At 44.7% G+C, this 72089-nt stretch overlaps 5 protein-coding genes across 5 annotated transcripts; all 5 read left to right on the top strand.

The window, feature by feature from the left end:
* The first annotated feature begins 3784 nt into the window (after positions 1–3784).
* On the top strand, positions 3785–4822 carry LOC117559786 (olfactory receptor 11A1-like). The gene has a single exon (XM_034236449.1). The coding sequence runs from the start codon at positions 3889–3891 to the stop codon at positions 4813–4815; it is 927 nt and encodes a 308-aa protein (XP_034092340.1). The 5' UTR covers positions 3785–3888; the 3' UTR covers positions 4816–4822.
* Positions 4823–10607: 5785 nt separating this feature from the next.
* On the top strand, positions 10608–11714 carry LOC117559785 (olfactory receptor 6N2-like). The gene has a single exon (XM_034236448.1). The coding sequence runs from the start codon at positions 10608–10610 to the stop codon at positions 11520–11522; it is 915 nt and encodes a 304-aa protein (XP_034092339.1). The 3' UTR covers positions 11523–11714.
* Positions 11715–30674: 18960 nt separating this feature from the next.
* Positions 30675–33127, top strand: LOC117559784 (interferon-induced protein with tetratricopeptide repeats 2-like). The gene is made up of 2 exons (XM_034236447.1): positions 30675–30938; positions 31867–33127. Exons 1-2 carry the CDS (start codon positions 30931–30933, stop codon positions 32855–32857), a joined length of 999 nt encoding a protein of 332 aa, XP_034092338.1. The 5' UTR covers positions 30675–30930; the 3' UTR covers positions 32858–33127.
* A 5370-nt stretch (positions 33128–38497) lies between these two features.
* Positions 38498–51524, top strand: LOC117559781 (interferon-induced protein with tetratricopeptide repeats 2-like). Its single transcript, XM_034236445.1, is given in 4 exon segments — positions 38498–38585; positions 48094–48206; positions 50107–50851; positions 50853–51524. Coding segments are annotated over 3 exon segments (1299 nt in total). The 5' UTR covers positions 38498–38585; positions 48094–48198; the 3' UTR covers positions 51399–51524.
* A 4313-nt stretch (positions 51525–55837) lies between these two features.
* On the top strand, positions 55838–68843 carry LOC117559782 (interferon-induced protein with tetratricopeptide repeats 2-like). The gene is made up of 3 exons (XM_034236446.1): positions 55838–55924; positions 65444–65556; positions 67458–68843. The coding sequence occupies exons 2-3, from the start codon at positions 65549–65551 to the stop codon at positions 68746–68748; spliced, it is 1299 nt and encodes a 432-aa protein (XP_034092337.1). The 5' UTR covers positions 55838–55924; positions 65444–65548; the 3' UTR covers positions 68749–68843.
* Positions 68844–72089: the final 3246 nt, after the last annotated feature.

The raw sequence follows: 72089 nt of genomic DNA, 5'->3' as shown, positions 1-72089 counted from the left end.
GGCTGGTCTAGATTGTGCATAGGAGGAAGTGTAGGCAGGTCGTCAAGGACGGTGGGGTCTGCATCAGAGTCCTGATTTAGCAGGGTACCCAAATGTTCAGCCCATCTCAGCAGAATGCTATGCTAGTCCTTCAGGACTGTCAGGCCATCTGCTGTTTTCAGGGAAGTGATACAGCGGCTTATTGGGCCGTAGATCTTCTTGACAGCATTGTAAAAGTTGTGCATGTCATTTTTTTCGGCAAAAGACTGGATTTCGTGTGCCTTTTTAGTCCACCACTCATTCTGCATGACCCGAGTAGCCCTTTGTACTTCCCGACGAATTCTATGCCATTGCTGCCTGGTGCTACTGGACGAGGGGCTCTTTAACATTGCCCGATGTGCTCTGTGCATGTCCTTCAGCAAGTCATGGATGGTTTCCGAGTTTTCATCAAACCAGTCTTGGTGGTTCTTGCTCTTATAGCCGATTGTTTGGGCTGCTAACTCATAGAGAGCCGAGCTGATAGAGTTCCACTTCTGGTCCATGGTGTTCTCAGATGAGCTCAAGGACAACTCCATCCCCCCTAGTTTCTCAGCCAGGGAGCAACGGAATTCATTCCTTGCATCAGGGTTTTCCAGGCGGGTGCAATCTAGTCGCCTCCTTCTGGGTGCACTTGCATGTGGACCTTGGCCATGATCAGACGGTGATCTGTCCAGCATTCTGCACCTCTCATGGCACGGGTGATGTGAACGTCTCTGATGTCACTTCGTCTCACAATGACAGTCTATCAGGTGCCAGTGTTTGGAACGAGGCTGCATCCACGAAGTCTTGTATTTAGCCTTCTGCTGGAAGATAGTGTTGGTTATGGTCAGATTATGCTCAGAGCAGAGAGTGATTAATCTCATCCATTTGCATTAACCTGGCCAACTCCATGCCTGCCAAGCACTCCACTCCATATGCTGCTGTTTTGTCCCACTCTGGCGTTAAAATCACCAAGCAAGAAAATCTTGTCATTCTTGGGGATCCGGCGAAGAGCCTCGTCCAGTGACTGGTAGAAAGAGTCCTTGGCCTCACTCTCGGATGGCAGGGTCGGTGCATATGCACTGAGAAGTGTGGCGAAGCGGTTCTTAACCAGGGGGATACGGAGGGACATTAGTCTCTCACTAATGCCAACAGGTGTTTCAGCGAGTCTTGGTAGTAGAGTGTTTTTGATGGCTAGTCCTACACCATGCAGATGTTGTCCTCCTGACGGGTAACCTTTCCAGAAGAACGTGTAGCCCATCCCTTCCTCTGTTAGAGAGCCTCCATCCAAGATTCTGGTCTCACTCAGAGCAGCAATGTCGATGTTGTAGCGACTCAGCTCAGCAGCAACCAATGCTGTTCTCCTATGAGGTCTGTCAGAGCTGCCATACGAGTCCAGGAGAGTCCTTACATTCCATGTTGCCAGTCTTAAGTTGCATGATTTCCGTGATTTCCGTCCGTAATTTTTATTTGTATTTCGACCGCGGTAATGGAATGGCCCGATAGGTGGGGTATCCTATCCAGGCGGGGTTGAGTGGGCAATTTTTAGGCCACCTTTTCTAGGCCCTTCCCCAATTGGGGTGAGCAGTGTGGCCCCTAAATAGGGCTGCTCAACGCACAGGGGTCTGCCGAAAACAGCTTCCACTCAGTCCGAGCTGTTAGCGACCTATACCCTGTGCTGCTGCCGTGCAGGCTTCTTAGCTAAGAGCTTCCAGTTCATTCGTACCTGCTCCCGTTGCCAGAACCCCATCGCCACCAGACTTCAACACGCTGTAAGGTCCAGGTACTTCACCATGGTCAGAGTTGGATACCTGCGCAAGGAAGTTTTTAAGTGCCATAGGGGGTGCGCACTTCCCAGTAGCACTATCTTCACCACGATGAGATAAACCCGGTGGCGTGGGTGACCCAAGACGACCAGTCCCCCATCCTGGCTGCAGGAGGCTGCCGGGTCCTTGTTTTTTTAAGGCCCGCCTATAGCGCACCGCCAGCGCATTGTTTTTCTGTCAGGGTGTGCTCCCTTAGCCTTTGCCTAAATAGGCTTACCCACAAGGCAGCGGGGCTATTTACCCATAGTTGGGGCAGGGGTTGACGGGCGTCAGGGCATATCCACACGACGGTGGGCCTATACGCCGCGTCTCTGGGGCCCGCTGCTGCTCCGAGATCCCCTCCAGTTTAGCCTAGGTCCGCAAGGACCCAGTTACCACGTGTGGCCACGGGGAGGCACTGCAGGAGTCTTGGTGGTGGAGAGGCTGTGTACCAGCAGGAGGAGACTTACACACTCGGCTCCTCTTTTCACCTAGCTAGCTAGCTGGCGGCGGCAGCTGTAAGCAGAGAGTAGCAAGCAGAAAGCGGCATGCAACATGCACTATCTACAAACATCTCTATTCTACTACGCTACTGCACTAGACGCGTCACACACACACACACACACACACACACACACACACACACACACACACACACACACACACACACACACACACACACACACACACACACACACACACACACACACACACACACACACACACACACACACACACACACACACACCACTTTAGGTAAACAAACTCCTCAAAAGTTAGCATTACATAACTCTTCATGAACATGTTTACACATGACATGTCAGAAAACTTGTAATGTCAAAGATAACTGTGTTAATGTCCATTATGAAGTGGGGGGGGGGGGGGTTCATGGTGATATCTGCTAGTTTATTTGTTACTCTATTCTCCTGTAGGGTGTACACAATGTATGAGTTTTACAATCCACCTCTCTCCTCCTCAGAAGTCTCCACTTCAGTGTCCCTTACCGTGCATCCTTCCTCTGCATATTGTGAGGCTTCTTACACACACAGACTGCCTATCATTTAAAAGCTTAAAATATAATGTACCTGGCACATCCTCATGATGCTGATGGCAAACACTCTACCGATGCAATAGGGAACGTTCTGAATGCCTCATAACAGCCTTCATAAAGATCTAATTTGCATCAGAATCAGAAGTCCTTTATTTGTCCCGCATCGTGGAAATGTTCATGAACAGCAGATCGTGCAGGTAAGGTCAAGAAAATAATAAAAGAATGGCTAAGTATGCACACGTTATTAATAACACAATAAGTCAAAAACAATATAACAGACATGTACGCCATGTTAATAAAAGTGGCAGTAGGGGGGTATATTGCACAAAGTATTGTATATTTTTAATTGGAGGATAAAATACACACAAATACATTTAAAAAGCACACACAGTGAAATGTGGTCTCATCCTAGTATAGCTATTGAGTGGGCCCTCTCCCAGCAGTAGCAGTCCACACTCCATTTTTAGGTCTGTTCGGGACTTGAACCGACAACCCTACGGCAGTTATTGCACATCAGAAGTAGCTCTGTGTACAAATGTGCAAAATAATCTGAGGGTTGTCTGAAGATAAAAAAAGTGAAAATCTCGTCTAATATCCAAGATGTACAGAAATATTTAGCTGCATAAGTTTTGACCTGTATGAAGACAGAACATGTGTCGACATTTGGGTCTCCAGAACATTTGCTCAGAAAAACTAACGTGAAAAGTAACAAATAAAATAATAAAAATCTTGATCTCTAACTGCTTTTAGCATTTTATTCTTCCATACCTGCATTTGTTTTGCAGCCAGCAAAACCCCCCACCCCCCCCCTCCCCCCTCCCTGTTGGTGTCCACATGCCTCTAGAGTTTCATTCAGTTGTTTACAAGTCGGTCAGTCGTGAGATCTGTCGACGGGGAAGAATCTGATAAAGAAGAATCCACAAAGCGGAGCTGCTCACTTTCTGAGGTGCAGGTTACTTTACATGTAACATTTCAAACAGGTTGTATCTTAATTCACGTTGTTAACATAATCTGCCTTGTTTTATACAACTATTAATGGCTGGTGAATATAATGTGACATATATAACTCTTGATGGGCATGTGGAAGTGCAGAGATATAGATATCTGTACTTTGTGATCATGTTTACAGTTTACTTTTTTATCGTCTGCAGTAATTCCACTATTGTGTGCATCATTGTTATTCACAAAAGCCTCCATGAGCCTATGTACATATTCATTGCAGCATTGTTGATTAACTCTGTTCTTTACAGCACTAACATCTACCCAAAGCTTCTGACTGACTTTTTATCAGAGAAACAGATCATATCTTATCAAGCTTGTCTCTTTCAAACTGTGATTTATATCACTCTGTCCTATTCAGAGTTTTTACTGCTGGCAGCCATGGCCTATGACAGATATGTGTCTATATGTAGACCTCTGCAACATGCAACCATCATGAGAAAAAGAACTGTCATTGTCTGTCTGGTTTTGTCTTGGCTTCTGCCGACTTGTGTGAGTGCAGTGGGAATTGTTCTTTTTTCTAATAGCAAACTCTGCAGTTTTACTGTTAGGGAGATTTTTTGTAACAATTCAATTTACAATCTTCAGTGTGTGAGCTCGAGCGCTCTCTCTGTATATGGAGCGTTCGTGTTGATAAATATGTCCCTTCTGCCTCTTATCTTCATACTTTTTACATACACCAGGATACTTATAATATCATATACAAATGGTAGAGAATACAGGAGAAAAGCTGCACAGACCTGTTTACCCCACCTGTTGGTTTTAATCAGCTTTTCCTGTTTTTTTGCTTTTGATGGCATCATAGTTCGTCTTGGATTTCATATTCCTGTAACTACACGTTTGATATTAACTTTGCAAGTCATTTCTTATAACCCCCTTTTCAACCCACTCATATACGGACTAAAAATGAAAAAGATATTTCACTATCTCAAGATGTTGAAGTGTCGTATTCAATTCAAATAATGCTACTTGTTTTCATTCCTGGTTTACTGTGAAGAGTAATGAGTTCAGATTTCATCTTCGAGGTTAATATAACATTAAGATTGTTTTCATCATGAACTCGACATCACTGACTATCAATCATACTCTTAATTGATATATTCTTTTGCTTACTGTATATACTATGTTTTAGTTAAATCACTTTTTTTAAGGCTGATTTGGTCTTTAGCTATAAATAGTAATGGGATTTCATTAGTTGCTCTTCTACAGTTATGGCTAAAAGGATAAAGATTCATAAATATATATATATATGTATAGCCTATATTATTATATCATGTATATGCCTTTGGAGTGTTTGTTTTGTGGTTTCAAAGCTGTGATTGCACGTGTTGATCAACATGAGCACCTGGAGCTGCTTTACTCTAAATCAAATATTATTTTTTGAAGAACATGATTAAGTGTAGATGGCATTTATGCGTTGTGTAAAAAACATATAGTTCACGTGGTGTGGGTAGTTATGATATTATGCGTGGGAACATATCTGTCATTTTGCAGCTTTAAGGGTGCCTTTCCTGCAGGGCTTTACTCATTTATCTTCTCTGTCGTAGTTTCTTTGATGATGTTCATAATGGAAAAATAAAGTGATAATAAACATTTTAAATCTTGAAAACTTGAATTCTTTGATTTGATCACACAAAAGAATGCAAAAAAATAGATGATGAAATATGAGAGATCAAGAATCTGCAACGTATACAGTTGGTTTCCCCTGCATCAAGGAACAAAACAAACACACTTAAGAAACTATAATTTAGCCAAATAAAAAACACATTTTTGAGAGGGCAGACATAATGAGCAGTTTCACCAGGAGATCAGGGATTAACAAAGAGCAGGGGCCTCATGTATAAAGCCTTGCGTAGGATTCACGTGGGAAGGTTGCTTACGTAGGACAAAGCAATTAAATACGCACCGATTTATAAAACACTGCGTATCAGCGTAGGACGTGCAGAACAGCTAAAAAAGACATCTCACACCGTGTCAGCTTTGGGTTCTTTTGGGGAGGTCGAGATAAATCATATTGTTTGGTGGATGCAGTTTGAACCAGAGAAGCAGCATGGAGGTCGGATCGTCACCAAAATAAATAAATAAGTGGTCCGAAAAAATCTAATGACAAAATAAATACACAGCCTTCCTCAGGCAGTGTGTTTGTACCGGGGACAGGAGACCCCCCCTCCCCCCCTTGATGAGAGACTCTAAGAAATGATCGGGGAATCCCCCCGGAGTGGAGTCATGACGACTGGATCTGAATTATTCTTTTGTTTTCCAGCTGTTCCTGTCCGCAGCAACTCTATATCCATAATCCACCATTTAAAGGAAATAAAACTAATGTGTTGTGTTATATTAGCTGTACAATTTAGTACCACATGGTGTTCTTAGTTTCCATACCTCCTGTGTTTTAAGAGCGACTTTTCAAGTATTGGCAAACGGCATAAAACATGATTAAACATGATAGTATATAAAACCATGATCTACAACCTATAGAAATGCAAAACGGCTCAGTTTAGACGTAATTCTGTCCTCCTGCTTACCGCATGATTTATGAGAAAACATTTCATAACATTAACACAACATATTCCAGGTGGTTTTAAATAACATATCTGTATTTATTTATTTCTCCAAGTTATGTTTTTGTGTGCACTGAGGATTCGCAAACAGGCGTTTGTTTAATCCTTTTAAGATTGGCTTTAATCAATGTTTGAAAATGAATTCTTCATATGATAAATGAGAGGTAACATTTTATTTATGGTATTATTTCCACATATTTCTCTCCATTCTTCCTTCTGCCAACGGTGTCGCAGTTTCTCGTCTCTCCCGTTTTTGTGCTTAGTGCGTAAGCATGGGTCAGAGTTTGCGTGGAGGACCGCACGTTTTCCCGTCAAGTTAGTTTTTTACAGTGGTGTAGTGGGGATTTTTTTACTGGGGGGACGCTATTTTAATTAGGTCATCCCAAACAATGCCACACAAGTGCGCATGCGCGCAGTGCACTCACAAAACGGGCAGACAGGTCCACAGAAACTACCGGTATGCTTAGTCCTACTTTAGTTACTGTACTGCAAAAAGCAGACGGCGCTGCGCTCAACACACACGCAGACTCAAAACCATGGACACACTGGTACGTTACATAAACAATTTATAGGCCTAAATTGCATAAGCTACAGTATTGCAACTAAGCAGACAGTGCTGCTTCTCTCTCTATCTCTCTCTCCACTTTCAAAATCTATTTAAAACTCATAACAAACAAACAAAATGTCCAAAGTTGTCCTGAAATTAACTTATTAAATAAACAAAACGAAAAATATAGCCATACTTATACAAACAATATTGAATCTGGACTTGACATTATTCTGATTAGGCCTAGCCTACATTGCAAATAAGCAGACAGCGCTGTTTTTCACACACACACACACACACACACACACACACACACACACACACACACACACACACACACACACACACACACACACACACACACACACACACACACACACACACACACACACACACACACACACACACACACACACACACACACACACACACACACACACACCTTGGGTTTTGAAGACTTTCCCAGCTTTGCAGTCTATCCACGGGTATTCCTCTTGTTTCCTCCACCACATCTCCTCCGTCCATACCTCTGGGAAAGGTGAGCTTGAGCTAGCCAGTGGAACGTTGCTAGCGCAGCTAACGTGCACGTTAGCTAGCATTATCCACGTCTTTAGGCGGCTCTTCTGATGATGTATTACTAGCAGCTTCACTTGTAGCTTCGGTGCTGCTAGCCTCTTTCTTCTTGTGAATTATATTCTTTTTAGAAAATAAGTCAAGTAACACATGTTGGCCTGCCATTATAGAGCTTTTTCGTTAGTGTTCTTGAGGGAAAGAGCTGCCGCAAAATCGACGGGCGCGGCGAGCTGGCTCGTCGTGGGTGTGTCAGTGACCGCGGGGTCACGAGCGTGATGATGAATCATACTTTTTTAAGGAAATCGTTTTTATTTTTTATTATAATTACTGTGAAATGTATTATGTTTTCGTCATTATTACAACAAATACACACTTGCAACTGATAACACTGGCAATGATTTTATATTTATTAGACTTAAAAAAAAGATCATGCTCCAAATAAGTGGGGGTACGGCGTACCCCCGCGTCCAACGCCCACTACACCACTGTTTTTTTATGAATCGCAAACATTGTGTATAAACTGGCGTACGCAATCTTTTGAGCGTACGCACCGTTTATAAATGAGGCGCCAGGACACAAAGTAACTTTGAAGTAAAGTTCCTTTACTTTAGTTTAACCAGGAATGAATAAACAGGGCAAGGCAAAAACTAATGAAACAGAACTCTCCCATGAACAATATACAACACCAACAGAAAACCAGAACTAAAATACATGCAGAACTAATAAAAAGGACACACGCAGCTGGGCAGTGCAGGAAAAACACAAGGACAACAGGTGAACAGAATCAGGTAATCAGACAGGCAGAGGAGGGATTTCGGCAGGAGATCTGGGGCAAAGACCAGGGGAAAGGGCAGGTGGGCAAAGTCAATGTACAGTAAGGCCAGGACGACGAAAAACAATGGAGGACCCCTCTGGAAGAAGGGCAGGAGGACGACGAAGGCCAACTGACAAGGGGCTTTTTGTGGACCCCCACGGCACTTGTTTTTGGGGCGGGGTCTCTACCGTTACCCTTCCTTATTCGTCATGTGAATGTCAACATCAGATACATATTTCCCTTTTCAACTATCAACTAAGGCCACTGTATCTTTTCTCAAGAGATTGTTGTTCAAAAATCCCATCAGGCAACCTCTGGGACCTCACTGATGTCCATATGAGGCAATGCAGCAAAATCCACATCATTTTAAACCATTTTTTGCTGAAATGTGATTCTGTGCATTTCAAATACTTTACAGTTGCCATGGCTTCCAAGAAGTGGACATGGCGGGGCTTCATTCCCTTACCCCTCCCCTTTGACCTGAGAAAAGGTCAGAGGATCTCCAGATTCAAGTGGTTTATTTGTAGACATGTACATTCTGAGACCACGGGGTTCCCTGCTTTGATTTGACTTGTTTTTCTATGTCTTTCGGGCAAAACTCGTATCCTTACGGCAGAGTTCCTGGAGCACGTTGAGACCCGAAACCAGCGTTGGATCCCTTGTCTTTGAGTGCCAACAAACATATTTAAACGTCAGACCCGCAGGCCCTCCAGAAAATCTGGCGTGCTCCATCTCTCGCTGCAGTGATTTTCATGCCAGGCAACAATTAAACATTTATTTGAAAGAACATTTTCTTAAAAAGGGCGGGTAAAATTAGACATTCTACACTTCAAATACATTACTGCAGGATCTGGGGTATTTGAAATTGACACGGCCATATCTCCACAATGCATCGACAGACACAGGAAGCTGATACTTGAACATGTTGGTCCCTGGAACACCAGAAATGTGCCATATCAGTTTCAGACACCTGTGATGAAGCACCAAGGAGAAATCACCCTGTATATTGCAAATACCCGAGTTCCTGCAGTTATGTATTTGACGTGTACTGTACCCTTAAAATACTTTACAGCACGACCTCTGGGATGCAAAGTGGACATGTAGGCGAAAAAGGCTTTTTTGAGTCTCAGAGACCAAGTTCCTGTACAAGTCACATACTTGACTGCGTGACCTCAGGTATGCGATGTGGACAGTACCTCAACCACTCCCATTGCTCCCCGGGCGCTGTGCCATAGTGCAATAACTGCATGTGTGACCATTAAAGAGGGTTTCATCCCTCCGATAAAAAACAAACATCACTACACGACCTGTGGTATTTGAAACATACAAGGTCATATTTCAAAGATGCCACAGGCTACATGCACGTGACTTTGAATTAGTCATCTCTGAGGCCACTTTTCTCAGTACACCAACTATCATGCAAATCAGAGCAACTTTATTTTCCACCTGATTTTCAGGAAAAGTCAAGTCTTCAGAGATGAGTTTGAAAAGGCCAAAAAAATCAAAGGTTCTCCAATTATCTCCAAAATGGACACACTCAATCCCTGGGCTGGAGGGATGACACAGTTCAAGTATCAGCTTCCTGGATTGGACGTCCACTTCAAATATGGTTCTGCACAAAATGAGGTCCATGAAGTGGATAAGTCATACCCGGCATCAGCTTCATTGTGGGGGTTTGACTTTCGAATAAAATCAGGTTTTTATTAAAAGTAGTCACCTCCTTCCAGTGTCCTTCTAACTCCTATTTCCATCCCTGCACGTCAGTCAAAGGCTTTGGGGGAAAGGAACCAACAGGAACCTACTCTTTGTATGTCTGAGGATAAATTAAGTATTATATTATTCTAATGAAATTGTAAAGTGTAACCCGAAGAAAAACTTGACAGTGTGTTATTTAGTAAGTGCACATGAGGTCAATGATTAGGGCCTCGCACCAACCCTGCAATAGTTCTCAATGCAAATAAGTGAAGTGAACTCCCATGTAAACAAAGTTTGGCACCTTTGGGTTCAGGCCTCCAGAGTTTGATGCGCTTTGAAGAGTTAATGAGATCCATGGAGGGTGAGGAAATGTGATAAAATACTTAGTCTGAGGGAAACAGTTCTGATCTCTGCATGAACACACATGAGGTGCAGTTTAAGGTCTGGTATCTGCTAATGAATCAAACAAGATGTTGTGCAATGTAAATGCAATGTGCATGGTAAGAGTTTTTTTCTTAGTTTACTAATTTGTTATAAAACCTGCCTGTTTAAATTGGTGTTCTTCATGGATGATGATTTAAATGTAACATCCATTGCTCTTAGTGGGTATGTTGTAATGGGCAAATTCAGGTATTTGTATTTTTTCATTATGTTTACTGTATATATTCTAACAATCTGCTTGAATTTTACTATTATGTGCCTTATATGGAAGCATAAGAACCTCCATGAGCCTATGTACTTTTTTATCGCAGCGCTGCTGCTGAACTCCATTGTTTACAACACTGCTATGTACCCAAAGTTGTTAGGTAACTTTGTGTCTGAGAAACCGATCATATCATATTCAGCCTGTCTCCTTCAATTCTTCATATATTACACGTTAAGTGCTTCAGATTTCTTGCTGTTGTCAGCCATGGCCTATGACAGATATGTGTCTATATGTAAGCCTCTGCAATATCATACTATAATGAGAACAACTACAGTGAGTGTTATTCTCAGCTTGGCTTGGCTTGTGCCTGCGTGTCAGGTTGCAGTCTCAGTCATTCTGGTTATTAATACAAAATTCTGTCATTTTACTTTAAAATCTATTTTTTGTAACAATTCAATTTACAATCTATTTTGCATTAGATCAAAAGCACTAGCCTTATATGATGTGTATGCTCTGTTCAGCATGGCCCTTTTACCTTTGTTCTTCATACTTTTCACATACACCAGAATACTGGTCATCTCCTATCGGAGCGGGAGAAATGTCCGGAGAAAAGCTGCACAGACCTGTTTACCCCACCTCGTAGTTTTATTCTGCTTCTCCTGTTTGTGTGCATATGATGTTATAATAATTCAACTTGGATCTGATTTACATTCCATAATGACTTTACAGGCATTCTTGTATTACCCCCTCTTTAATCCAGTTATATATGGACTGAAAGTGAAAGAAATCTTTAAGCACCTGAAGAAGTTGTTCTGTAGAGCAAAGTTGAACTGACGTATTAACAGGGATGTTGCCGTAATTGTGATGTAAGTGATGCTCATGTGCAGTCATTCCTTCTGTAATAATATGCACATATGTGATGTTCTGATCTGTGGAAGGTATTTCATGTAAAGATGTGTTAACCCTGTAAAAACCTCTTTACTATATATCATGTACACTTTATCTTCACTTGGAACAATGTTATGACCAGGGGTGCACATAACTTTTTTGCCCTGGTTCTCAAAGGAGCACCTGGAGATGTTGCTTGGTGCTCATCCTTAAAATGAAATAAACCGTAACTTTTGAGGGGTCTTGACTTTATTTGCCAGACACTAGGCACAGAACACACGTGCAGAGGTGAACACAGAACACACATGCAGAAGTGAACACAAGACAACATTAGCACGACCAGTAATCCTACAAGCTGTCATCACTGTTCTCCTGACTGTTCTCCTCACTGTCTTCCTCTCTGTCAGACATGGTAGCTGATGATGTAGGCCTACTACTTTCTCTCTGGTTGAGTCTGCGATTAGCTGCTGGTTTTGGGTCGAAAGTCTGTTGTCATCTTAGAAAAGTGGATGTAATCAAATAAGTATGTGAACATAACCAATAACCTACCATAGCCAATAACACATTAATGTAACTTATTTTATGTGTGTTGTTCATTCATATCTTATTTTACCTTAACATTTATTTATTTATGCATTTTTTTTTATCTCTCCAGTTTTAAAGGATATTTTTGGTTACTGTCCTATAGTATACATTGGAATGATTTCAAACTTGTTTATCCCAATAATTACAAAGGAGTGCCTTGGAAATATGTGTTTACATAAATTGTGACCAAACCGTTTGAATTTAGACTAAGAGTCCTTTACCTCACTGAGCTGTAGTTAACTTATCAGCCTCTCAGTCTGACTGGAGAGGACTCTCCCTCCACATTATTGTAGAAACATCTTCTTCTTATCTCCGTTAGAGCAGCTAGCACGGCACCAGATTATAATAACAACAGCGCTGGTACCACCCTCGCTCTCTCCCTCGCTCACTCGCATTTTGTCTGTGAGCTGCGGGCGCCAGATAAGCCAACACCCCCCATTTTCATCACTTACAGCGCCCATCGTACAGGGCAAATGAAAGGTGGAACCGGGGTGAAAAGGGTGTTACATTTACTTAATTGTGAATATTGTTACATCAAGGCCGAAAATTAGGATGAGCCCCAACGGTCAAAATGTTTTTTTCCCTCCCAGAGCTGCCAGCGCAGCACCTCCCCAGATCTGGCGCCCTAGGCGAACATCTAGCCAGCGCTACGGGCCGGCCCTGAGTTCATATCATGGTTCATATGCAACTCGCAAATATCTTTCTCTCTCTCTCTCTCTCTCTCTCTTCTCTCTCTCTCATCTCTCCTCTCTCCTCTATTTTCTCTTTTCTCTTCTCTCTCTCCCTCTCAATGTTGGTACGCAAATGCGCTTTGTTTCAAATGACCCGGTGCTCTTTTTTTGGCGGAGATGCGCATGCGCACCTGCGCACCAGTTATGTGCAGCCCTGGTTATGACTACTTAATATTAGGGCCGGGACTCGATTAAAAAAATTAATCTAATTAATTAGAGGCTTTGTAATTAATTAATCGAAATTAATCGCATTTTTAATCGCATATACATATTTGACCTGAGAACAGTGAGAAGCAATTTTTTTTCACATGGATTTTAGTATACCATTAGGCGCATTCACACCGCAGTACTTTTCCCACAAAGGTTCATGAGAATTTAGTTCATGAGAACTCTTTGAACCTGGGGGTGGATTAGGCAAATGAAGCCGCTGACGTCACTTCTTCTTCTTCTGCTTTGGGTTTACTGGCAGGCCGCAAACCACTTCACGGCGTATACTGCCACCCAAAGTCCCCGGCCGGAAGTCCCCGGAGTTGGGGACTGGCTTCAGTAGAAGCTGCTGGGACTCCCAGCAGCTTCTACTGAAGCCTTCTGAGTAAATCGCCAGAACGCCGACACCTCCTCATCTCCACCGCTCCCATGTTTTATTTTGTGTTGCCATAAGTTAGTCTCTCTGCATTTCTGCGCTGGGCTAATGCTAATAATGCTAATGCGAGGATAATAAAATGGCGGCTTCACAACATTTTTTGGGAGTTTTACGGGGCGTGGTTTCCGCCCAGCCAATCAGAAATATAGCTCTTTTCTCACAAGAGAGCCGCACGAAAGTCCCTGCTCTCTAGCAGTGACTTTCGTGGGGGTAAAAAGGTTCTCATGAACTAATTTTAGTACCGGCTCTTTTTGGTGTGAACGCGATAAAAGAGGCTAACGTCCACGCTTCCACGCTAGCTGCTATATGTTTTGCATTGAGGTGATACTTGAGGCTTGATGTGTTGCGGTGATATGCGAATTCCTTTTTGCATAATTTGCACACAACCGTGCTCTTATCGACGCTTCCATCCGTCCGTTTTTTAAAACAACATTTCCCACTGTTGTTCACTGTGGTTTGTTGTTGTCTGAAGTCATGAACGTTAGTTGGTGCTCCAGTATAATCGGTACGTCTGAAACTCATCCAGTGAGAAACGTTCCGCGGTGCAAAAATAAGTGCGATTAAAATGCGTTAATTTTTTTAACGCGTTAATTTTTGTGTAATTAATTCATCTTAATTAACGCGTTAAAGTCCCGGCCCTACTTAATATGCTTCACTTATTAAAAAATATGTTTTTTTAATCATGTGATCGTAAGTTTTCTTTGGTGAGTTTATTATAACTGATAGGGATAAACACCATTTACTACAGAGGCCAATTTGGGAAATCGGCTCTACAAGCAAAAATAAAAAACAACAAATGAATTACAATAAGACCATTCCAGTTTAGGCCCAGGACAAAAAGCGCAATGACATAATAGACAGGGGTGCACATAACTTTTTTGCCCTGGTTCTCAAAGGAGCACCTGGAGATGTTGCTTGGTGCTCATCCTTAAAATGAAATAAACAGTAACTTTTGAGGGGTCTTGACTTTATTTGCCAGACACACGGCACTGAACACACATGCAGAGGTGAACACAGAACACACATGCAGAAGTGAACACAAGACAACATTAGCACGACCAGTAATCCTACAAGCTGTCATCACTACCCTCCTGACTGTTCTCCTCACTGTCTTCCTCTCTGTCAGACATGGTAGCTGATGATGTAGGCCTACTACTTTCTCTCTGGTTGAGTCTGCGATTAGCTGCTGGTTTTGGGTCGAAAGTCTGTTGTCATCTTAGAAAAGTGGATGTAATCAAATAAGTATGTGAACATAACCAATAACCTACCATAGCCAATAACACATTAATGTAACTTATTTTATTTGTGTTGTTCATTCATATCTTATTTTACCTTAACATTTATTTATTTATGCATTTTTTTTTATCTCTCCAGTTTTAAAGGATATTTTTGGTTACTGTCCTATAGTATACATTGGAATGATTGAAACCTGTTTATCCCAATAATTACAAAGGAGTGCTTTGGAAATATGTGTTTACATAAATTGTGACCAAACCGTTTGAATTTAGACTAAGAGTCCTTTACCTCACTGAGCTGTAGTTAACTTATCAGCCTCTCAGTCTGACTGGAGAGGACTCTCCCTCCACATTATTGTAGAAACATCTTCTTCTTATCTCCGTTAGAGCAGCTAGCACGGCACCAGATTATAATAACAACAGCGCTGGTACCACCCTCGCTCTCTCCCTCGCTCACTCGCATTTTGTCTGTGAGCTGCGGGCGCCAGATAAGCCAACACCCCCCATTTTCATCACTTACAGCGCCCATCGTACAGGGCAAATGAAAGGTGGAACCGGGGTGAAAAGGGTGTTACATTTACTTAATTGTGAATATTGTTACATCAAGGCCGAAAATTAGGATGAGCCCCAACGGTCAAAATGTTTTTTTCCCTGCCAGAACTGCCAGCGCAGCACCTCCCCAGATCTGGCGCCCTAGGCGAACATCTAGCCAGCGCTACGGGCCGGCCCTGAGTTCATATCATGGTTCATATGCAACTCGCAAATATCTTTCTCTCTCTCTCTCTCTCTCTCTCTCTTCTCTCTCTCTCATCTCTCCTCTCTCCTCTATTTTCTCTTTTCTCTTCTCTCTCTCCCTCTCAATGTTGGTACGCAAATGCGCTTTGTTTCAAATGACCCGGTGCTCTTTTTTTGGCGGAGATGCGCATGCGCACCTGCGCACCAGTTATGTGCAGCCCTGGTTATGACTACTTAATATTAGGGCCGGGACTCGATTAAGAAAAGTAATCTAATTAATTAGAGGCTTTGTAATTAATTAATCGAAATTAATCGCATTTTTAATCGCATATACATATTTGACCTAAGAACAGTGAGAAGCAATTTTATTTCACATGGATTTTAGTATACCATTAGGCGCATTCACACCGCAGTACTTTTCCCACAAAGGTTCATGAGAATTTAGTTCATGAGAACTCTTTGAACCTGGGGGTGGATTAGGCAAATGAAGCCGCTGACGTCACTTCTTCTTCTTCTGCTTTGGGTTTACTGGCAGGCCGCAAACCACTTCACGGCGTATACTGCCACCCAAAGTCCCCGGCCGGAAGTCCCCGGAGTTGGGGACTGGCTTCAGTAGAAGCTGCTGGGAGTCCCAGCAGCTTCTACTGAAGCCTTCTGAGTAAATCGCCAGAACGCCGACACCTCCTCATCTCCACCGCTCCCATGTTTTATTTTGTGTTGCCATAAGTTAGTCTCTCTGCGTTTCTGCGCTGGGCTAATGCTAATAATGCTAATGCGAGGATAATAAAATGGCGGCTTCACAAAACTTTTTGGGAGTTTTACGGGGCGTGGTTTCCGCCCAGCCAATCAGAAATATAGCTCTTTTCTCACAAGAGAGCCGCACGAAAGTCCCTGCTCTCTAGCAGTGACTTTCGTGGGGGTAAAAAGGTTCTCATGAACTAATTTTAGTACCGGCTCTTTTTGGTGTGAACGCGATAAAAGAGGCTAACGTCCACGCTTCCACGCTAGCTGCTATATGTTTTGCATTGAGGTGATACTTGAGGCTTGATGTGTTGCGGTGATATGCGAATTCCTTTTTGCATAATTTGCACACAACCGTGCTCTTATCGACGCTTCCATCCGTCCGTTTTTTAAAACAACATTTCCCACTGTTGTTCACTGTGGTTTGTTGTTGTCTGAAGTCATGAACGTTAGTTGGTGCTCCAGTATAATCGGTACGCCTGAAACTCATCCAGTGAGAAACGTTCCGCGGTGCAAAAATAAGTGCGATTAAAATGCGTTAATTTTTTTAACGCGTTAATTTTTGTGTAATTAATTAATCTTAATTAACGCGTTAAAGTCCCGGCCCTACTTAATATGCTTCACTTATTAAAAAATATGTTTTTTTAATCATGTGATCGTAAGTTTTCTTTGGTGAGTTTATTATAACTGATAGGGATAAACACCATTTACTACAGAGGCCAATTTGGGAAATCGGCTCTACAAGCAAAAATAAAAAACAACAAATGAATTACAATAAGACCATTCCAGTTTAGGCCCAGGACAAAAAGCGCAATGACATAATAGACAGGGGTGCACATAACTTTTTTGCCCTGGTTCTCAAAGGAGCACCTGGAGATGTTGCTTGGTGCTCATCCTTAAAATGAAATAAACAGTAACTTTTGAGGGGTCTTGACTTTATTTGCCAGACACATGGCACTGAACACACATGCAGAGGTGAACACAGAACACACATGCAGAAGTGAACACAGAACACACATGCAGAGGTGAACACAAGACAACATTAGCACGACCAGTAATCCTACAAGCTGTCATCACTACCCTCCTGACTGTTCTCCTCACTGTCTTCCTCTCTGTCAGACATGGTAGCTGATGATGTAGGCCTACTACTTTCTCTCTGGTTGAGTCTGCGATTAGCTGCTTGTTTTGGGTTGAAAGTCTGTTGTCATTTTAGAAAAGTGGATGTAATCCAATAAGTATGTGAACATAACCAATAACCTACCATAGCCAATAACACATTAATGTAACTTATTTTATGTGTGTTGTTCATTCATATCTTATTTTACCTTAACATTTATTTATTTATGCTTTTTTTTTTTATCTCTCCAGTTTTAAAGGATATTTATGGTTACTGTCCTATAGTATACATTGGAATGATTTCAAACTTGTTTATCCCAATAATTACAAAGGAGTGCCTTGGAAATATGTGTTTACATAAATTGTGACCAAACCGTTTGAATTTAGACTAAGAGTCCTTTACCTCACTGAGCTGTAGTTAACTTATCAGCCTCTCAGTCTGACTGGAGAGGACTCTCCCTCCACATTATTGTAGAAACATCTTCTTCTTATCTCCGTTAGAGCAGCTAGCACGGCACCAGATTATAATAACAACAGCGCTGGTACCACCCTCGCTCTCTCCCTCGCTCACTCGCATTTTGTCTGTGAGCTGCGGGCGCCAGATAAGCCAACACCCCCCATTTTCATCACTTACAGCGCCCATATTACAGGGCAAATGAAAGGTGGAACCGGGGTGAAAAGGGTGTTACATTTACTTAATTGTGAATATTGTTACATCAAGGCCGAAAATTAGGATGAGCCCCAACGGTCAAAATGTTTTTTTCCCTCCCAGAGCTGCCAGCGCAGCACCTCCCCAGATCTGGCGCCCTAGGCGAACATCTAGCCAGCGCTACGGGCCGGCCCTGAGTTCATATCATGGTTCATATGCAACTCGCAAATATCTTTCTCTCTCTCTCTCTCTCTCTCTCTCTTCTCTCTCTCTCATCTCTCCTCTCTCCTCTATTTTCTCTTTTCTCTTCTCTCTCTCCCTCTCAATGTTGGTACGCAAATGCGCTTTGTTTCAAATGACCCGGTGCTCTTTTTTTGGCGGAGATGCGCATGCGCACCTGCGCACCAGTTATGTGCAGCCCTGGTTATGACTACTTAATTAGGGCCGGGACTCGATTAAAAAAATTAATCTAATTAATTAGAGGCTTTGTAATTAATTAATCGAAATTAATCGCATTTTTAATCGCATATACATATTTGACCTGAGAACAGTGAGAAGCAATTTTTTTTCACATGGATTTTAGTATACCATTAGGCGCATTCACACCGCAGTACTTTTCCCACAAAGGTTCATGAGAATTTAGTTCATGAGAACTCTTTGAACCTGGGGGAGGATTAGGCAAATGAAGCCGCTGACGTCACTTCTTCTTCTTCTGCTTTGGGTTTACTGGCAGGCCGCAAACCACTTCACGGCGTATACTGCCACCCAAAGTCCCCGGCCGGAAGTCCCCGGAGTTAGGGACTGGCTTCAGTAGAAGCTGCTGGGACTCCCAGCAGCTTCTACTGAAGCCTTCTGAGTAAATCGCCAGAACGCCGACACCTCCTCATCTCCACCGCTCCCATGTTTTATTTTGTGTTGCCATAAGTTAGTCTCTCTGCGTTTCTGCGCTGGGCTAATGCTAATAATGCTAATGCGAGGATAATAAAATGGCGGCTTCACAAAACTTTTTGGGAGTTTTACGGGGCGTGGTTTCCGCCCAGCCAATCAGAAATATAGCTCTTTTCTCACAAGAGAGCCGCACGAAAGTCCCTGCTCTCTAGCAGTGACTTTCGTGGGGGTAAAAAGGTTCTCATGAACTAATTTTAGTACCGGCTCTTTTTGGTGTGAACGCGATAAAAGAGGCTAACGTCCACGCTTCCACGCTAGCTGCTATATGTTTTGCATTGAGGTGATACTTGAGGCTTGATGTGTTGCGGTGATATGCGAATTCCTTTTTGCATAATTTGCACACAACCGTGCTCTTATCGACGCTTCCATCCGTCCGTTTTTTAAAACAACATTTCCCACTGTTGTTCACTGTGGTTTGTTGTTGTCTGAAGTCATGAACGTTAGTTGGTGCTCCAGTATAATCGGTACGTCTGAAACTCATCCAGTGAGAAACGTTCCGCGGTGCAAAAATAAGTGCGATTAAAATGCGTTAATTTTTTTAACGCGTTAATTTTTGTGTAATTAATTAATCTTAATTAACGCGTTAAAGTCCCGGCCCTACTTAATATGCTTCACTTATTAAAAAATATGTTTTTTTAATCATGTGATCGTAAGTTTTCTTTGGTGAGTTTATTATAACTGATAGGGATAAACACCATTTACTACAGAGGCCAATTTGGGAAATCGGCTCTACAAGCAAAAATAAAAAACAACAAATGAATTACAATAAGACCATTCCAGTTTAGGCCCAGGACAAAAAGCGCAATGACATAATAGACAGGGGTGCACATAACTTTTTTGCCCTGGTTCTCAAAGGAGCACCTGGAGATGTTGCTTGGTGCTCATCCTTAAAATGAAATAAACAGTAACTTTTGAGGGGTCTTGACTTTATTTGCCAGACACACGGCACTGAACACACATGCAGAGGTGAACACAGAACACACATGCAGAAGTGAACACAGAACACACATGCAGAGGTGAACACAGAACACACATGCAGAGGTGAACACAAGACAACATTAGCACGACCAGTAATCCTACAAGCTGTCATCACTACCCTCCTGACTGTTCTCCTCACTGTCTTCCTCTCTGTCAGACATGGTAGCTGATGATGTAGGCCTACTACTTTCTCTCTGGTTGAGTCTGCGATTAGCTGCTTGTTTTGGGTTGAAAGTCTGTTGTCATCTTAGAAAAGTGGATGTAATCCAATAAGTATGTGAACATAACCAATAGCCTACCATAGCCAATAACAAATTAATGTAACTTATTTTATGTGTGTTGTTCATTCATATCTTATTTTACCTTAACATTTATTTATTTATGCTTTTTTTTTTTATCTCTCCAGTTTTAAAGGATATTTTTGGTTACTGTCCTATAGTATACATTGGAATGATTTAAAACCTGTTTATCCCAATAATTACAAAGGAGTGCCTTGGAAATATGTGTTTACATAAATTGTGACCAAACCGTTTGAATTTAGACTAAGAGTCCTTTACCTCACTGAGCTGTAGTTAACTTATCAGCCTCTCAGTCTGACTGGAGAGGACTCTCCCTCCACATTATTGTAGAAACATCTTCTTCTTATCTCCGTTAGAGCAGCTAGCACGGCACCAGATTATAATAACAACAGCGCTGGTACCACCCTCGCTCTCTCCCTCGCTCACTCGCATTTTGTCTGTGAGCTGCGGGCGCCAGATAAGCCAACACCCCCCATTTTCATCACTTACAGCGCCCATCGTACAGGGCAAATGAAACGTGTAACCGGGGTGAAAAGGGTGTTACATTTACTTAATTGTGAATATTGTTACATCAAGGCCGAAAATTAGGATGAGCGCCAACGGTCAAAATGTTTTTTTCCCTCCCAGAGCTGCCAGCGCAGCACCTCCCCAGATCTGGCGCCCTAGGCGAACATCTAGCCAGCGCTACGGGCCGGCCCTGAGTTCATATCATGGTTCATATGCAACTCGCAAATATCTTTCTCTCTCTCTCTCTCTCTCTCTCTCTCTCTCTCTCATCTCTCCTCTCTCCTCTATTTTCTCTTTTCTCTTCTCTCTCTCCCTCTCAATGTTGGTACGCAAATGCGCTTTGTTTCAAATGACCCCGTGCTCTTTTTTTGGCGGAGGTGCGCATGCGCACCTGCGCACCAGTTATGTGCAGCCCTGATAATAGAGACTACATACTGATGGAAATAAAGTAATTGGCAGCATTTTTAATCACTATAAGAGATTTAAGTGTTGCCGATGGCCGACATTCAAGCTTCTGTTTTTCCCAAAGATTATGCACGTTGTTCATTAATGGACTGAATAAACAAATAAGTGCAATATAGTAGTCAAACTGATGTTGGCATGTTATATTTCCTGCAGGACAATATCATATCACGTGTGAGTCCAATGTTTCAAATTGAAAGAAGGTGCAGGGACTGGTCTTTATGAGCAAAAGTATATTGAGTGAGCTATTAGTACAAAAGTATAATAATAATAATAAGGGTTGCAAAAGGAAACCAGACCAATTCTCATTCAAGTCAGGCCCATTGATGATGTCAAAGGTTTAACAGCAAAGTTTGAAACCATTTTCACGTTAGTCCATTCAATGGTTACCCGTCACAACACTGTGTGGTTTCAATGGCCGTTATTAGATATTGATCCCCCCCACTTTCCATCAGTATCATGGTGTGATCCCATCAAAACCTGGTCTGTTCTTTCAGTGGATAATCAACCTGATGGTGGTGCATGAGCAACAGTTAGGGAATCATTTAAGTCAATAAAGTTTATTCTCTAGCCTATAAGTTAAATTTACATCTTGTCTCTTGTCTCTAGTTTTGTATAAAATGAACCTTGTGTAGTTGATCCAGGAGTTTGTCATTAACTATTCGATAGTCCACACAGAACCGGATTGAAAAGTCAGACTACACTAGTCAGGCTCACACTGGGAGTTTGCGAGAGGAAATGAGAGGCCTCCTGAAACGCGATGGGCCGTCTTATAACACACTCGCCCCCATAAAGAAAGGAGTTCCATTAAGAACACCATAAACTACCCAACAGGACCCACCAACAGTAAACATCCAAATTTTCCCCACATATTTTCCTTTTCTTTTTTCTTTTATTTGACATTACTTTTATCTGTACCGACCGTTTATAGTTCCTGTACTTTCCTCCTTCCCATCTCATCAACTCCGGCTCCCAACAAGGCACTTTAAGAGCTCGGAGCTCTAGACAAAGCATCGGCCACCACGTTATCCGAACCTTTTATGTGGCGGATGTCCAGACAATAGGCCTGTAGATAAAGCATCCACTGCATCAAGCTGCGATTTGGGCAACAAACTGAGTGCAAGAAAGTGATGGGGTTATGGTCTGTGTTAGGGCTGTGCAATTAATCGTATTTTAATCGCGATTACGATTATGGTTTGCGACGATTAGGAAAACAGCATAATTGACAAAATACGATTATTTTGCTGGGTGCGCTTTCGCCCCTCCCTAAAAGCCCACTCGGCCACGTGGGAGTGACATGTGTTGTGAGTGTTCAGCGCAAGCGAAGATGTCAGAACAAGAGCAGCAACTAGTTAAAAAGAAGGGTCGCGGGGAGATTCCCAGTCGATCGCGAGATGTGTCTAAAAATAGAAAAACAATATTCTGTTTTATCGTTAATGTCCTGTAACATAATGTTCCCGTGCCAGAATAATGCACTTGAACGCATCAAAGCTTTGTGATTGGCCGGCCTCACCCCATGTGTCCGGGCGTGGCTGGTGAGCAGTGCACTAGTTCGCTGACGTTGTCCGTGTCAACAGCATGGATGGTCAACAGGAGTGACAGTCCGCACACACACAAGACCGCAATTATGGCAGAAGCAAAAAAGCCCAAAATATATAATTTGCACTCCAAGTGGGAGGATCATTATTTTTGTATCTATTCCAATTCAAAGTCCATCTGTCTCATCTGCAATGCGAGCGTGGCTTTATCGAAGAAGGGTAATTTAGGAGCGGCATTTCAAAACAGTGCACAAACGCTACGAGACGGAATTCCCTCCTAATTCTGCCCTACGCTCCAAAAGGGGAGGGGCCTGAGAGCACAGCTAAATGCACAGCAGTCCATTTTCACCAGGCCCAACAACAAGAGCAAGGCTGCTACCAGAGCATCTTATCGTGTCAGTCATGTTCTTGCGAAACACATGAAGTCTTTCGAAGACGGCGAAGTTATGAAAGAAGCTTTCCTGGAGGCTGCGACGCGCTTTTGTGGGACAGTAAAAATAACAGCAGCATTTCAACAGGTTTTTGATATAATAAAAACTCAATTTAGATACCGTTATTAATCTGCTGTAAGTTTTAGTTTGTTTGAATTTATTCATGATAATTATTGTACAACATGGTATACGAATGCAAACATTAAGATCTGTTCTGTTTAAATTTATTATAGTCTATCAGTTCAGAAACTAGTGTTGCTTGCATCCTATTTTAAAAGGCATTTCTTTTTATACTCTAATAAAATGCAACAAAAAATGGGTTTGATTCTATTAATGTTGTCTTTTTTATTGCACTGTTGCTGCAGCAGATTACTGTGTAGCTTCAGATCTGAGTTGTCTTATTAGTAAGCCTAATTTATACTTTTGTAGAAACACTATTTTTATATAATGGCAAAGAAAGGGTTCTTCAGAGTCTTTTCTTTTTTTCCTGTGTCATGTGGCAGCACTGCCACAAGTTCCTCTTCAGAGAGGGTCTTCAGTACAGGTGGCAATATCGTCACCTGCCTGCGCTCATCTCTGAAACCAGACCATGTAAACAGGCTGGTATTTCTTGCAAAAAATCTTTAAGAGATGACATGAGCAGCCCTACCAGCATTTGCCATGGTGGCCTAAACATTTTTATTTGGTCTTAAATTGTAGTTCAACATTTATTTCCTGTTACTTCTGGACCATGACGGTGGGCCAGCCTTCAACGTTTAACTGAGTGGAATAATGAATATGTTTTACCAAAATGTTGGCTATATGTTAAGGAGTGTTCAGTAGGTTGTGCCAGTGCACTGCAACATGTTTGATTTCATTTATTTTGGTCTAATTTATTTTTATTTATCATATTAATATATGTTTAGTATGGTTTTGGAAGTGCGCTCCAACACATTTATTGATCTTGTTTATTGGTAAAATATTATTTGTTTTAAAGTTCAATAAATGGTCAATGAATAATCGTCAAAATAATCGTGATATCAATTATTGACCAAATAATCGTGATTATGATTTTTGCCATAATCGCACAGCCCTAGTCTGTGTACACAATCAGAGGAACACTAGAGCCTATACACGTCAAAATGCTGTAATGCCCAGATCAGCGTGAGCGTTTCCTTTTTCGATCACCGAGTAGTTCAACTGGAATGAGTTACATTTCTTAGAATAGAAACTCACAGGGCGATCCACCCCACTGCCATCAACTTGGAACAGTACAGCTCCTGTCCCGAGATGCAAGGAGCGGCAAGCACAGGAGGTGAAGACAATACAGACTTGACATTACCAAAAGCCTGCTGGCACACCTCTGTCCAAACATACCGGGCCTTTCCTTTCAGCAAATCCGTCAGGGAAGCTACCACAGTTGAAAAGTTTTTACAAAAACTGCGATAGTACCCAACTAAACCAAGGAAACGCTGAAGTTCTTTTTTGGTGGTGGGAACTGGGTTCGGGCGGCATCAAAGTTGTTCTGGAAAACTGTCTGACACCTCAGGAGGGGGAAGCAGGGAACCATCCAAGCTGTGTACAGTAAGGATGGGACGTTGTTGACCTCAACTGATGGAGTGTTAGGGCGTTGGAAGGAACACTTTGAGGAACTCCTGAACCCGACAACTCCGCCCTCTATGTTAGAGGCAGAGCTGGAGTATGACGGGGGATCAACATCAATCTCCCGGGGGGAGGTCACTGAGGTTGTAAAACAACTCCACAGTGGCAAAGCCCCGGGGGTGGATGAGATCCGCCCGGAAATGCTGAAGGCTCTGGGTGTTGAGGGACTGTCATGGCTGACACGTCTCATCAACGTTGCGTGGAAGTCGGAAACAGTACCGAAGGAGTGGCAGACCGGGGTGGTGGTTCCCCTTTTTAAAAAGGGGGATCAGAGGGTGTGTGCCAATTACAGAGGCATCACACTACTCAGCCTCCCCGGGAAAGTTTACTCTAAGGTACTCGAAAGGAGGGTCAGGCCGATTGTCGAACCTCAGATTGAGGAGGAACAATGCGGATTCCGTCCTGGTTGTGGAACGACGGATCAGCTTTTTACTCTCGCAAGGATCCTGGAGGGGGCCTGGGAGTACGCTTATCCGGTCTACATGTGTTTTGTAGACTTGGAGAAGGCGTATGACCGAGTTCCCAGGGAGTTACTGTGGGAGGTGCTGCGGGAGTATGGGGTGAGGGGGTCTCTACTCAGGGCCATCCAATCTCTGTACTCCCAAAGCGAGAGCTGTGTCCGGGTCCTCGGCAGTAAGTCGGACCCATTTCCGGTGAGGGTTGGCCTCCGCCAGGGCTGCGCTTTGTCACCAATCCTGTTTGTAATATACATGGATCGGATTTCGAGGCGTAGTCATGGGGGAGGGGGTCTGCAGTTCGGTGGACTAAGGATTGCACCACTGCTTTTTGCAGATGATGTGGTTCTAATGGCTTCATCGGTCTGCGACCTTCAGCACTCACTGGATCGGTTCGTAACCGAGTGTGAAGCGGCTGGGATGAGGATCAGCACCTCCAAATCTGAGGCCATGGTTCTCAGCAGGAAACCGATGGACTGTCCACTTCAAGTAGGGAATGAGTCCTTACCCCAAGTGAAGGAGTTCAAGTATCTCGGGGTCTTGTTCTCGAGTGAGGGAACAATGGAGCGTGAGATGGGCCGGAGAATCGGAGCAGCGGGAGCGGTACTGCAGTCGCTTTCCCGCACCGTTGTGACGAAAAGGGAGCTGAGCCAGAAGGCAAAGCTCTCTGTCTACCGGGCCATTTTCGTTCCTACCCTCACCTATGGTCATGAAGGATGGGTCATGACCGAAAGAACGAGATCGCGGATACAAGCGGCCGAGATGGGTTTTCTCCGCAGGGTGGCTGGTGTCTCCCTTAGGGATAAGGTGAGAAGTTCGGTCATCAGGGAGGGACTCGGAGTTGAGCCGCTCCTCCTTCGCGTCGAAAGGAGCCAGTTGAGGTGGTTCGGGCACCTAGTTAGGATGCCACCTGGGCGCCTCCCTAGGGAGGTGTTCCAGGCACGTCCAGCTGGGAAGAGACCAAGGGGTAGACCTAGGACCAGGTGGAGGGATTATATCTCTTCGCTGGCCTGGGAGCGCCTTGGGATCCCCCAGTCAGAGCTGGTTGATGTCGCCAGGGAAAAGAAAGTTTGGGGCTCTCTGCTGGAACTGCTACCCCCGCGACCCGACCACGGATAAGCGGGAGAAGATGGATGGATGGATGGATGGGAACTGGGTTCTCGCACTCACTTTGGCCTCGACGGCACACACAGTCCCCTGCCCCACAACTTTGCCGAGGTAAGTGAATGTGGCCTTAGCAAAGTCACACTTTGCCAAGTTTACTGTCAGGCACACCTCACTCAACCGGTCGAACAGTTTCTTAATACAGGCCAAATGTTCCTCCCACGTATCGCTATAGATCACAACGTCATCCAAGTACACGGCACAACATTCCAACCCCGACACCACCCTGTTCATAAGTCGCTGGAATATGGAGGGAGCATTACGCAGACCAAAACTCATCACATTATAGGAATATAACCCTGAGGGTGTAATAAAAGCAGATATTTCCTTTGCCCTTGGGGAGAGTGGAACCTGCCAGTAACCTTTTAAAAGATCACATTTTCTTACAAACTGCGCAGAACCAACCTGATCAATACAATCTTCCACACGAGGCAGTGGATCGGGTTTAGTAACAGCATTAACCTTCCGATAATCTGTGTAAAACCTAGGACTTTTATCAGACTTCTCCACAAGCAGACAGGGTGATGTCCAGCTTGAACAAGAAGGTTTGGCGATGCCATTTTCGAGCATGTACTTGATTTATGTGTCCATTACCTGACGTTTTTCCTCAGACACGCGATAGAAATGCTGACGGATGGGATAAGCACCTTCTACATCTATATCATGCACTATCATGCGTGTTTTGCTTGGTGTATCACTGAATACACACAGATTACTATGAATCAGAGCAGTCAACTCAGACCTTCCTTCTGCCCACAAATCGCCCAACAAATCTACGCAAAGTTTCAGTGTTCTTCAATTTTCCCCGCAACAAGCTCTCATCAGGCGCTGTAACCCCATCATCCCCCTCTGAAGAACTGACTCCCCACTGCCGCTTCTGCTGAGAGAGGTTTAGACTCATTAGCATAGCATGACTTCAGCAGATTTCTGAAATGGCGAATTAACCATTGGCAACAAAGCCAGGACCTGATCTCCAGGACTAAACGAACGCTGCTCGGTTTTTCGGTCGTATAGACGCTTCATCTTTCCCTGGGCAGACGACAACTTCTCTCTGGCCATCTCCCCAGCCGAATACAACCGATGCCGGAACCCGTTTACATAGTCAACAAGATTACTAGGGGTTTCTGACGGCGTGACAGCATCGTTCAGCAGCGCATGCAGCCCACGCACTCTGTGGCCAAAAACAAGTTCATTAGGGCTAAACCCCGTACTCTCCTGCACAACCTCTCTCGCAGCCAACATAAGCCATGGCAGCCCTTCCTCCCAATCCTGATTCATCTCCACACAATAACCCCGTAACAGAGACTTCAGAGTCTGATGGAACCTCTCTAACGCTCCTTGGGTCTGTGCGTGATATGCGGAAGACTGTTTATGCTGGACCTTCAACTGCTTCACCACTTGCGCAAAAAGGTGTGACGAGAAGTTTGAACCTTGATCACTCTGAATAACTTTTGGGATTCAAAAAATTGCCATGAAATGGGTCAGGGCTTTAACTACTGACTTTGTGGTGAACGCAGCGGGTACGCAGTGGGATACCTTGTGCTTTGACACATCACGGTAAGCAAATAATTACTACCTGCTTTAGAATGAGGTAAAGGACCAACACAATCAATTATCAAATACTCAAACGGCTGTACCATCGCTGGGATGGGACACAATGGAGCGGGTTTCACTTTCCCCATATGTTACAACCCGGCTCTTGGGCTGCAACAAAAAGCTGGGAGGCGAGACGAGGGGTCTGAAAGTATAATAATCCTTTATTTGGTGGACATCAAAAAGACAGCCGCGACGCGAGGCTCACACGGGGAGTGTGCGAGATGAAATGAGAGGCCTCGCGTAACGCGAGGGGCTGTCTTATAACAGCTGCCCAGGTGCAGCTCGTCAGTCCACAATCATCCGACAGCCCTGGAACCTGCAAACAAGGGAAGAGAGAGACCACAGAACGCCTAGTGGTGAGGATTGGTCGTCACACCTCTTAATTAGTTACTGATATATATATAATAGTAAACCTAATCCTGGTTCTTATTAAAGGCCCTGTCACACTGTCCCGAAATTGACACCCGATGGACACACGATAAAGGAAATGTTCAAATTCGGCTGTGATCGTAGCAACATCGGGCCATTCGTGAGGGCATCTTAAGCCATCGTATGACCGCCGGTGGAGTTTCTCAGGCTCCGGCAGCAACTTCGTGAGCGGCAACTTCGTAAGGCACTCGTGAGGGCATCTTGTCAAATCGTGTCATCTTCGTGTTATCATCGGTGCATTCACCCTCACTCTGATCGGGGCGAATGCCCGATGGCACCGATGATAACAAGATGCCCTCACGATGGCCTTACGAAGGGCAACATTTACACACTAATTCAACACGAAAATGAACCTTCGCAAGGTCCTTCGGCAATTTTTTGGCATGCCAAAGATTTTGCCACCGCTCACGAAGTTGCTGCCGGAGCCTGAGAAACTCCACCGGCGGTCATACGAAGGCTTAAGATGCCCTCACGAATGGCCCGATGTTGCTACGATCACAGCCGAATTTGAACATTTCCTTTATCGTGTGTCCATCGGGTTGTTTTATTGCACAACAAAATCATGTAAATATATTATGTAAATAACCCAATTTGTGTTCTGTGAAACTAAAAAGGATATTGTGAAGTAAAAAACTTCTTTGCAGCAATGTTGAGCCAATCATGAAATGAGTGAAACTGGATTCGCCTGTCAATACACTGATATTTATTGAGAGACCAACGGCCGGGGAGATCACTTAGTTTCACACCGTCCCGTGCTTCACCAAGGTAATCTCTGCCCCAAAAGACACAAAACATCTAACCAACACGAGGAGAGGCGGGCTCCCAGAAAGCCCGCGTATACCTAATTAGTAGCAGATGTGAGACAATAGTCTACTTGTCTCAAAGAGATCCAAACAAGCCTCAACCCTCCCCCATGAATATAGGAGAAGCGTTTGACCTGTGACCTCAACTTACACAGGAGTCTTTGACTGACTACAAGCAGATGTTTACAGTATCACAGATTCTATAAAACAATAAGAAGCTCTATAAACAGATCAGATTAAAATATTCTCTTACAGATATAATATATTATTTTGAAGGACAGTTGACAGGAAGTTGTTGTTGTTATGGAAACAACATTACGGAGAAAACGTAATATTTTCTACATATAACGACGGATAAAGTAAAGAACAAAGTCTGAAGATATCAGTACAGTATCATAGTACTGTAACATAATTGTTTTTGGTACTTTCATTGCAGTTGTATGTCTTAAATGTAATGTAAATGTTGCCTTCGTGTGTGGTTCGGGGCCATCTTCGTGCGAAATTCACAATTCCATATTCGTGTTTCCATCGGGTGTCAATTTCGGGACAGGGCCTTTAGTATCAGCCAATTTCCTGAAGTAATCTTCGTAATAACTAGCAAACTAAAGATCATGTGCATCCACTGCACACATAATCTGAAATAACAACAAGAAGTTTGAACCTTGATCACTCTGAATAACTTTTGGGATTCCAAAAATTGACATGAAATGGGTCAGGGCTTTAACTACTGACGCGAGGCTCACACGGGGAGTGTGCGAGAGGAAATGAGAGGCCTCGCGAAACGCGATGGGCCGTCTTATAACAGCTGCCCAGGTGCAGCTCGTCAGTCCACAATCATCCGACAGCACTGGAACCTGCAAACAAGGGGAGAGAGAGACCACAGAACGCCTAGTGGTGTGGAGTGGTCGTCACACCTCTTAATTAATTACTGATATATATATATAATAGTAAACCTAATCCTGGTTCTTATTTAGTATCAGCCGATGCTGAAGAGGTTGAAAATATTGACAATGAAACCAGCAAAAGTGGCCTGGCTGGATGTATAATTCCTGGCCTGACTACATTTATTTTCTGGGAAAGGGAATGCCCTAATGCACCTTAGGGAAAAGTTTCACTTTGACAGAACCCTAGAAGCACTCCCAGTACAGTGTATCTACCTGCTTCTGATAAATGAAAGCTTAAAATGGGTTTGGAGTAGGTTGTGCATGTTCAGGGACCCAGAACGTGTGTGTGTGTGTGTGTGTGTGTGTGTGTGTGTGTGTGTGTGTGTGTGTGTGTGTGTGTGTGTGTGCGTGTGTGTGTGTGTGTGTGTGCGTGTGTGTTACTTGAAGCCCAGAAGAAGGATGACACAGATCCTCTCTGCGTGAAGGAGATTAACTCGTGCATCAGTTGAAACTCTGGCACGCCCAGTATTTGTTCTGATCATCCTTTAGATTTAGTTTCCATTACTGGAAAACAGAAGTAAAGGGCGAGGAGGCAGTTCATGAGATGAATGCATAAATGCTCCGCCCCTGTTTTGTTAGCTGTGGGCATTTAAAGCTCCGTGCTCAACAACATCCCATATTTTACAGCGAAACAGAAGATACACATCACTGACTTCATACCAGAGCATCAAGAGCTAAACCCATCCTAACATTTACAGAACTACAGAGCTGAGGAAACCGCTGAATGATGAGGTGAGTTGATTATGTTTTGCTTTTTTTCTAATAATTGGCATATTACTGAATAATTTATTCGTGGTTATGTTTCAGCAGGAGGAGAAATGCTGAATCCATCTGTTTAGTATATATTTTTTGAATTACCATTTTATTTCCCTTACTCACCGTAACACTTCCCGTCTGCTTTGATCGACTCTGTGTTGCTCAATGTCATACATTTCATCCTACCACCCTATACCTTACTTAATTGTATCCTCCTTCCTTACCTCCTACTCTTCTGTTATTGTGATACTCTTTTTTATCCATTAATTCCCTTATTATTTATTTTTTATGTTGCCTCCACTTTTTACTACTGCTTCATTAAAGTTACTTTATTCCTTGCTGCATATTAAATAATGTTTAGCTTTTCACAAACACAGTACACTTTGTAGAGCTCGATTATTTTGTCTCCAGCAACAGCAACTAACACAACGTTCCCTCAAAGTTCATTCTACAACTCTGGGTTACCCTACAAAATGAAAGCTCTAGTCCCTGCATGCTGAAGAAGAAAGAATCAAAGTCTGAAGCCATGCGTCTATGCCAGAAAACGGTGGAATGCTCCCTCTGAGTTGTGAGGTAGTGAAGTAGAGTGTGAGATTGACAGGCAGATTGAAACAGAAGCAGCAGTAATGCATGTGTTGGTGAAGGGGGAGTTGAGCCCGTTGTCTCCCATTTACCAATCGTTCCACGTTCCAACCCTCACTTAAGATGATCTTCAGGGATTAAGTTAAATGAATCATTTACTATCCGCCTATTTAGTTTTTTGTACTCCATTCCTTCCTTCCATTCTCCCTTCCTCTACATTAGTTAAACAGTGTGTATTCAAATGTTGCACACTTCAGAGGCATTTTGTATTAAACTATTCAGGATGTTTTAAAATATTTTTTATTTTGTTATTTTCTATTAGTGCTGCTCAAACACTGGCGTCCAGACTGAAGGCTCTGCAGTGCCACTTCACCTGGGACCTTGACCTCAGCAGGTCCTTACTTTCACGTTGTAGGGACAACTTGATAGACATTGGTACTGATAATGGAAACAGATGGCTGGGTCACATCTACAACCTGCGAGGGTTCATTCAGTACAAGCTGGGATCCAATGAAGACGCCCAACGTTTCTTCAACAAGGCTACAGACGCCTTCAATAAGATGAGAAACGCAGATGAGGGCCCCTGGTTGGTGGTGAACTACGGGAACCTGGCTTGGCTGCACCACCACCTGGGAGACCAAGCAGAGAGCGAGGCCTACCTGTCAAAGGTCGACGCCCTGAATACAAAATACCCATCTCCATCTCAGGAGGAGCTCCACCCAGAGATCTACGCTGAAAAAGCCTATACGCTGATGACGTTTAACGGCGACATGAACCTGGTTGCCGATTACTTCCAGAGAGCCATCGAGATGCAGCCGGACATGGTGGAGTGGAACAGCTGGCATGTCTTAGCGTTAACGTATGCTTCTAGCAGCAGCACAGGGCTGGATGATGACATCTTAAAGAAAATGAGAACTGCCCTAGTACAGGATCCAGAGAACTTGTACCTTGCTGCTCACTACCTTTGTGAACGTGCTAAGAAAGAAGAAAGTGTTGAAGATGAAGCACGTGAGTTAGCCACAAAGGTTTTGAGAAGTCCTGTCAGCAGCTACAGTGGTTTAAAACTATTGCTATGGGTTTACAGAAAATATATATCTGCTGATGAGGCCATTGATTTGGCAGAAGAGGCTCTGAAGAACCATCCAGATGAGCGTTATCTGAAGAGACGTGCTGCTCTCTGCTACGAAAAGAAGATCCTTTTCAGTGACAGTCCCTCAACGAAAAGCATGATAGACAGAGCAGTCAGTCTTCATCATGAGGTGATTCTTCTTTACCCTGATTCCTCACTTAAGAGGAAAATACACCTTGCCTGATATATACGCACGCACGTCACATGATGGTCAGGCTAAAGCCGAGCAGATATATCAGGAACTGTTCAAAAGTGATCTGGAACTTCCAGGCCAACAGGTGCTTTTCTACTTCTACGCAAAATATTTATATTTCCAAAAACAGGATATTGACAGGTCACTACAATATCACATGAAGGCAGCAAAGATACAGCACCAATCCTACTTTCGTGAGAACAGCATCAAATTTCTGGAGAAGATTAGGGACAAAGGCAGACACAGAATGTGTGGAGAAATAAGGACGTTTCTGGCAAACCTGCCAGAGCCATAGTGTTCTTAACAGCACAGGGAGAACAATCAGAAAAAAACATAGGTATTGCACTGCCTACAAATAATCTATACTTATTGATTGAGCTGTGTACTTTAAAGGCAGTTTCAACAAGTGTCTGCACATAAGTAGACAGAGGCTGTTTAAAGATCTAAAAGCTCATACTTATGCACTGAAAAACTAGCAGTAGTTATCTCGATTTAGGAAACAAGCCAAATGCTTTATAACGCTGGTTGTTGACATGTTATTTTCATTAATTATGTGTATGTGTTCCATGTGCTCTGTTCCTTCTAGCAAAATACTCTATGACCTATGAAATGTGCTTTGCCGTAAGCTTTTATTTGTGTAATATAAAAATGTGTGATTGGTATTTCAATATATTATGGATATAACCTCAATAGTATTGCATGATGCAACTGATTGTAAGTCAAGAGTGCCTCGATGCTGTAAAAAACAATAAAAATGCATTGTGTAAACCAAGAAATGTACTTGTTTGTGGTTTCCTGGTTGCTTTAGGGTTAAACCATTCATGCATGAATTATGAAAACGTCAGTCAGGATTTTATTACCAAGTGTCCTTATTGCTCTTGGGGCATTAAACACAAGATTTGAACATTAGTTTCTTTTTATCTAGTTTTTTCAAATTTTGAAAATAAAAGTTGTATAAGTCCACTCAGGTGGTCAGTATGTGTTTAAGTTTGAACTGAAGACATGTACATTTTGAAAAAATGATAAATAAAGATGTGCAAACTTAAAATGACATTATAATAACTTAAGTATATTGATTTACGGCCCAACAAGATATTGCAGATGAAGTATTTTCAAGAACAACAGTAGCAGTAACAGTATGAATTGTAGTTTAAATATAGCCAGTGATGCATGACGTCCACTGTAGTGGACAGGTGATTAATCATAATTTCCTGCAAACATAAAATCAATACTTTGACAATTTATGAATTATATGATTCCTTAGTTGTTACTTGATGTCACCAACATTGTTATACCTGCAGGGGGCGCTTTCCATAAAAGGATTGGCAAGATATGGACTAGTGATTCGGTCCATCTGGCTTTCTGTTGTCTATCTTGGTTTAGATAAATGTATCATGCACTTCCACTGACTTTCCACTGAGTGGCAGTGTATGGGATGATGCAATAGGGTCCTATGTAGTGGCTGATGTGCAACTACGCCATCAAAACCCATGCATATACAAGAAAACACCTTTTGAATAGTTGTCCACTGTAGTGACCTCTATGCATGAAATACATGCAGATACGCTAACATGTAGCAGTACTAAATGTTCCACTTTGAAGTCAACAAGGATGAACAATAAACACAAACAGCTGTATGAGAACTTCCCCAAGGGATAAGGGGTGATGAAGGACAGTGCTCCTATAAAAGAAGATGAACTTTTATGTTAAAATAAGTTTTATTTTTTTAGTTCAGCAGTACCCTGTCAACAGGAAGTGGTATCCAAACAGTAACCTGGTTACAGCAGTAGATGGCAGCAGCAGAACGTCATGGTGCCGGTGTCTCCAAAAGCTCTTCATTCTGACACTGCAGACAGCTGCTGCTCATGATCTAAATGAGTATGACATAACGTGCATTAAAACTGAACTTTTCCATTTGATATTAACTCATTTACATATCACCATGCACTGTTTCTTTCTATGAATCCTATATGCGTCACAGGTAGTGCTGCGTACCTGGACTCACATTCAGGTTCAGAGGTTCAGGTTCAGGTCCGGACTTATAAGTCCGGACCTGAACCCATGGCTTGTGTCAAGTTGTGTGAGTAACTAAAGTGAACTTATTGTGAGCTAATTATCAATTGAAAATTAACTCATAATCAACTCAAATTCAAACTCGTCAGGTGTATTGTGCTCCCTTCCAACTTGTGTCTAGATTTCTCTACAAAGTACAAATATAAAAAAAAAACTTTTTGCCACTTAGTCTACAAATGACTTATGACAGCAACTACAGTGAACTACTACAAAGTTCAAACATTTATTTCATTTACCAAACTAAAGTAACCAAACAGTCCCTGAGCTGACTGAGCCTAAATTCCTAAAACGTTGCTGAAAGGTAGAGTGTAGAGTAGACTATCTACTCTACCTCTTCAAGCTACCTAACTTTACTCCTTCCACCTTTGAGTTCCATGCCGTCACAGTAACCCATCCTATACAGTTAACCATTGTTGTTCTCTACCGTCCACCAGGCGCCTTGGGGGACTTCTTGGAGGAATTAGATCATCTCCTCTCACACATCCCTGAAACTGGCCCTCCCGCTGTACTTCTCGGAGACTTCAACCTCCAGATGGGGAAGATAGACGAACTAACATCTCTGTTAACCGCCTTTGCTTTCTCACTCTCTCCGTCCCCACCGACTCATAAAGCTGGCAATGTCCTTGATCTCATATTCTCAAGGAACTGCGCTACTTCTAACCTCTCTGTAAACCCGCTCCACACATCCGATCACTTCTTCATTTCATTCTCTCTATCCCTTTCCAAACATAACAAACTAATCTCTTCCCATCCTACACTTGTCCGCCGTAACCTTCGCTCCCTCTCTCCCTCTACCTTTGCCTCGTCGGTGCTCTCAGCCCTCCCTTCCTCTGATTCGTTCCAACTACTGCCTCCAAACTCTGCTGCAGAAACTCTCCTCTCTACTCTCTCATCCACTCTGGACTCGCTCTGTCCTCTGACATCTCGGCAGGCTCGTCAGTCCCCTCCTGCTCCCTGGCTAAATGATGCACTGCGTGCTAATAGAACCGTCCTTAGGGCAGCAGAGCGGAAATGGTGGAAATCCAAACACCGTGACGACCTCCTAACCTATCAGGCTCTCCTCTCCTCTTTCTCTGCTTCGATCTCTCAGGCAAAAAGCACTTTCTTTCAAGATAAGATCCAATCTTCCTATTCCAATCCTAAAAAACTATTTTCCATCTTCTCCACCCTCTTGGACCCTCCAAAAGCTCCTCCCCCCTCCTCACTTCTGTCAAGCGACTTTGTTACCCACTTTGAAAAAAAGGTTAATGATATTCGCTCTTCTTTTTCTGACTCACCTTTACTCACCGCTGGGTCACCAGACCTTCCTTCCACCAACACACTAACCTCCTTTTCCCCTCTCTCTCCAAGTGAGGTTCTTACCCTCATTACCTCTGCCCGCCCTACCACCTGTCCTCTGGACCCTATCCCTTCAAACCTCCTTCAGACTATCGCTCCTGATATTCTACCGTTTCTCACCCATTTCATCAACACTTCTCTAACTTCTTGTCACTTTCCAAACAGTCTCAAGGAGGCAAGAGTAAACCCTCTCCTAAAGAAACCCACTCTCAACCCGTCTGATGTTATAAACTACAGGCCTGTCTCTCTCCTCCCGTTCCTGTCTAAATCACTTGAACGCGCTGTCTTTAAACAACTCTCCTGTTATCTCAATCAGAACAACCTTCTGGATCCGCACCAGTCTGGTTTCAAGGCAGGTCACTCCACAGAAACTGCTCTCATTGCTGTCACGGAGGAACTGCACACTGCCAAAACTGCATCCCTCTCCTCTGTCATCATCCTGTTGGACCTGTCTGCTGCATTCGACACGGTGAATCATCAGATCCTCCTTCGCACTCTCCAAAAACTTGGAGTTTCAGGCTCTGCACTTTCCCTCCTCACCTCATACCTGAAAGACCGTACCTACAGGGTGACTTGGAGAGGGTCTGAGTCCGACCCTTGTCAATTAACTACGGGGGTCCCTCAGGGCTCTGTTCTTGGTCCCCTCCTCTTCTCCTTGTACACAAACTCGCTCGGATCAGTCATTAGCCCGCATGGTTTTTCTTACCACTGCTACGCTGACGACACCCAATTAATTCTGTCCTTTCCCCGCTCAGAGACCCAGGTCGTCGCACGCATCTCTGCTTGTCTAGCTGACATCTCTCAGTGGATGTCTGCTCACCACCTCAAGCTCAACCTTGACAAGACTGAGCTGCTCTTCCTCCCGGGAAAAGATTGTCCAACTCTTGACCTGACAATCAACATCGGCACCTCAGTTGTTTCCCCGACTCAGACTGCAAGGAATCTGGGTGTGACCCTAGATAACAACCTGTCCTTCACTGCAAACATCGCTGCTACAACCCGCTGCTGCAGATACACGCTTTACAACATCAGGAAGATACGTCCCCAGCTGACTCAGAAAGCGACTCAGGTTCTGGTCCAGGCTCTCGTCATCTCACGCCTAGACTACTGCAACTCCCTCCTGGCTGGTCTACCTGCATGTGCCATCCGACCTCTGCAGCTCATCCAGAATGCAGCGGCTCGTCTGGTTTTCAACCTTCCTAAATTCTCCCACACCACTCCGCTCCTCCGCTCCCTTCACTGGCTTCCGGTAACTGCTAGAATCCACTTCAAGACACTGGTACTTGCTTACCGTGCTGCGAATGGATCTGGCCCTTCCTACATCCAGGACATGGTTAAACCGTACACCCCAGCGCGTGCACTACGCTCTGCATCAGCCAAACGACTCGTTGCGCCCTCGCTGCGAGGGGGACCCAAGTTCCCATCGGCGAAAACACGTGGGTTTGCTATCCTGGCTCCAAGATGGTGGAATGAGCTCCCCATTGACATCAGGACGGCAGATAGCTTGCACATCTTCCGGCGCAAACTGAAAACTCATCTCTTTCGACTCCACTTCGAGCGTTAGAACGATTAACGAAGCACTTTTATACCAATAAAGGACTGGATTACCTAAAGCCAGTTGAGTAGCACTTGAAATGTTTGGCTCTATGAAACCTGATATACTTATATGATTCTGTTTTCTTCAAGGTTGTGTCTTCCTGGTCGAATGTACTTATTGTAAGTCGCTTTGGACAAAAGCGTCAGCTAAATGCAATGTAATGTAATGTAACTATATGCATTACACTGTTACACACCTACTATACAGTATAGACTACACTGTAGTGACTGTACAGTCAGAGTGTACTGTCTGTACACCATGTATTTTCTACAACTCTATATGTGTACATTATACAGTACATACTACATACATAGTGATAATAATAATAATAATAATAATAATAATGCATTTTATTTATATAGCGCTTTTCACAACTCAAAGACGCTTTACAGTATGAGGGAGGGTAGACAAACAAGGACAGGCAAACAAGTAAGTAAAAAAATAAAAAGGCAGTCAAGAGGAAGTTGATTGAGAGGGGGGGGGGGGGGGGGCTTATGGGTAGACAGAGTTGAAAATATGTGTTTTGAGGCGGGACTGAAAGACTGTGAGGGACTCAGAGTCACGGAGATATTGGGGGAGGGAATTCCAGAGCCTAGGAGCTGCCACTGAGAAGGCTCTGTCCCCAAAGCTGCAGAGTGTGGATGTGGGAATGGATAGGAGTCCGGCTGCGGTGGATCTGAGGGACCGTGGAGGTTGATAAGGAGTGAGAAGGTTTGTGAGATAAGGGGGGGCCAGATGGTGGAGGGCTTTGTAGGTGAGGACCAGAATTTTGTAGTTGATGCGATGGGAGACAGGAAGCCAGTGGAGATCTTTGAGGACTGGGGTGATGTGATGCCATGATTTGGTATGCGTGAGGAGACGTGCAGCTGCATTTTGAACCCGTTGGAGTCTGTTGAGGGATGTAGTGCTGATGCCGTAAAGAAGTGAGTTGTAGTAGTCGAGGCGGGAGGAAATGAAGGCATGGATTAGTCGTTCGGCTGCGGGGCGGGTGAGAGAGGGTAGGATTTTTGCAATATTGCGGAGGTGGAAAAATGAGGTTTTGACTGTTTGGCGGATGTGAGGTTCGAGGGAGAGGGTGGGGTCAAAGATTACGCCAAGGTTGCGTGCCTGATTGGAGGGGGAAACAATGGTGCCATCGATGGTGAGAGTTATGTTAGTGACCTTGCTGAGGGTGGATTTGGAGCCGATTAGGAGGAGTTCTGTTTTGTTGCTGTTCAGTTTGAGGAGGTTATGTTGCATCCAAGTTTTAATAGCTGTCAGACAGGAATCGATGTGGGTAAGGGGTGGGTCATGGAGGGATTTGGTGCTGAGGTAGATCTGAGTGTCATCAGCATAGCAGTGGAAGTCGAGGTTGAAGTGGCGGAGTATCTGACCGAGGGGGAGGATGTAAATGATGAAGAGGAGGGGGCCAAGTACTGATCCTTGAGGAACGCCTTGGGTGACTGAAGCTGTGACAGAGGAATGGTTTGGGAGGGAGATGAAGTGGGATCGTTCAGTGAGGTAGGACTGGAGCCATCTGAGTGCAATACCTTCAATACCAATGTCCCTGAGTCGGGTGAGCAGGATGTTGTGGCTCACGGTATCGAAGGCTGCACTCAGGTCGAGGAGGATGAAAATATTGAGGGAACCAGTGTCAGCAGAGGTTAGGAGGACATTGAGGACTATGACGAGTGCAGTTTCTGTACTGTGGTGAGGACGAAATCCAGACTGAAGGGGTTCATAAAGCTGGTTGGTTTGGAGATGGCAGTGAATTTGTTTGGCTACAATGCGTTCAAGAGTTTTTGAGAGGAATGGTAGGTTGGAGATAGGGCGGTAATTAGTGAGGGAGGAGGGATCAAGACCAGGTTTTTTGAGGATTGGAGTAACGGCAGCAGTTTTGAAGGCAGAGGGGACGGTTCCATGGGACAGCGAGGAGTTGAAAAGGTTAGCAAGATAGAGGCAGAGGACGGGGAGGCAGGACTTCAGAAGAGGAGTGGGTAGAGGGTCAAGGGAGCAGGTTGTGGGATTTGAGGAACCGATCAGATGGAGTATTTCAAGTGGGGTCACCAGGTTGAACTGGGAGAGGCGGCGCTGGGGAGGAGTCAGGAGGTCGAGGGAGATGGGGGGAGAAATGGTAGTGGTGGAGGTTGGGGGAGATGCTTGTATTATATCAGATGGAGCTGAGAAGGAGTGGTTAATGGCGTTAATTTTGTCTGCGAAAAACTGGAGGAATGAGCTGCAAGTAGCGGAAGTAGAAGTAGGGAGGTTATCAGCACGGGGTTTGAAAAGCTTGTTAACTGTGGAGAAGAGGGTCCTGGGGTTACGGGAGGGGTCAATTAAGATGTTGGAGAGGTAGGCAGATTTAGCGGCAATAAGAGCATCTTTGTATGCATTGAGATGGAGTTTGTAGCTTATGTAATGGACTGTGAGGGATGATTTCTTTGAAAGACGTTCAAGTTGGCGGCCTCGCTGCTTCATTTTACGCAGTGCGGGTGTGAACCAGGGTGAGGAGGTCTTGAAAGTAACAGTTTTATTTTTGAGGGGGGCTAAAGTGTTGAGGGAGGTGAGTAGGGTGGAGTTGAGGTGGTTGAGCAGATCATCAGGTGAGCTAAGGGTTGCGTCCAGGGGGAGATTAGATGATAGCAGTTCGGAGAGATGGTTATGGTCAATGGAGTGTAGATTACGGAAGGTGATGTTTCTGGGTGGGCAGGGGTTTCGGGTGGGGGGGGGGGCAATGGTGAATTGTATGAGTTTGTGGTCGGAGAGGGGAAATGGGCAAGGGTGGAGGTCAATCACTGGGAGGTTGGTAGAGCAGACGAGATCTAGAATGTGTCCTTTGTCATGGGTGGGGAAGGTGACATGTTGGGTGATAGAGAAATTGTCAAGTAGGGTTGTGAATTCGGATGCCAGCTTGCGGGTGGGTGAGTCAATGTGAATGTTGAGGTCACCAAGTAGTAACAGACGTTGAGAGAGAGATGAGGCAAGTGTGAGGAATTCAGTGAAATCAGAGAGGAAGGAGGGATGAGGTTTAGGAGGCCGGTAGATGAGGATGACTGTCAGTGAGGGAGGGGCTTTGAAGGCAATGAATTCAAAGGATGATACTGAGGGGAGGGTTAGTTCTGTGATCTGGATGTTCTGATTGTGGATTACAGCAAGGCCGCCACCACGGCGGGAGGGGCGGGGTTTAGTGATGTATTTAAAGCCAGGGGGGGATGTTTGGTTGAGGGAGAATAAGTCATCGGGCTGTTGCCAGGTTTCGGTGAACAGAAGGAAATCAAGGGATTTTTCCAAGATTAGTTCATGGAGGATGAGGGCTTTCTTGTTGAGTGATCGGATGTTAAGGAGGGCAATGTTAGTTGAGTGGGAGGGGCGTGGTGTGGTCACAGACTGAAGAGGTAAGAGGTTGTCCAGGTTGACAGTGCGGGGAGGAATGTGAGATGGGGGGGAGGAGTGGCGAGGAGGTGGAAGGAAGTGTGTTATTATCAGTTTTTGGTGGTTGAGGGCGGTGGAATCCACTCCAGGTATTTGGGCCAGCTCTGAGCAGAGGGCAGTGGAATCCACTCCAGGTATTTGGGCCAGCTCTGAGCAGAGGGCAGTGGGATCCACTCCAGGTAATTGGGCCAGCTCTGAGCGGAGGGCGGTGGAATCCACTCCAGGTATTTGGGCCAGCTCTGAGCAGAGGGCAGTGGGATCCACTCCAGGAATTTTGACCAGCTCTGAGAAGAGGGCAGTGGAATCCACTCCAGGTTTTCGGTACAGCTGGGATTGTAACGGACCAGTGGTGGGTGTATAATATGGAGTAATAAGTGCGCTCAGATGACATGACAGTTGTGGGACATGGCGGTTAGTCGACCAGATAGATGTTATGGATGATTTTCCGGACTGGGAGTAAACAAATCTGCGTTTGGAACCTCTATGGACATACCTCGGTCTGCGTAGAAGCCCGAGGCAATTGATGACAGACAAGCTTAGAGGAAGCGCAGAAAAGTTATTGAGATTAAAAAGTTGGGAGACAGAGTATCGTAACATCGTAGTGCCGCGGTAGGATGCTAGCGTTAGCACAGCGCTGGCTATGGTTGTAGACCAGCGGCGCTGAAAGTGGAGCTGTTGGCAGCCGTCAGACAGGATGAGATGTCAGTTGCAGGCTGTCCTTTACAGCAGATGGGGGGACCGGCAGGAGCGGGAGGTTTAAAGAACCAGAGTCAGGGCCCACGGGGAGGGGCAGGACGAAGAATGGGGCTGGTTATTTGATGGATGGAGCAGCGTTAGCAGGTGGGCTACATTGGCAGGGTAGAAAACCAAAGCGTCAGTCAAAAATGGCAATCGGGTGTAAATAAATATGTCCAGATATACATATGATATACATACATACTGTTAGAAATTAAAATCAATGTTGATATTTAATTTAAATCAGTTTTATTCTGAAAAAACCGGAAGTTCACACTATTAACTTCATACTTTTATTCTGAAAATTCTTCACTTCCGGTTAGCATTAGCATGTGTCAAAATGCTACGTTTTCAAACCGTGAATCGAAGGTGAAATGACATGTGATGTTGTACACTGAGCACACTGGGTTTAGCACTCATTTATTGACGCTGAATAACGTTTATCAGGGAATGATTAAATAACCACAGACACCAGAATATACGTAAGTGCTAGTTTTTTTGCGAGTCCAAGTACCGGTTCCCGACGTTCCGGTTTTAACCGGACTTGAACCGAAACTTTTTACAAGTCCAGTACCGGTTCGGCGTACCGGTACGCAGCACTAGTCACAGGGGAAGGGAATCAGGACCCGAATGCACAATGAAAGAGGCGGGTATAAAAGTATAAACAAAAAGCAAGCTTTAATAATAAAAGCTGCCCTCTAAGGCTATCGCTATTGGGTTATCCCCCTGCACCCCCGCGCAGCACTGAAACACTTTTAGTCCATGCCCACCCGCAAGGTGGGCCCCACCCTCGGGCCTCCTTCCGGTATAAATAGGAAGGGGGCCCGGCAATCTGCTCCCTCTTTTCTTCAGCAACCAGCACAGTACTGAAGCACAGGAAATTTGAGTCATGAGCAACAACTGTGTCCGTGATTGTCCCTCATGTAAGACGGGGTATATCATGAGCTATGACCTACACGCGATATGCGAATCCTGCCTGGGGCCAGAGCACGCGGACGCGGCTCTCAGCCAGCAGGTCGCGTGTTCGCATTGTGCCCGTCTCCCGTCAGCCGACAGGAAGCGAAGAGCGGACGCTCTAGCTGATGCGGCTGAGGAGGACGATTGGCCCGTCCAGGAGCACAGGGACGACAGCCTGTCTCTGGGGCCGAGTCGGACGACTCCTACCCCGTCTCCCTCCATGGCTCGCCATGCGGCTCTCCCCTCCCCACTCTCCCCCGGACGGGGGAGACGTGTCGGAGCGAGGTACGGGTGTGGCGGCCGAGCATGCGGTCCCGTTCTCCGTTGCCACGGCGCTGCCGGCGTTGGGTGGCATCATGCTGGAGCTGCCGGAGATCATCGGCAAGGCGGCAGCATGCAGAGGTCTCCCCGTTCCCCCAGGACGGGAGAGGGTGGCTCTGGACGACATGGCCGGAGTTTTTTCCCGGGTTCAGACGGGCAGGAGTGACCCGATCTGGCCGCGCTTCCCCGCCATTAGGAGGTACCAGGAGGGGGCTGCGGTGAACCCGAGGACCCAGAGGGCTCCGGTGGCCACCTTTGTTCCCTTCACTAAGGTGGAGGGATTCACGGAGGAGGGTTTACCAACCACCCCCGCTCTGGAGCCGAGCTTGACGGCGTTCTTTGGGGTTAGGCAGGCCAACTTGATCGCCGGACGGCGCCCTACGTTGGCCTCCCCCAGGGACCAGTATGTCGCCCGCCGGGCTGACCGGGCGCACTAGTGTGCGTTTCAGGCGTCTGCGGCGGCAAACAACATTGCGTTGCTGGCCAACTCGGTGGTTACGCTGGTGGAGCGGTCCACCACCGTGGCTCCAGAGGAGGTGGAGGAGATCGGCAAGGCGGCCAGCACGGCACTCATGCTGTGCGCATCCGTGGCAGTCTCCCAGGCGAGAATCGCGGCGTGGATGACGCAGATCCAGCGCCATCTCTGGCTGCAACAGGCGGCTGTTACAGAGCCGGCCAGGAAGGTCTTGCTGGCCAGGAAGGTCTTGCTGGATGCTCCGATCAGCCCGGACGGGCTGTTCGGACCCCAGTTTTTAGCCATGGTGGAGTCCATGAAGGCGGCAGCAGAGCAGGCGGATGATATCCTCCAGCACGTTGGCTGGCTCCAGCCGGCGGAGAAGCCTCAGCGGCAGCAGCAGCGGCCAACACGGCCACAGCGACAGGCAGAGAGACGCTCACAGCAACCGCAGCCGAGGCGTCAGACTCGTCCGTCGGCGGCGGCAGGGGCACCGTCCCGCGCCTCCGCCCCCCCACCAATGGAGAGGGGGGGTCAAAAGGGAGTGAGGTACTCCCGTTCGTCGTCTGCTCCACGAGAGCCGCCGAAGAAGCAGAGCCGGCCTTGACGGTTTGGGGGGGGGGAGTGTGAGGAAAATAAAAGAAGCTTATTTCCCAACCTTTTGTCTGAGTCATCAGTTTCAAATGTGTTTCACATATCCCCCACTCTGGGTGAACCAGCTGCCTATGACCTATCGGTTAATAGCCAGCAGGGTTCGTTACAAAAGCCTGCACATTTTAATCTATCGGTTAATAAGCTGCAGAGCACAGTAACTACGCCAGCTGCCTCCAATCTGTTGATTAGTAGGCAGCAGGGTTCGCTGCAGAGGCCTGGTGGTTATAACTTTTCGGTTATTAAACCACAGACCTCGCGGCATTCCTCTGTCCGAGATACGCCACCTACACACGTTCACAATAAGCCCATGAGCGCCGTGGTAACGCCTCATGTGGACGTCACTGCACACACCTCCACTCATCCTCTGAGCGTGTATGCGCCTCATGATGAGAGTCGGAGTGAAACGCAGCGTGTGGAGGCCTCCTCACAGCCCTTTCGCTCTAGGCCCACCTTGGGTTGCCTCACGGGCAGCGGCGGCGAGGGCTCTGGCGTGGCTCGTCGTCATGACGACCACAACACATCTCAAGCATGTGCGCCCGCTCTCAGAGTGTTTCTCGGAGTGGCAGCGCATGTGTCTGATAGACAGATGGATGAGCAGGCTGATCAGCAGAGGGTACACCCTGCAGTTCGCCTCCCCCCCACAGTTCAACGGGATACAGGAGACACGCCTGTCATCCTGAGAACAGTGTCTTGCGCTCCAAACAAGCTACGGGAACTCCTGTTGAAAGAGGCTATTTCCAGGGTTCCCCAAGAGGAAGAAAATCAGGGGTATTACTCCCGCTACTTTCTTACGCCGAAAAAGACGGGGGGAATGAGACCCATCCTCGACCTGTCAGCTTTCAACAAGGCAATACTGAAAAGGCCTTTTCACATGCTGACGGTCAAAAGGGTGCTAGAGTGTGTTCACCAGGGAGACTGGTTTACCTCTATAGACCTAAAGGATGCATACTTCCACGTACCCATCATCCCACAACACAGGAAATTCCTGCGGTTTTTATTCCAGGGAATATCGTACCAGTACAAGTTGTGCCTGTTAACTGTTTTGGACTATGAGAAGATCTCTAGTCATCCTGAGGAGTCTACTGGATTCAGGTCTGTTCTGCCACCCGCAGTGGGCATCCCCTGCAAAGGTTCGGATGTGTTACACAAACAATTACCGATTGCCTTGTCACAGACAATCAGTTCGGCAAAATATGTTTGTCGGTTTTGTTTGCCTGCTATGATGGTTCTTCAGGACTGCTTCTTGAGCTCTAATCACACTTTCACAGACTTTGCTGGTGATTTTAAAGTAGTTGACAATGTATGTGTGTCGATTAAGAGGAAAAGATGCCTGGTTTTCTTGTTGTTATTGCTGTCAGGAAATGTACAACCTAACCCTGGACCGCCCAGTAGTAGTAGTCAGATCGCTACTCCTGCTGATTTGAATTCTAGGTCTGGGCTGGGTTTCATTCACTTAAATGTGCGCAGTCTGTAACCTAAACTAGATTTTGTCCGCATTTGGGCAAGCTCGACTGATGCTGATGTCATTGTCTTATCAGAAACTTGGCTAAATAAATCTATATTGGCCTCTGACACATTCTTAAATGGTTACAGTGTATCGTACCGACCGACCTAATAAAGGTGGTGGCGTTGCCATTTATGTGAAAAATAAGTTTTGTGTAGCCAAGATGGTTTCCAAATCTATCAGTAAACAACTCGAATTTTTAGCCTTAAATATCGAAGTAGCAAAGGGTCAACAGATCATGGTGGTGGACTGTTACAGACCTCCCTCAGCTGTCAAGGGCTCCTTGTCTTCGTTGGAAAATCTTTTATCTCAACTTGACTACAAGGAAATAGTGCTACTTGGTGATTTTAACTGGGACTGGTTAACTGCAGTATCAGAGGATTTTAAAAACCTTTGTATCTCTTTGAATGTTACTCAGATTGTGGACAGTCCTACTCGCCCTAACATTAAGTCCCCTAATAAATCCTCCCTAATTGATCTCATCTTAACTAATGTTCCCCATAAATACTCATCTGTGGGAGCATGTGCTAATGATTTGAGTGATCACTGTGCTGTAGCCACAATTAGGGACACTAAGGTCCAAAAGGGTAAACCTCGCATTATCAGTAAGAGAGACACAAAACATTTTGTGGAGCAGGGTTTTGTGCATGATCTGTTTGATTGGGAAATAATTAAGCTGTGTGCTGATGTTGAAACTGTGTGGTCTTATTTTTATCTTGGTTTTATGGAAATTATTGATAGACATGCACCCCTGTGTACATTTAGAGTGAAGGGACGAGACAATCCTTGGTTTTCTGCTGAACTGTCTAGTCTCCTGCATGAGAGAAACAAGGCCTGGGCAAAGGCTAGGAAATCAGGCTCAGAGGTAGAATGGCTGCGCTTTAGGCAGCTAAGAAATAGCTTCACATCTAAAATAAAAAGTGCTAAGTCGAAGTATTATCTGTCAGTTACCACAAAAAACCTGAATAACCCTGGACATTTTTGGAAAGCCATAAAATCGATATCCACCGGTGAAATCCGTAATGAGCTACCTCCGTGCCTTACCACAGCATCTGGCTCTATATCGGATAGGGCCACCATGTTAAATTGCTTTAATAAGCATATTGTGTCCTGTGGCTCTCCGTTTGATTCTGTCACTAACTCTGCTTCTGTGAACACCACAGTCGGTGACTCAGAACAATGTGGTCTGGAAAACTCTTTCAGTTTTACTCCTTTTACTATTGATGTTGTTCATGAAGCATTAACCAAGTTAGATCCTAAGAAACCGGCTGGCCCGGACAACGTAGAACCTTTCTTTTTAAAGATAGCTGCAGATTTCATTGCTCCACCTCTCACTTCTCTTTTTAACCTCTCCCTCAGCACAAACACAATTCCAAAAGTATGGAAGTCAGTGTATGTCCTGCCTTTGCTAAAAGGAGGGGAGACAACCTTATTAAATAACTATAGGCCTATCTCTAAATTGTCAGTTCTGGCTAAGGTTCTTGAACGCCTAGTGAGTGAACAGATAAAGGAGTTTTTATGTACAAATGATATCCTGTCTAAACATCAGTCAGGCTTCAGAAAGCAACACAGCACCATCACTGCGACAATGAAAGTGGTAAATGATATTGCTAATATCTTAGACAAAAAGCAGAGTTGTGCAGCTCTATTTGTTGACTTGTCCAAAGCGTTTGATACCGTCGATCATCGCATCTTAAAGCAGAGGCTGGTCAGCATTGGCATATCCAGCCATGCAGTGGGTGGTTTGTGAACTACCTCTCTGAAAGGTCCCAATGTGTTCACTTTGATGGGCTGTCTTCTGAGTGGTTAAACATCACTAATGGTGTACCACAAGGTTCTGTTTTAGGTCCGCTATTATTCTCCATCTATATCAATAGTTTAGTTGAAAATGTCGATGGAGCAACCTTACATTTTTATGCGGATGATACCGTGATGTATTGTGCAAGTCCCTCCATTAAGGAGGCTGGTGTTAAATTACAGGCTGTTTTTAACATTATTCAGACTCAGCTCTCTGAGCTTAAGCTTCTTTTAAATGTTGATAAAACCAAGGTAATGCTATTTTCAAACGCTAAAAAGACACCAGAACCTGTTATAGATATTGTAACTACGCCTCTGGCATTTGAGTTTTGGTACATTGGAACATTTAAATATGCATGCTCAACCACATCTCTCATTATTTACAGCAAAGCAGAAGTGGCATATCACCGACTTTATAGCAGCTGATCCAAAGCATCAAGAGCAAAACCATCCCAACATCTACAGAACTACGGATTTGAGGAAACAGCTGAATGATGAGGTGAGTATCTGCTTCTGAATTATATATCATTGTAAGAATATATAATGAGTATTAAAGGGTTTATTTAATGTCTTATTGAGTTCAGGAGTACTATACATCTGAACATATGAATCTGAATATAAATGTTTCCAAACCCTCTCTTCATTCTTCACCTTTTCTATTCTATATTTATTTTTAATTTATTTTCTTAGAGGTTTAAAGTTTCAAGGCTCAAGGTTTCGATATTGTCATTCTACAACTCTGGGTTACCCAACAACATGAAAGCTCTCGTCTCTGCATGCTGAACAAGAAATGAACAAAACATAGTTATGAGCTCTCATCTCAAACAGTCATCACCTTAAACCCAAAGTGAACGCTGCGTCTGTTCTCTCTCTGTCAGAGTTCTGGCCTCCACAGGGATTTCCCCTGACAACCTTTAATATATCGGATATAAGGAAAAGGAGATTGTCAAATTCAGGTCCCTGATAAGTGTGTATCTTCTATTTGGAGACAATGTGGTTCTGTTGGCAGACCATGGTGTCCAGCAATCATTGGGCCCTCAGCAGCTGAGTGTGAAGCAGTCAGGATGAGAGTCAGTACCTTGAAGTCTGAAGCCATGGGTCTATGCCAGAAAACGGTGGAATGCTCCCTCCGAGTTGTGAGGTAGTGAAGGAGTTAAAACATGTTTGCTAATGGGCAAGGGGTAAAGTAGAGTGTGAGATTGACAGGCAGATTGAAACAGAAGCAGCAGTAATGCATGTGTTGGTGAAGGGGGAGTTGAGCCCAAAGGCAAGTCTCCCATTTACCAATCGTTCTACGTTCCAACCCTCACTTATGATGAACTTCAGGGATTAAGTTAAATGGATAATTTACTATCTGCCTATTCAGTGTTTTTTTGCTCTATTCCTTCCTTCTATTCTCCCTTCCTCTAAATTAGTTATTCAAATGTTGCACACTTCAGAGGCATTTTGCCTGTGCTGGATTCTCTTGTCCCATATGTGAAACCCATTGTAACAAACCTGGGTGTACAGACTGAACCTGATTCAAACTAGACAAACAAATACTGTGGTAAAATCCTGCTTTTTTCAGCTAAGAATTTTAGCAAAGGTCAAGCCTTTCCTTTCTTTTCATGACTTTGAGAGAGTAATACATTGTTTTATATCCACTAAACTGGATTACTGCAATGCTCTGTACATTGGAGTAAGCAAGGCTTCCCTGTCACGCCTACAGCTGGTCCAGAATGCTGCTGCACCCCTCCTTACAAGGACAGGCAGACGTGAACATATTACACCTGTACTCGCCTCGTTACATTGGCTACCAGTCCATTTTAGAATACAATTTTAAATGTTGCTGTTCACACACAAAGCCCTAAACGGTTTAGCCCCACCGTACCTGGCAGATCTTTTAAAACCATACACATCCACACGGTCACTGAGGTCTGCTGACAGACTCCTTCTGGTCGTCCCTAAATCAAGGTTAAAGCAGCGAGGAGACAGAGCCTTTGCTATTGCAGCTCCAAAGTTATGGAAGGAATTGCCCCTCAGGGTTAGACTTGCTCCAACTCTGCCTGTTTTTAAATCTCGTTTAAAAACCCATTTATTTTCCCCTGCATTTACAGACCGACACTTGTGCTGTTAACTTTGGGTTTTCATCTTACTAGTGTTTTGTATTGTTTTTACGTCATGTAGGAGAGTTTCTCAGTCGGTGGCTTCTGATCTGGTTTCATTGTCTCGTGTTTTACATTTGTTTCATGTCCCGTCTGTTTTTTATGTATGTATGCTGTTTTTTTATACAGTTGTTGATGTACAGCACTTTGTTCAACTCTGTTGTTTTTAAATGTGCTATAGAAATAAAGTGGATTGGATTTTGTATTAAACTATTCAGGATGTTTTTTTAAAAACAACTCTTTTTTTTTTATTAGTGCTGCTCAAACACTGGCGTCCAGACTGAAGGCCCTGCAGTGCCACTTCACCTGGGACCTTGACCTCAGCAGGTCCTTACTTTTACGTTGTAGGGACAACTTGTTAGACATTAGTACAGATAATGGAAACAGATGGCTGGGTCACATCTACAACCTGCGAGGGTTCATTCAGTACAAGCTGGGATCCAATGAAGACGCCCAACGTTTCTTCAACAAGGCTACAGAGGCCTTCAATAAGATGAGAAACGCAGATGAGGGCCCCTGGTTGGTGGTGAACTACGGGAACCTGGCTTGGCTGCACCACCAACTGGGAGACCAAGCAGAGAGCGAGGCCTACCTGTCAAAAGTCGACGCCCTGAATGAAAAATACCCATCTCCATCCCAGGAGGAGCTCCACCCAGAGATCTACGCTGAAAAAGCCTATACGCTGATGACGTTTAACGGCGACATGAACCTGGTTGCCGATTACTTCCAGAGAGCCATCGAGATGCAGCCGGACATGGTGTGGAACAGCTGGCATGTCTTAGCGTTAACGTATGCTTCTAAGTACAGCAGCACAGGGCTGGATGATGACATCTTTCAGAAAATGAGAATTGTCCAAGAACAGGATCCAGAGAACTTGAACCTTGCTGCTCACTACCTTTGTCAACGTGCTCAGAAAGGAGAAAGTATTGAAGATGAAGCACGTGAGTTAGCCACAAAGGTTTTGGGAAGTCCTGTCGGCAGCTACAGTGGTTTAAAAACCATTGCTATGGGTTTACAGAAAATATATATCTGATGATGAGGCCATTGATTTGGCAGAGGAGGCTCTGAAGAACCATCCAGATGAGCGTTATCTGAAGAGACGTGCTGCTCTCTGCTACCAAAAGAGGGTCCTTCGCAGAAACAGTCCCTCAACGAAAAGCATGCTAGACAGAGCAGTCAGTCTTCATCAGGAGGTGATTCTTCTTTACCCTGATTCCTCACTTAAGAAGAAACTACACCTTGCCTGGATATACCCACAGTCACATGATGGTCAGGCTAAAGCCGAGCAGATATATCAGGAACTGTTCAAAAGTTATCTGGAACCTGAAGATAAACAAATGCTTTACAACTACTATGCACAATATTTATATTTCCAAAAACAGGATCACAAAATGTCACTACAATATCACATGGAGGCAGCAAAGATACAGCACCAATCCTTCTTTCGTAAGAACAGCATCAAAGTTCTGGAGAAGATTAGAGACAAAGGCAGACACAGAATGTGTGGAGAAATAAGAACGTTTCTGGCAAACCTGCCAGAGCCATAGTGTTCTTAACAGCACAGGGAGAACAATCAGAAAAAAACATAGGTATTGCACTGCCTAAAAATAATCTATACTTATTGATTGAGCTGTGTACTTTAAAGGCAGTTTCAACAAGTGTCTGCACATAAGTATAGTAGTAGTAGTAGTAGTAGTAGTAGAACCTTTATTTATCCAGGAAAATCAATTAAGAACAAATTCTTATTTACAATGATGACCTGACAGGAGGCAAAGGCTTCCTGAGGGGATGGGGTTTGGGAGGAAAAATAAATAAAAAGACAGACTCCGGGCACTACAGAACCCAGGAGACAACACAAACACATAGAGCAAAGATGACAGGCATAGCAGTTAAACATATAAAAACTCTAAAACAATATTGCTGTGGTTCAATCAGTCATTAAAATCAGCATCAGGCAAAGCAGCTACATGTGTGTACCAGGGTGTCAATAATAGTGACATTCAGGCCCGGACTGGCCATCGGGAGGACCGGGAGGTTTCCCGATGGCCTGGCCTGTTAAGTGGCCTGCTGGCTTGAGGAATTTTTTTTATGTATTGTGAACGCAACGCTGCGCAAATGTGGGTCTGACTCTGCCTCACAGAGGGTGACTGGCTGTCTACATGATGTGGCCTGTCGACATGGCCACTTTCATACAGATCATACACTAATGCCCTCGATTGGTCTCGTGTCATTCAAGCTCGGGAGGGTGTGTATGTGTGGCGCGAGCAAGCGAGAGAGAAAGCGCCTGCACTGGTTACGTGTATTGTTGTTGTTAGCATCCGGTGCTAGCTAGCGGCGCTAACGGAATGAGCTGTCAACAAGGTGGAGGAGAGTCCTCTGCTGTCAGACTGAGAGACTGATAACTACAGCTCAGGTGAGGTAAAGGACTCTCTGAGTGCTTAGATAGTTAACTTAGTCTAAGTTCACTGTGGGTCTCAAACGGTTTGGTCACCATTTATGTAAACACATATTTCCATTTGAAGAGGGAGTGATTAGTAAAATATGCATGAATAATACAAAAAAAAAAGTTAACTAGGTGAAAAAAGGTAGGATAAACTTTAAAAACTTGTTGAGAGCTAAAACTAGTCTTTGCTGCTGCCTCAAAGAGGAGCAGGGGGGAGACAGGTCAGGCTGGTTCAGGAGCCCAGACACACTATGCCATGTTAACTATAAATGAACCAAAAACAAATAAATAAACAAGTTTAAATGTTTTTTCATATTGGATATGGTATGTTATTGGTTATGGCCATGTTCTTATGATTTTATGATTATTTAAATGTATACAGTTCTGTTTCATATGGGTGTAGTCTCTTTATTTCCTCCTCAAAGTGCACCAGATTGATGCATTTAAGTCCAACATTAAAAAAAAAAAAATCTTCCGCGGGGAGCATGCCCCCGACTCCCCTAGAGGATTTGAGGTCCACCTCCACTTAAAATATGTTCACATGGATAGGTTCCTAAATAGATTTGCACTTTTAAAAAAAAATAGTAACCCATGTCCATATGTTTATTCTGGGGTAGTTTTAAAGTTTAGGGCCATCACTATGGGCAGCAACGCTGTAAATATTGACAAATAAATCCAGGAAAATTGCACAAAATAAAACTGGTAGTGGCCTGGTTGGGTGTATAATTCCCGGCCTGACTTATTGTCCCAGTCCGGCCCTGGTGACATTGAAGGTGCGGGGGGAGACAAAGGTTTTCATTTTCAAAGTTTTTTGAAAGACATTCCAGCTATCAGCTGCTGCAAACTGAAAGGCGGAGCGGCCAAAGGATGTAAGGGCTTTGGGGATCTTTAACAGGATGCTTGTAGCTGACCGGGTGTTGTGCGGATTTGCAGTAATTGTGTGAGGTAGAAGGGGGTGAGGCCTAGGAGTGTTTTGTAAACAAACATCAGCCAGTGGATGTTGCGTCTGGTCTCAAGAGAGGGCCAGTTAGCCAGAGAGTACAGGTCACAGTGGTGTGTCCTGTAGGGGGCATTGGTGGCGAAGCGGATGGCGGAGTGATACAGAACGTCTAAACGTATAGACAGAGGCTGTTTAAAGATATATCTAAAAGCTCATACTTATGCACTGAAAAACTAGCAGTAGTTATCTCGATTTAGGAAACAAGCCAAATCCTTTATAACGCTGGTTGTTAACATGTTGTTTCATTAATTATGTGTATGTGTTCCATGTGCTCTGTTCCTTCTAGCAAAATACTCTATGACCTATGAAATGTGCTTTGCCGTAAGCTTTTATTTGTGTAATATAAAAATGTGTGATTGGTATTTCAATATATTATGGATATAACCTCAATAGTATAGCATGATGCAACTGATTGTAAGTCAAGAGTGCCTCGATGCTGTAAAAAACAATAAAAATGCATTGTGTAAACCAAGAAATGTACTTGTTTGTGGTTTCCTGGTTGCTTTAGGGTTAAACCATTCATGTATGAATTATGAAAACGTCAGTCAGGATTTTATTACCAAGTGTCCTTATTGCTCTTGGGGCATTAAACACAAGATTTGAACATTAGTTTCTTTTTATCTAGTTTTTTCAAATTTTGAAAATAAAAGTTGTATAAGTCCACTCAGGTGGTCAGTATGCGTTTAGGTTTGAACTGAAGACATGTACATTTTGAAAAAATGATAAATAAAGATGTGCAAACTTAAAATGACATTATAATAACTTAAGTATATTGATTTACGGCCCAACAAGATATTGCAGATGAAGTATTTTCAAGAACAACAGTAGCAGTAACAGTATGAATTGTAGTTTAAATATAGCCAGTGATGCATGACGTCCACTGTAGTGGACAGGTGATTAATCATAATTTCCTGCAAACATAAAATCAATACTTTGACAATTTATGAATTATATGATTCCTTAGTTGTTACTTGATGTCACCAACATTGTTATACCTGCAGGGGGCGCTTTCCATAAAAGGATTGGCAAGATATTGACTAGTGATTCGGTCCATCTGGCTTTCTGTCGTCTATCTTGGTTTAGAGAAATGTATCATGCACTTCCACTGACTTTCCACTGAGTGGCAGTGTATGGGATGATGCAATAGGGTCCTATGTAGTGGCTGATGTGCAACTACGCCATCAAAACCCATGCATATACAAGAAAACACCTTTTGAATAGTTGTCCACTGTAGTGACCTCTATGCATGAAATACATGCAGATACGCTAACATGTAGCAGTAAATGTTCCACTTTGAAGTCAACAAGGATGAACAATAAACACAAACAGCTGTATGAGAACTTCCCCAAGGGATAAGGGGTGATGAAGGACAGTGCTCCTATAAAAGAAGATGAACTTTTATCTTAAAATAAGTTTTATTTTTTTAGTTCAGCAGTACCCTGTCAACAGGAAGTGGTATCCAAACAGTAACCTGGTTACAGCAGTAGATGGCAGCAGCAGAACGTCATGGTGCCGGTGTCTCCAAAAGCTCTTCATTCTGACACTGCAGACAGCTGCTGCTCATGATCTAAATGAGTATGACATAACGTGCATTAAAACTGAACTTTTCCATTTGATATTAACTCATTTACATATCACCATGCACTGTTTCCTTCTATGAATCCTATATGCGTCACAGGTAGTGCTGCGTACCTGGACTCACATTCAGGTTCAGAGGTTCAGGTTCAGGTCCGGACTTATAAGTCCGGACCTGAACCCATGGCTTGTGTCAAGTTGTGTGAGTAACTAAAGTGAACTTATTGTGAGCTAATTATCAATTGAAAATTAACTCATAATCAACTCAAATTCAAACTCATCAGGTGTATTGTTCTCCCTTCCAACTTGTGTCTAGATTTCTCTACAAAGTACAAATATAAAAAAAACACTTTTTGCCACTTAGTCTACAAATGACTTGTGACAGCAACTACAGTGAACTACTACAAAGTTCAAACATTTATTTCATTTACCAAACTAAAGTAACCAAACAGTCCCTGAGCTGACTGAGCCTAAATTCCTAAAACGTTGCTGAAAGGTAGAGTGTAGAGTAGACTATACGCATTACACTGTTACACACCTACTATACAGTATAGGCTACACTGTAGTGACTGTACAGTCAGAGTGTACTGTCTGTACACCATGTATTTTATACAACTCTACATGTGTACATTATACAGTACATACTACATACATAGTGATAATAATAATAATAATAATAATAATAATAATAATAATGCATTTTATACATATAGCGCTTTTCACAACTCAAAGACGCTTTACAGTATGAGGGAGGGTAGACAAACAAGGACAGGCAAACAAGTAAGTAAAAAATAAAAAGGCAGTCAAGAGGAAGTTGATTGAGAGGGGGGGGGGGCTTATGGGTAGACAGAGTTGAAAATATGTGTTTTGAGGCGGGACTGAAAGACTGTGAGGGACTCAGAGTCACGGAGATATTGGGGGAGGGAATTCCAGAGCCTAGGAGCTGCCACTGAGAAGGCTCTGTCCCCAAAGCTGCAGAGTGTGGATGTGGGAATGGATAGGAGTCCGGCTGCGGTGGATCTGAGGGACCGTGGAGGTTGATAAGGAGTGAGAAGGTTTGTGAGATAAGGGGGGGCCAGATGGTGGAGGGCTTTGTAGGTGAGGACCAGAATTTTGTAGTTGATGCGATGGGAGACAGGAAGCCAGTGGAGATCTTTGAGGACTGGGGTGATGTGATGCCATGATTTGGTATGCGTGAGGAGACGTGCAGCTGCATTTTGAACCCGTTGGAGTCTGTTGAGGGATGTAGTGCTGATGCCGTAAAGAAGTGAGTTGTAGTAGTCGAGGCGGGAGGAAATGAAGGCATGGATTAGTCGTTCGGCTGCGGGGCGGGTGAGAGAGGGTAGGATTTTTGCAATATTGCGGAGGTGGAAAAATGAGGTTTTGACTGTTTGGCGGATGTGAGGTTCGAGGGAGAGGGTGGGGTCAAAGATTACGCCAAGGTTGCGTGCCTGATTGGAGGGGGAAACAATGGTGCCATCGATGGTGAGAGTTATGTTAGTGACCTTGCTGAGGGTGGATTTGGAGCCGATTAGGAGGAGTTCTGTTTTGTTGCTGTTCAGTTTGAGGAGGTTATGTTGCATCCAAGTTTTAATAGCTGTCAGACAGGAATCGATGTGGGTAAGGGGTGGGTCATGGAGGGATTTGGTGCTGAGGTAGATCTGAGTGTCATCAGCATAGCAGTGGAAGTCGAGGTTGAAGTGGCGGAGTATCTGACCGAGGGGGAGGATGTAAATGATGAAGAGGAGGGGGGCCAAGTACTGATCCTTGAGGAACGCCTTGGGTGACTGAAGCTGTGACAGAGGAATGGTTTGGGAGGGAGATGAAGTGGGATCGTTCAGTGAGGTAGGACTGGAGCCATCTGAGTGCAATACCTTCAATACCAATGTCCCTGAGTCGGGTGAGCAGGATGTTGTGGCTCACGGTATCGAAGGCTGCACTCAGGTCGAGGAGGATGAAAATATTGAGGGAACCAGTGTCAGCAGAGGTTAGGAGGACATTGAGGACTATGACGAGTGCAGTTTCTGTACTGTGGTGAGGACGAAATCCAGACTGAAGGGGTTCATAAAGCTGGTTGGTTTGGAGATGGCAGTGAATTTGTTTGGCTACAATGCGTTCAAGAGTTTTTGAGAGGAATGGTAGGTTGGAGATAGGGCGGTAATTAGTGAGGGAGGAGGGATCAAGACCAGGTTTTTTGAGGATTGGAGTAACGGCAGCAGTTTTGAAGGCAGAGGGGACGGTTCCATGGGACAGCGAGGAGTTGAAAAGGTTAGCAAGATAGGGGCAGAGGACGGGGAGGCAGGACTTCAGAAGAGGAGTGGGTAGAGGGTCAAGGGAGCAGGTTGTGGGATTTGAGGAACCGATCAGATGGAGTATTTCAAGTGGGGTCACCAGGTTGAACTGGGAGAGGCGGCGCTGGGGAGGAGTCAGGAGGTCGAGGGAGATGGGGGGAGAAATGGTAGTGGTGGAGGTTGGGGGAGATGCTTGTATTATATCAGATGGAGCTGAGAAGGAGTGGTTAATGGCGTTAATTTTGTCTGCGAAAAACTGGAGGAATGAGCTGCAAGTAGCGGAAGTAGAAGTAGGGAGGTTATCAGCACGGGGTTTGAAAAGCTTGTTAACTGTGGAGAAGAGGGTCCTGGGATTACGGGAGGGGTCAATTAAGATGTTGGAGAGGTAGGCAGATTTAGCGGCAATAAGAGCATCTTTGTATGCATTGAGATGGAGTTTGTAGCTTATGTAATGGACTGTGAGGGATGATTTCTTTGAAAGACGTTCAAGTTGGCGGCCTCGCTGCTTCATTTTACGCAGTGCGGGTGTGAACCAGGGTGAGGAGGTCTTGAAAGTAACAGTTTTATTTTTGAGGGGGGCTAAAGTGTTGAGGGAGGTGAGTAGGGTGGAGTTGAGGTGGTTGAGCAGATCATCAGGTGAGCTAAGGGTTGCGTCCAGGGGGAGATTAGATGATAGCAGTTCGGAGAGATGGTTATGGTCAATGGAGTGTAGATTACGGAAGGTGATGTTTCTGGGTGGGCAGGGGTTTCGGGTGGGGGGGGGGCAATGGTGAATTGTATGAGTTTGTGGTCGGAGAGGGGAAATGGGCAAGGGTGGAGGTCAATCACTGGGAGGTTGGTAGAGCAGACGAGATCTAGAATGTGTCCTTTGTCATGGGTGGGGAAGGTGACATGTTGGGTGATAGAGAAATTGTCAAGTAGGGTTGTGAATTCGGATGCCAGCTTGCGGGTGGGTGAGTCAATGTGAATGTTGAGGTCACCAAGTAGTAACAGACGTTGAGAGAGAGATGAGGCAAGTGTGAGGAATTCAGTGAAATCGGAGAGGAAGGAGGGATGAGGTTTAGGAGGCCGGTAGATGAGGATGACTGTCAGTGAGGGAGGGGCTTTGAAGGCAATGAATTCAAAGGATGATACTGAGGGGAGGGTTAGTTCTGTGATCTGGATGTTCTGATTGTGGATTACAGCAAGGCCGCCACCACGGCGGGAGGGGCGGGGTTTAGTGATGTATTTAAAGCCAGGGGGGGATGTTTGGTTGAGGGAGAATAAGTCATCGGGCTGTTGCCAGGTTTCGGTGAACAGAAGGAAATCAAGGGATTTTTCCAAGATTAGTTCATGGAGGATGAGGGCTTTCTTGTTGAGTGATCGGATGTTAAGGAGGGCAATGTTAGTTGAGTGGGAGGGGCGTGGTGTGGTCACAGACTGAAGAGGTAAGAGGTTGTCCAGGTTGACAGTGCGGGGAGGAATGTGAGATGGGGGGGAGGAGTGGCGAGGAGGTGGAAGGAAGTGTGTTATTATCAGTTTTTGGTGGTTGAGGGCGGTGGAATCCACTCCAGGTATTTGGGCCAGCTCTGAGCAGAGGGCAGTGGAATCCACTCCAGGTATTTGGGCCAGCTCTGAGCAGAGGGCAGTGGGATCCACTCCAGGTAATTGGGCCAGCTCTGAGCGGAGGGCGGTGGAATCCACTCCAGGTATTTGGGCCAGCTCTGAGCAGAGGGCAGTGGGATCCACTCCAGGAATTTTGACCAGCTCTGAGAAGAGGGCAGTGGAATCCACTCCAGGTTTTCGGTACAGCTGGGATTGTAACGGACCAGTGGTGGGTGTATAATATGGAGTAATAAGTGCGCTCAGATGACATGACAGTTGTGGGACATGGCGGTTAGTCGACCAGATAGATGTTATGGATGATTTTCCGGACTGGGAGTAAACAAATCTGCGTTTGGAACCTCTATGGACATACCTCGGTCTGCGTAGAAGCCCGAGGCAATTGATGACAGACAAGCTTAGAGGAAGCGCAGAAAAGTTATTGAGATTAAAAAGTTGGGAGACAGAGTATCGTAACATCGTAGTGCCGCGGTAGGATGCTAGCGTTAGCACAGCGCTGGCTATGGTTGTAGACCAGCGGCGCTGAAAGTGGAGCTGTTGGCAGCCGTCAGACAGGATGAGATGTCAGTTGCAGGCTGTCCTTTACAGCAGATGGGGGGACCGGCAGGAGCGGGAGGTTTAAAGAACCAGAGTCAGGGCCCACGGGGAGGGGCAGGACGAAGAATGGGGCTGGTTATTTGATGGATGGAGCAGCGTTAGCAGGTGGGCTACATTGGCAGGGTAGAAAACCAAAGCGTCAGTCAAAAATGGCAATCGGGTGTAAATAAATATGTCCAGATATACATATGATATACATACATACTGTTAGAAATTAAAATCAATGTTGATATTTAATTTACATCAGTTTTATTCTGAAAAAACCGGAAGTTCACACTATTAACTTCATACTTTTATTCTGAAAATTCTTCACTTCCGGTTAGCATTAGCATGTGTCAAAATGCTACGTTTTCAAACCGTGAATCGAAGGTGAAATGACATGTGATGTTGTACACTGAGCACACTGGGTTTAGCACTCATTTATTGACGCTGAATAACGTTTATCAGGGAATGATTAAATAACCACAGACACCAGAATATACGTAAGTGCTAGTTTTTTTGCGAGTCCAAGTACCGGTTCCCGACGTTCCGGTTTTAACCGGACTTGAACCGAAACTTTTTACAAGTCCAGTACCGGTTCGGCGTACCGGTACGCAGCACTAGTCACAGGGGAAGGGAATCAGGACCCGAATGCACAATGAAAGAGGCGGGTATAAAAGTATAAACAAAAAGCAAGCTTTAATAATAAAAGCTGCCCTCTAAGGCTATCGCTATTGGGTTATCCCCCTGCACCCCCGCGCAGCACTGAAACACTTTTAGTCCATGCCCACCCGCAAGGTGGGCCCCACCCTCGGGCCTCCTTCCGGTATAAATAGGAAGGGGGCCCGGCAATCTGCTCCCTCTTTTCTTCAGCAACCAGCACAGTACTGAAGCACAGGAAATTTGAGTCATGAGCAACAACTGTGTCCGTGATTGTCCCTCATGTAAGACGGGGTATATCATGAGCTATGACCTACACGCGATATGCGAATCCTGCCTGGGGCCAGAGCACGCGGACGCGGCTCTCAGCCAGCAGGTCGCGTGTTCGCATTGTGCCCGTCTCCCGTCAGCCGACAGGAAGCGAAGAGCGGACGCTCTAGCTGATGCGGCTGAGGAGGACGATTGGCCCGTCCAGGAGCACAGGGACGACAGCCTGTCTCTGGGGCCGAGTCGGACGACTCCTACCCCGTCTCCCTCCATGGCTCGCCATGCGGCTCTCCCCTCCCCACTCTCCCCCGGACGGGGGAGACGTGTCGGAGCGAGGTACGGGTGTGGCGGCCGAGCATGCGGTCCCGTTCTCCGTTGCCACGGCGCTGCCGGCGTTGGGTGGCATCATGCTGGAGCTGCCGGAGATCATCGGCAAGGCGGCAGCCTGCAGAGGTCTCTCCGTTCCCCCAGGACGGGACAGGGTGGCTCTGGACGACATGGCCGGAGTCTTTTCCCGGGTTCAGACGGGCAGGAGTGACCCGATCTGGCCGCGCTTCCCCGCCATTAGGAGGTACCAGGAGGGGGCTGCGGTGAACCCGAGGACCCCGAGGGCTCCGGTGGCCACCTTTGTTCCCTTCACTAAGGTGGAGGGATTCACGGAGGAGGGTTTACCAACCACCCCCGCTCTGGAGCCGAGCTTGACGGCGTTCTTTGGGGTTAGGCAGGCCAACTTGATCGCCGGACGGCGCCCTACGTTGGCCTCCCCCAGGGACCAGTATGTCGCCCGCCGGGCTGACCGGGCGCACTAGTGTGCGTTTCAGGCGTCTGCGGCGGCAAACAACATTGCGTTGCTGGCCAACTCGGTGGTTACGCTGGTGGAGCGGTCCACCACCGTGGCTCCAGAGGAGGTGGAGGAGATCGGCAAGGCGGCCAGCACGGCACTCATGCTGTGCGCATCCGTGGCAGTCTCCCAGGCGAGAATCGCGGCGTGGATGACGCAGATCCAGCGCCATCTCTGGCTGCAACAGGCGGCTGTTACAGAGCCGGCCAGGAAGGTCTTGCTGGCCAGGAAGGTCTTGCTGGATGCTCCGATCAGCCCGGACGGGCTGTTCGGACCCCAGTTTTTAGCCATGGTGGAGTCCATGAATGCGGCAGCGGAGCAGGCGGATGATATCCTCCAGCACGTTGGCTGGCTCCAGCCGGCGGAGAAGCCTCAGCGGCAGCAGCAGCGGCCAACACGGCCACAGCGACAGGCAGAGAGACGCTCACAGCAACCGCAGCCGAGGCGTCAGACTCGTCCGTCGGCGGCGGCAGGGGCACCGTCCCGCGCCTCCGCCCCCCCACCAATGGAGAGGGGGGGTCAAAAGGGAGTGAGGTACTCCCGTTCGTCGTCTGCTCCACGAGAGCCGCCGAAGAAGCAGAGCCGGCCTTGACGGTTTGGGGGGGGGGGGGGAGTGTGAGGAAAATAAAAGAAGCTTATTTCCCAACCTTTTGTCTGAGTCATCAGTTTCAAATGTGTTTCACATATCCCCCACTCTGGGTGAACCAGCTGCCTATGACCTATCGGTTAATAGCCAGCAGGGTTCGTTACAAAAGCCTGCACATTTTAATCTATCGGTTAATAAGCTGCAGAGCACAGTAACTACGCCAGCTGCCTCCAATCTGTTGATTAGTAGGCAGCAGGGTTCGCTGCAGAGGCCTGGTGGTTATAACTTTTCGGTTATTAAACCACAGACCTCGCGGCATTCCTCTGTCCGAGATACGCCACCTACACACGTTCACAATAAGCCCATGAGCGCCGTGGTAACGCCTCATGTGGACGTCACTGCACACACCTCCACTCATCCTCTGAGCGTGTATGCGCCTCATGATGAGAGTCGGAGTGAAACGCAGCGTGTGGAGGCCTCCTCACAGCCCTTTCGCTCTAGGCCCACCTTGGGTTGCCTCACGGGCAGCGGCGGCGAGGGCTCTGGCGTGGCTCGTCGTCATGACGACCACAACACATCTCAAGCATGTGCTCCCGCTCTCAGAGTGTTTCTTGGAGTGGCAGCGCATGTGTCTGATAGACAGATGGATGAGCAGGCTGATCAGCAGAGGGTACACCCTGCAGTTCGCCTCCCCCCCACAGTTCAACGGGATACAGGAGACACGCCTGTCATCCTGAGAACAGTGTCTTGCGCTCCAAACAAGCTACGGGAACTCCTGTTGAAAGAGGCTATTTCCAGGGTTCCCCAAGAGGAAGAAAATCAGGGGTATTACTCCCGCTACTTTCTTACCCCGAAAAAGACGGGGGGAATGAGACCCATCCTCGACCTGTCAGCTTTCAACAAGGCAATACTGAAAAGGCCTTTTCACATGCTGACGGTCAAAATGGTGCTAGAGTGTGTTCACCAGGGAGACTGGTTTACCTCTATAGACCTAAAGGATGCATACTTCCACGTACCCATCATCCCACAACACAGGAAATTCCTGCGGTTTTTATTCCAGGGAATATCGTACCAGTACAAGTTGTGCCTGTTAACTGTTTTGGACTATGAGAAGATCTCTAGTCATCCTGAGAACTCTACTGGATTCAGGTCTGTTCTGCCACCCGCAGTGGGCATCCCCTGCAAAGGTTCGGATGTGTTACACAAACAATTACCGGTTGCCTTGTCACAGACAATCAGTTCGGCAAAATATGTTTGTCGGTTTTGTTTGCCTGCTATGATGGTTCTTCAGGACTGCTTCTTGAGCTCTAATCACACTTTCACAGACTTTGCTGGTGATTTTAAAGTAGTTGACAATGTATGTGTGTCGATTAAGAGGAAAAGATGCCTGGTTTTCTTGTTGTTATTGCTGTCAGGAAATGTACAACCTAACCCTGGACCGCCCAGTAGTAGTAGTCAGATCGCTACTCCTGCTGATTTTAATTCTAGGTCTGGGCTGGGTTTCATTCACTTAAATGTGCGCAGTCTGTAACCTAAACTAGATTTTGTCCGCATTTGGGCAAGCTCGACTGATGCTGACGTCATTGTCTTATCGGAAACTTGGCTAAATAAATCTATATTGGCCTCTGACACATTCTTAAATGGTTACAGTGTATCGTACCGACCGACCTAATAAAGGTGGTGGCGTTGCCATTTATGTGAAAAATAAGTTTTGTGTAGCCAAGATGGTTTCCAAATCTATCAGTAAACAACTCGAATTTTTAGCCTTAAATATCGAAGTAGCAAAGGGTCAACAGATCATGGTGGTGGACTGTTACAGACCTCCCTCAGCTGTCAAGGGCTCCTTGTCTTCGTTGGAAAATCTTTTATCTCAACTTGACTACAAGGAAATAGTGCTACTTGGTGATTTTAACTGGGACTGGTTAACTGCAGTATCAGAGGATTTTAAAAACCTTTGTATCTCTTTGAATGTTACTCAGATTGTGGACAGTCCTACTCGCCCTAACATTAAGTCCCCTAATAAATCCTCCCTAATTGATCTCATCTTAACTAATGTTCCCCATAAATACTCATCTGTGGGAGCATGTGCTAATGATTTGAGTGATCACTGTGCTGTAGCCACAATTAGGGACACTAAGGTCCAAAAGGGTAAACCTCGCATTATCAGTAAGAGAGACACAAAACATTTTGTGGAGCAGGGTTTTGTGCATGATCTGTTTGATTTTGATTGGGAAATAATTAAGCTGTGTGCTGATGTTGAAACTGTGTGGTCTTATTTGTATCTTGGTTTTATGGAAATTATTGATAGACATGCACCCCTGCGTACATTTAGAGTGAAGGGACGAGACAATCCTTGGTTTTCTGCTGAACTGTCTAGTCTCCTGCATGAGAGAAACAAGGCCTGGGCAAAGGCTAGGAAATCAGGCTCAGAGGTAGAATGGCTGCGCTTTAGGCAGCTAAGAAATAGCTTCACATCTAAAATAAAAAGTGCTAAGTCGAAGTATTATCTGTCAGTTACCACAAAAAACCTGAATAACCCTGGAAATTTTTGGAAAGCCATAAAATCGATATCCACCGGTGAAATCCGTAATGAGCTACCTCCGTGCCTTACCACAGCATCTGGCTCTATATCGGATAGGGCCACCATGTTAAATTGCTTTAATAAGCATTTTGTGTCCTGTGGCTCTCCGTTTGATTCTGTCACTAACTCTGCTTCTGTGAACACCTCAATCCGTGACTCTGAACAATGTGGTCTGGAAAACTCTTTCAGTTTTACTCCTTTTACTATTGATGTTGTTCATGAAGCATTAACCAAGTTAGATCCTAAGAAACCGGCTGGCCCGGACAACGTAGAACCTTTCTTTTTAAAGATAGCTGCAGATTTCATTGCTCCACCTCTCACTTCTCTTTTTAACCTCTCCCTCAGCACAAACACAATTCCAAAAGTATGGAAGTCAGTGTATGTCCTGCCTTTGCTAAAAGGAGGGGAGACAACCTTATTAAATAACTATAGGCCTATCTCTAAATTGTCAGTTCTGGCTAAGGTTCTTGAACGCCTAGTGAGTGAACAGATAAAGGAGTTTTTATGTACAAATGATATCCTGTCTAAACATCAGTCAGGCTTCAGAAAGCAACACAGCACCATCACTGCGACAATGAAAGTGGTAAATGATATTGCTAATATCTTAGACAAAAAGCAGAGTTGTGCAGCTCTATTTGTTGACTTGTCCAAAGCGTTTGATACCGTCGATCATCGCATCTTAAAGCAGAGGCTGGTCAGCATTGGCATATCCAGCCATGCAGTGGGGTGGTTTGTGAACTACCTCTCTGAAAGGTCCCAATGTGTTCACTTTGATGGGCTGTCTTCTGAGTGGTTAAACATCACTAATGGTGTACCACAAGGTTCTGTTTTAGGTCCGCTATTATTCTCCATCTATATCAATAGTTTAGTTGAAAATGTCGATGGAGCAACCTTACATTTTTATGCGGATGATACCGTGCTGTATTGTGCAAGTCCCTCCATTAAGGAGGCTGGTGTTAAATTACAGGCTGTTTTTAACATTATTCAGACTCAGCTCTCTGAGCTTAAGCTTCTTTTAAATGTTGATAAAACCAAGGTAATGCTATTTTCAAACGCTAAAAAGACACCAGAACCTGTTATAGATATTGTAACTACGCCTCTGGCATTTGAGTTTTGGTACATTGGAACATTTAAATATGCATGCTCAACCACATCTCTCATTATTTACAGCAAAGCAGAAGTGGCATATCACCGACTTTATAGCAGCTGATCCAAAGCATCAAGAGCAAAACCATCCCAACATCTACAGAACTACGGATTTGAGGAAACAGCTGAATGATGAGGTGAGTATCTGCTTCTGAATTATATATCATTGCAAGAATATATAATGAGTATTAAAGGGTTTATTTAATGTCTTATTGAGTTCAGGAGTACTATACATCTGAACATATGAATCTGAATATAAATGTTTCCAAACCCTCTCTTCATTCTTCACCTTTTCTATTCTATATTTATTTTTAATTTATTTTCTTAGAGGTTTAAAGTTTCAAGGCTCAAGGTTTCGATATTGTCATTCTACAACTCTGGGTTACCCAACAACATGAAAGCTCTCGTCTCTGCATGCTGAACAAGAAATTAACAAAACATAGTTATGAGCTCTCATCTCAAACAGTCATCACCTTAAACCCAAAGTGAACGCTGCGTCTGTTCTCTCTCTGTCAGAGTTCTGGCCTCCACAGGGATTTCCCCTGACAACCTTTAATATATCGGATATAAGGAAAAGGAGATTGTCAAATTCAGGTCCCTGATAAGTGTGTATCTTCTATTTGGAGACAATGTGGTTCTGTTGGCAGACCATGGTGTCCAGCAATCATTGGGCCCTCAGCAGCTGAGTGTGAAGCAGTCAGGATGAGAGTCAGTACCTTGAAGTCTGAAGCCATGGGTCTATGCCAGAAAACGGTGGAATGCTCCCTCCGAGTTGTGAGGTAGTGAAGGAGTTAAAACATGTTTGCTAATGGGCAAGGGGTAAAGTAGAGTGTGAGATTGACAGGCAGATTGAAACAGAAGCAGCAGTAATGCATGTGTTGGTGAAGGGGGAGTTGAGCCCAAAGGCAAGTCTCCCATTTACCAATCGTTCTACGTTCCAACCCTCACTTATGATGAACTTCAGGGATTAAGTTAAATGGATAATTTACTATCTGCCTATTCAGTGTTTTTTTGCTCTATTCCTTCCTTCTATTCTCCCTTCCTCTAAATTAGTTATTCAAATGTTGCACACTTCAGAGGCATTTTGCCTGTGCTGGATTCTCTTGTCCCATATGTGAAACCCATTGTAACAAACCTGGGTGTACAGACTGAACCTGATTCAAACTAGACAAACAAATTCTGTGGTAAAATCCTGCTTTTTTCAGCTAAGAATTTTAGCAAAGGTCAAGCCTTTCCTTTCTTTTCATGACTTTGAGAGAGTAATACATTGTTTTATATCCACTAAACTGGATTACTGCAATGCTCTGTACATTGGAGTAAGCAAGGCTTCCCTGTCACGCCTACAGCTGGTCCAGAATGCTGCTGCACCCCTCCTTACAAGGACAGGCAGACGTGAACATATTACACCTGTACTCGCCTCGTTACATTGGCTACCAGTCCATTTTAGAATACAATTTTAAATGTTGCTGTTCACACACAAAGCCCTAAACGGTTTAGCCCCACCGTACCTGGCAGATCTTTTAAAACCATACACATCCACACGGTCACTGAGGTCTGCTGACAGACTCCTTCTGGTCGTCCCTAAATCAAGGTTAAAGCAGCGAGGAGACAGAGCCTTTGCTGTTGCAGCTCCAAAGTTATGGAACGAATTGCCCCTCAGGGTTAGACTTGCTCCAACTCTGCCTGTTTTTAAATCTCGTTTAAAAACCCATTTATTTTCCCTTGCATTTACAGACCGACACTTGTGCTGTTAACTTTGGGTTTTCATCTTACTAGTGTTTTGTATTGTTTTTACGTCATGTAGGAGAGTTTCTCAGTCGGTGGCTTCTGATCTGGTTTCATTGTCTCGTGTTTTACATTTGTTTCATGTCCTGTCTGTTTTTTATGTATGTATGCTGTTTTTTTATACAGTTGTTGATGTACAGCACTTTGTTCAACTCTGTTGTTTTTAAATGTGCTATAGAAATAAAGTGGATTGGATTTTGTATTAAACTATTCAGGATGTTTTTTTAAAAACAACTCTTTTTTTTTTTATTAGTGCTGCTCAAACACTGGCGTCCAGACTGAAGGCCCTGCAGTGCCACTTCACCTGGGACCTTGACCTCAGAAGGTCCTTACTTTTACGTTGTAGGGACAACTTGTTAGACATTAGTACAGATAATGGAAACAGATGGCTGGGTCACATCTACAACCTGCGAGGGTTCATTCAGTACAAGCTGGGATCCAATGAAGACGCCCAACGTTTCTTCAACAAGGCTACAGATGCCTTCAATAAGATGAGAAACGCAGATGAGGGCCCCTGGTTGGTGGTGAACTACGGGAACCTGGCTTGGCTGCACCACCACCTGGGAGACCAAGCAGAGAGCGAGGCCTACCTGTCAAAAGTCGACGCCCTGAATGAAAAATACCCATCTCCATCCCAGGAGGAGCTCCACCCAGAGATCTACGCTGAAAAAGCCTATACGCTGATGACGTTTAACGGCGACATGAACCTGGTTGCCGATTACTTCCAGAGAGCCATCGAGATGCAGCCGGACATGGTGTGGAACAGCTGGCATGTCTTAGCGTTAACGTATGCTTCTAAGTACAGCAGCACAGGGCTGGATGATGACATCTTTCAGAAAATGAGAATTGTCCAAGAACAGGATCCAGAGAACTTGAACCTTGCTGCTCACTACCTTTGTCAACGTGCTCAGAAAGGAGAAAGTATTGAAGATGAAGCACGTGAGTTAGCCACAAAGGTTTTGGGAAGTCCTGTCGGCAGCTACAGTGGTTTAAAACCATTGCTATGGGTTTACAGAAAATATATATCTGATGATGAGGCCATTGATTTGGCAGAGGAGGCTCTGAAGAACCATCCAGATGAGCGTTATCTGAAGAGACGTGCTGCTCTCTGCTACCAAAAGAGGGTCCTTCGCAGAAACAGTCCCTCAACGAAAAGCATGCTAGACAGAGCAGTCAGTCTTCATCAGGAGGTGATTCTTCTTTACCCTGATTCCTCACTTAAGAAGAAACTACACCTTGCCTGGATATACGCACAGTCACATGATGGTCAGGCTAAAGCCGAGCAGATATATCAGGAACTGTTCAAAAGTTATCTGGAACCTGAAGATAAACAAATGCTTTACAACTACTATGCACAATATTTATATTTCCAAAAACAGGATCACAAAATGTCACTACAATATCACATGGAGGCAGCAAAGATACAGCACCAATCCTTCTTTCGTAAGAACAGCATCAAAGTTCTGGAGAAGATTAGAGACAAAGGCAGACACAGAATGTGTGGAGAAATAAGAACGTTTCTGGCAAACCTGCCAGAGCCATAGTGTTCTTAACAGCACAGGGAGAACAATCAGAAAAAAACATAGGTATTGCACTGCCTAAAAATAATCTATACTTATTGATTGAGCTGTGTACTTTAGAGGCAGTTTCAACAAGTGTCTGCACATAAGTATAGTAGTAGTAGTAGTAGTAGTAGTAGTAGTAGTAGAACCTTTATTTATCCAGGAAAATCAATTAAGAACAAATTCTTATTTACAATGATGACCTGACAGGAGGCAAAGGCTTCCTGAGGGGATGGGGTTTGGGAGGAAAAATAAATAAAAAGACAGACTCCGGGCACTACAGAACCCAGGAGACAACACAAACACATAGAGCAAAGATGACAGGCATAGCAGTTAAACATATAAAAACTCTAAAACAATATTGCTGTGGTTCAATCAGTCATTAAAATCAGCATCAGGCAAAGCAGCTACATGTGTGTACCAGGGTGTCAATAATAGTGACATTCAGGCCCGGACTGGCCATCGGGAGGACCGGGAGGTTTCCCGATGGCCTGGCCTGTTAAGTGGCCTGCTGGCTTGAGGAATTTTTTTTATGTATTGTGAACGCAACGCTGCGCAAATGTGGGTCTGACTCTGCCTCACAGAGGGTGACTGGCTGTCTACATGATGTGGCCTGTCGACATGGCCACTTTCATACAGATCATACACTAATGCCCTCGATTGGTCTCGTGTCATTCAAGCTCGGGAGGGTGTGTATGTGTGGCGCGAGCAAGCGAGAGAGAAAGCTCCTGCACTGGTTACGTGTATTGTTGTTGTTAGCATCCGGTGCTAGCTAGCGGCGCTAACGGAATGAGCTGTCAACAAGGTGGAGGAGAGTCCTCTCCTGTCAGACTGAGAGACTGATAACTACAGCTCAGGTGAGGTAAAGGACTCTCTGAGTGCTTAGATAGTTAACTTAGTCTAAGTTCACTGTGGGTCTCAAACGGTTTGGTCACCATTTATGTAAACACATATTTCCATTTGAAGGGGGAGTGATTAGTAAAATATGCATGAATAATACAAAAAAAAAAGTTAACTAGGTGAAAAAAGGTAGGATAAACTTTAAAAACTTGTTGAGAGCTAAAACTAGTCTTTGCTGCTGCCTCAAAGAGGAGCAGGGGGGAGACAGGTCAGGCTGGTTCAGGAGCCCAGACACACTATGCCATGTTAACTATAAATGAACCAAAAACAAATAAATAAACAAGTTTAAATGTTTTTTCATATTGGATATGGTATGTTATTGGTTATGGCCATGTTCTTATGATTTTATGATTATTTAAATGTATACAGTTCTGTTTCATATGGGTGTAGTCTCTTTATTTCCCCCTCAAAGTGCACCAGATTGATGCATTTAAGTCCAACATTAAAAAAAAAAAATCTTCCGCGGGGAGCATGCCCCCCGACCCCCTAGAGGATTTGAGGTCCACCTCCACTTAAAATATGTTCACATGGATAGGTTCCTAAATAGATTTGCACTTTTAAAAAAAAATAGTAACCCATGTCCATATGTTTATTCTGGGGTAGTTTTAAAGTTTAGGGCTATCACTATGGGCAGCAACGCTGTAAATATTGACAAATAAATCCAGGAAAATTGCACAAAATAAAACTGGTAGTGGCCTGGTTGGGTGTATAATTCCCGGCCTGACTTATTGTCCCAGTCCGGCCCTGACATTGAAGGTGCGGGGGGAGACAAAGGTTTTCATTTTCAAAGTTTTTTGAAAGACATTCCAGCTATCTGCTGCTGCAAACTGAAAGGCGGAGCGGCCAAGGGATGTAAGGGCTTTGGGGATCTTTAACAGGATGCTTGTAGCTGACCGGGTGTTGTGCGGATTTGCAGTAATTGTGTGAGGTAGAAGGGGGTGAGGCCTAGGAGTGTTTTGTAAACAAACATCAGCCAGTGGATGTTGCGTCTGGTCTCAAGAGAGGGCCAGTTAGCCAGAGAGTACAGGTCACAGTGGTGTGTCCTGTAGGGGGCATTGGTGGCGAAGCGGATGGCGGAGTGATACAGAACGTCTAAACGTATAGACAGAGGCTGTTTAAAGATATATCTAAAAGCTCATACTTATGCACTGAAAAACTAGCAGTAGTTATCTCGATTTAGGAAACAAGCCAAATCCTTTATAACGCTGGTTGTTGACATGTTGTTTCATTAATTATGTGTATGTGTTCCATGTGCTCTGTTCCTTCTAGCAAAATACTCTATGACCTATGAAATGTGCTTTGCCGTAAGCTTTTATTTGTGTAATATAAAAATATGTGATTGGTATTTCAATATATTATGGATATAACCTCAATAGTATAGCATGATGCAACTGATTGTAAGTCAAGAGTGCCTCGATGCTGTAAAAAACAATAAAAATGCATTGTGTAACCAAGAAATGTACTTGTTTGTGGTTTCCTGGTTGCTTTAGGGTTAACCCTTTCATGCATGAATTATGAAAACGTCAGTCAGGATTTTTTTACCAAGTGTTTTTATTGCTCTTGGGGCATTAAACACAAGATTTGAACATTAGTTTTTTTATCTAGTTTTTTCAAATTTTAAAAATAAAAGTTGTATAAGTCCACTCAGGTGGTCAGTATGCATTTAAGTTTGAACTTAAGACATGTACATTTTGAAAACATGATAAATAAAGATGTGCAAACTTAAAATGACATTATAATAACTTAAGTATATTGATTTACGGCCCAACAAGATATTGCAGATGATTGATCATTAAAGTGTTCTCAAAGCTGGTAAAGATGCAGCTAGTTTGAATGACAGGTGGAACTAAAGTCTGATTTAACACTTCGTTAGATTTCACATCATTCATCCAGATCTGTAAAGTAACTAAAGGTATTAAATACATGTAGTGGAGTAGAAGTACACCATTTACCTCTGAACTGTAGTGGACTAGAAATACAGAGTAGGGAGACCAGGGACAGTTGTAACACGGGATCGTTTTAACGCCTTCAATATCTCCAATCACAAACAAGCTAGAGTCATGAAACTCACTCTGCACATGCGCTGTTAGATGGAAATATTGCTGTCAAAAAAGGAGCCACGTTTAAATCTCTCGCTCAAGATGTCAGCAAAAGTGTGTTTCTGAGGTAAAAAATGTACAAAAATAATATGTATTTTTTGGATACTGTCTTGAGGTCAAATGTCTAGGAATCCAAACTAGTATTATTAGAGTAAACTTCATGTAAATAACCTGCTTAATAAACTGAGGGTTAGGCTAGGTTTCTTTTACAGGAACAAGTCCTGTTTCTCACTTGAGGCCAGGAAAAGACTGTGACCTTTTGACCTGTGCTGGACTATGGTGATCTGATCTATATGAATGCACCTGCCCATTACCTGATCAAGT

The sequence above is a fragment of the Gymnodraco acuticeps genome, unplaced genomic scaffold, assembly GCF_902827175.1.
Source record: "Gymnodraco acuticeps unplaced genomic scaffold, fGymAcu1.1, whole genome shotgun sequence".
Classification (NCBI taxonomy): Eukaryota; Metazoa; Chordata; class Actinopteri; order Perciformes; family Bathydraconidae; genus Gymnodraco; species Gymnodraco acuticeps.
The sequence above is the reverse complement of the archived record's forward strand: the minus strand, read 5'-3'. Positions and strand labels throughout refer to the sequence as shown.

Excerpts from the sequence above, each read along its gene's own strand:
- LOC117559786 (XM_034236449.1), top strand. The coding sequence starts at position 3,889 with ATGGCTGGTGAATATAATGTGACATATATAACTCTTGATGGGCATGTG.
- LOC117559785 (XM_034236448.1), top strand. The coding sequence starts at position 10,608 with ATGGATGATGATTTAAATGTAACATCCATTGCTCTTAGTGGGTATGTT.